Raw genomic sequence first — 60948 nt, 5'->3', positions numbered from 1 at the left:
TTCCTGGTCGGAGAACTAAGATCCCACATGCTGTGGTGCTGTCCAAAAAACAAAACAAAACAACCCTGGATTAAAAAAATTCCACAAAAAGATGAGTCATTTATCACATGCATACGCACCCAAGTTTTCTGTCGACTATTCTATGAATTGTCTGTACATGCTTCCTATTTATCCTGTGAAGTCCTTCTCTGAACTGTTCCCCAAAGGCTTCGGATTTGTTCACTTTCCTGGGGCATAGTAAGCCCAAATCACAAATATGTAGTGTTTGATTGGGTTTCCCAGGTGGCACTAGAAGTAAAGAACCCACCTGCCAGTGAAGGAGACGTAGATTCAATCCCCCTGGGTCAGGAAGATCCCCTGGATGGGGGCATGGCAACCCACTCCAATATTCTTGCCTGGAGAATCCCATGGACAGTGGAGCCTGGCAGGCTACAGTCCATGGGGTTGCAAAGAGTTGGACACGACTGCAGCGACTTAGCATGCGGCAATATTTGATTCTTTCAGCCATTAGATCTAAATCTTCTGCTACAAGGGATCTGTTCTGGGTGGGGTTCTTTACCCTCCATCAAATGGTATAGTGTAGATAAGGGGTGTACAGACTCTCAGTGCTTCAGCTGGGATGGTCAACTGCAGCGTCTGCCCACGACCTCTCCATGTGGCTTAGGCTTCCCAAAACTTAGCAGCTGGGTTTTCCAAGACTCTTTCCCAAGAGCAAGTGTTCCAAGAGTCAGTAAGCAGAAGCTGGCAGCCTTAAAATGTCACCACCACTTTCTTCTTAATAAACTCCATCTCCAGATGGGGAGGCCACTAGATAAGGAATTTGCACTTACCTTTAGTTCATCACATTAATCTAGTAATTTTACATGCATTAGCTCAATCAGTTCTCAAATAACCTCCTCACGATGTTGACATCACCATTCCATCATTTTTACAGAAGAGGTTCTGAGATGTTGAGTGGTCTCTGGTCTGGGCAGCCCTGCTGTTGTGTCATCATCGTCCAGCAGAGGGCACTCCACACCCAGTCCCCCTCCTATTTCTCTGGCTCCTAATAGCCGCAAAGCCAAGGCTTATGTTCACCTCCTGCCTGTGAAAAAGTCAAAGTGTCAGTCGCTCAGTCGTGTCCGACTCTTTGCAACCCTATGGACCGTAGCCCGCCAGTCTCCTCTGTCCATGGAATACTCCACACCTGGGGCTATATTAAATACATTTCTTGGACGATCACAGCTAAACTTCACAAGAACATCTGAGGTTGAATTTTACAGATGAGGATGTTGAGGCTCAGGGAGGTAAGGGCCAAGGTCGCCCCCATAGTCAGTGGCAGTTGAAGGGCTCAGCTGAGGACAGCCTGATCCCCAAACTTGCTGTCCCAGGAAGGTTCCTGCAGCACAGAGGGGGTCCCATCTCCCAGCACGACCCAGACAGCAACTCCCAAGTTGGCTTCTGTCCCTGGGCATCCAAGGTGGGGCTCGGACAGTCCAGCCGGGCTGTGGGGACATACCCAGGCCTTTGTGCCTCCCTCGAGATGTGCGGGGGTGAGGGGATGCCTCCTGACCTCCTGGGGATGGGATCTTGGTCACAGATACACAGATGGCTCCAGGATAAGAGGACCTGGAAGAGCAGAGATGGAGATGGTGATTCAGGGAAAACTTCGCGATGGACAGTGGGGGCTGGTGCCCACGTCACCACAGGGATGAGAACACATCCCAAAAGCATCCGCACTTGAGACAGTGTGTGCTGATGCTCTGCAGAGCCAGGCTGGGCTATCTGGGTGGACTCTAGGGCTAGGCTGCACTCCCTCCTGGGAACATTTCCTCCCCTCCTAAAGACAGGCCTTGGGGCAGCTTCAACACCGGCCCAGACCAGCCTCAGCCCCTCACAAGTCCCTGCTAAGGGTCCCTTCTGGCATTTAATTCACCCAGATGCTGAACTGGGGAAACCTATCCCCTTAAATTATCACCTTAAGTCAGGGGCTACAAATCAGTGCTGGGGGTGCGGAGTGGACAGCCAGCCAGGGACCCACAGACCTGTGGGAAGGGCGATGCCCATCATTGCTACTGAGAAAACCTGGAAATCTGGATTTTCCGTGAACGGCTCTGAATTGAAAATCTTTGCAAATAATTAAGGTTTCTGTTAAACACTATGCAGGTCGAGTGACAGATTCAGCCGTGGACACCAGCAGGAGGCCTTGGCGCTGAGAAGCTGGTGCGTTTGTTCCAGTGCACTTCAGATGGGCAGTGTCTTTCCCTCTCCCCCTTCCCCTCCTCCCCTGCTCCTGGTGCCCTGGTCCCCACCCCTCCCTCCCCCTCCCCCACCTCTTCTCCCCTCCCCCAGGAGCACAACCCCTGCCTCTCAGGCTTCTCTTCCCGTAATCCTCTCCTCCCCCAGCAGGAGGTTCAGCCTCCTGGCTCAGCTGCACCCTGACACTCCCCTTGCCCGGCTGGAACCTTCATCACACAGGCTAGTCCCCATCAGACTGGGGTGGCGGACGCTGGCCAGAAGCATGAGTGTGGAACGAACCAGGGCTCCAGGAAGATATGGAAGAACGCCCTGGCCCTGTTGGCCTCCCCCGGTGCCCGGTGTCCACGGACACACTCACCCCTGTGCTAAGCTGGGAGACCCAAAGCCAAGCCCTCTGGGTGGGCCCTGAGACCGTCCCGTCACCTGGGGCTGCTGCCTCCGCGGGCGCTCATTACACGTTACATTCTTCTTGCCTCAGGATCGACCGCGCCACCTTTCTGGGACTGAAAGGACCAGAGAGCGAGCGGTGGGCGGCGCGCACAACTGAGCCGGAATGCATGGTTCGGCCAGAGCTGCCACCGCGGCGGGGAGGGCGGAGGGGGCGCCAAGCTGGGACCCCACCGGCAGCTGCAGCCTCGCCCCCTCGGGGCGGCCCTAGCGGCACATGGGGTGCAGCCTCCTGCCCCAACCAGTCTTCCCACGCGCTGGCTTGGAGCCCGCGGGCAGCTGAGCCCTGGGCCGGCCCCGGCCTGCGTCCCGACTGCCGCACGCCCCTTCCTGCTCTTGCTTGCCGCCGTCTCCTCCTGGGGAGGGCGCCCCTCCAGCCTCGGCCGCCGCTCCCCTCCTCTCGGGTTTTGCGGGTTCCCAGACGGGGCTGGAGCTGACGCCACCTGCTCGACCCAGGGCCCTGCAGGCCGTGCGGGCCCGCTTGGTCCAGGGGTTTCCTGGACGCCGGGTCCTCGGACTCGGACTCCGCTCTCCGTGTCCTTCGACGCCCCCTCGGAGCGTGTGTCCTAAAACCCTTCCGACGCCTCCTTTGACTACCAGTTCCCGCGGGCCTCCTGCAACGCCAAGACCTCCCCCACGTGGCCTTTGGACAATTTCAACCTCCTTTTCCTTTTTTCCCCTCCATCACCTCAGCCACGTCTTAGGTCGCCCGGAACGCCACGAGCTCCAGGAACGCCCCCCCCCCCCCAATCTTCCTCCTCATCCCCCCAGCTCCGCAGCGCGCCCCGGGGAGCCTTCTTGCCCTGGAGGGGGTCTGGGGCTCAGTCTTGGTGGAGACGCATTCATTCCAGCAGGTTCCCCGCCGTTTCAGGCCTTCCTCAGGACCACGGTGACCACTTGACAGGCTGCCTCTTCCACCTTCATGCGATTCGGAGGTGTCCTCCGCCATGACGGACAAAACCTGGAGCAGGGCCTCTTGTCTTCCTTGTTCCTCAGCCCAGCGACTCCACCACAGAAACCATTTTCAACATCTCCCCACGAGTTTTGATATCTGATGAAATCCCATGGGCCACGATGGCTAGAGCTTGGGGTCCTCCACATCCTTCTGGGTGACCTGGCCGTCTCATTTCTAGGACTCACCTCCGGAAGAGTCACTGCCCTTGAGGGTCTCATCAGGTGTGTCCCTCTCAAGCACAAGAGCCACCAGGTCAGGATGCCGCTTCTGGCTCCTCTGATGGTCAAGCTCATCAAATCCAAGGGCTCTTTCTCTGTCACCTCCTTCTTGGTTTTGTCCAAAAGAGTCACATGGCCAAGAACTCCATGGGACTCTCTGCCTCATTCACGTCTCTGCAGGCCTTCCTTGCAGCCTGTCTGGAGTATCGTGTGCAGCACACGGTCCTTGTCATTTGTCCCTGCTCAGGTCCTCCTGTTCCACCTCTGCCATCCTGAGGCCCAGGCTCTGATGGAAGAAGGGTCCTTAGAATCACTTTTTGCAGAGGTACGTGGCTGCCCTCCTCGGCCCCTCTTTTGGCCTCTGGCTCTATTTCTGTGACCCTCCCCCTACCACCCGTGCTAGCCTTTTTGGCTGCACCAGAAAGGGGGACCTGGGTCTTCTAATTAGGAGGGGTGTCCCCGGGGCCCTGGCCGCTGTAGCCTGTGGGGCCTTGCAACCAGCAGCTATCGTTTCATCTGCCTCAGGACTCTCATGTCCTCTGTGCGATCCTTGTACAGAATCCTCCAGATGCTGTCCTTGTCTGGGATCTCCTTAGGAATGGTGGCATGATTAATGTCCTCCACAAACTCTACCAGGGTGCCCTTGGCCTTCTTGTCCCTCGCAGCTCTCATGTTCTGGGCAGAAAGACCGGCTGCAGGACGGCTTTGACAGCTGCCTGCTCCGGGTCCTCTGGGGAACCCCCTGCACTAGTTGGGGCCTCCTGGATGACCAACCACAACTCTCCCTCCTGCTCCAGCCAAGTGTGACCCACGCAGCCCCTCCCAATCCCCCAGTTTCTTCGGAGAGCATCAGAGCTGGCAGCAGACTTTGGCTCCCGGGGCGCTGGCACCCCTCCCTCTCCCATTGGCTACCTCCGGTTCCATGGCAACTGCTTTTAGGCTGTTGCCAGTGTCTGAGCATTTGTTTTAAGAAACCCAGTGAAAATGGGAAGATGCATTTTGTTGGTTCACTGGACGGGCCTCACACAGAGAACTCCATTCCACTCACTCGGGGACCGAGTCTGGGGGAACCTGGCCTTAATGGGGTGGGGGTGATCAGTCCTCACTCGGGATAATCTGGGTCTGGAGTGAGTTTAATGGTGAGGGCCAGGAGGCGGGGTGTGGACTGAAGCCAATGCTGGGGTGGGGATGCAAGTGGGAAGTCTGGGTCCCGGCAGGACGAAGGGCCCTGAAGGTGGCCAGATGAGACGGAGGCTGAGTCGGGGTCTAGCAGCAGCCCAGGCCTGGGGCAGAGGTACATGTGCTGTCCGGGTTTTACAGCCCTCTGGGCTTGGGGGGGACCTTCTCTGTAGAGTGGAGCAGGTGTGGGCGGGGCTTGGAGGTCAAGTCCCACCCATGGGAGGGGGCTCAGGCCAGCCCAGATCATTGGAAGATAGTGGCCCACAGGAGGCCACTTGAATGGTATCTCAATACCTGCCCTATTGACACCCCAAAGGCTCCCCAGTATGGTCAAGGAGACTGCACCCCATGACACCTCCGACCTGCCCCTTCAAACCCTAGGGCCTGCCGTCCCTCCTCCCCTCCCCACACTGTGGTGGTGACCCAGGCCCCAGGCTCCAGGATGGGCCCCAGGTAACGACATTCATCCCCTCCTTCCATCTGGGCAGAATATTAGAGATAAAATCAGCGAATTCGTATACAGGGTTATTGTTACCATCTTGAAACATGTATAATATCATATATGAAACGAGTCACCAGTCCAGGTTCGATGCACGATACTGGATGCTTGGGGCTGGTGCACTGGGACGACCCAGAGGGATGGTACAGGGAGGGAGGAGGGTTCAGGATGGGGAACACATGTATACCTGTGGCGGATTCATGTTGATATATGGCAAAACCAATACAATATTGTAAAGTTAAACAAAAAAAATCAGCGATTTCTTTCTCCCCAGCCCAGCTGGTGGCCGAACTGTGGGTGTGCACAAGCACCGTCTGACCTGCAAGCCCAGACAGAGAACTTTCCTGACATTGGGTCTGCTCCGGGGGCAGCAAGACCGCCTTTCCTGCCGCCGTGTTGGCATGAGACCTGGGTCCCCAGGAATGAGGGGCAAGAAGCCTCAGGAACCTCGGCAAGTGAGAGTGCCGGGCCTGAGAAATCAGGAAGACCTTTTGCTAGTCCCCTCAAGTCCTGCCCCAGCCCTTGGAGCGGAGGTAATGTCTGGCAGGGCCCTGAGAGGCCCCTACGCCCTTTCCTCTTGGAACACTTGGAGAATGCTTTAGGAAAACTGATTAGACAAAACACTGGGTTTCAAGTACAGAAACCAAATGTGTCCTGGGTTATGCTGAGAAGGGACTTCAGTGGCTCACGTCACTATAAAGTCCACGCTGAATTAGCTTCAGGTCTGGATGGTTCCAAGGCCTCTACTTCCGTTTATTCAGCCAAAGACTCATGGCCAGCTCCCATTGGATCGGCTGGGTCACGTGCCTGCCTCTGCACCAATCACAGTGACTGGAGAGGGACTGGGAGCTTTGATTGGCCAGGCTTCAGTGAGTGAAGGTTAGTGATCCCCACAGGAACCACCTGGATCACTCCAGGTGAGGGAGCAGATGCCACAAAGAGAAGGGGACATGAATCACTTAGGAGATGGGGGTTGGAGGTTTTAGGGCAATGTGTGTGGACACGGGGCTGGAAAGCAGGAGATTCTGTCCCAATGGGATGAGGGGCAGTAGTGAGACTCACTGTACCTGGATTGGGGAGGGCCTGAAGGGGAGTACGGGATCTTTTCCTTGGTTGTGGGTGTTTGTTGGAGAATCTCTGGAGTCCTGATGGGGAGAAGAGCATTCACCCATTTAGGTGCTCACTGAAGTCATTCCCGCCTGGAGACTTCATTCATTCATTCAGTGTTCCTCTGGTGTCTGTTCTGGGACCCACCTGTGCACGTCACTGGGAACAGTGATGATTGAGATGGGCTCTGGCTCCTGGAGCTCAGAGCCTCCGTGATCACGTACGGAAGTGAGTGCTAGAAACGAAAAGGCTGGATCCTCAGGGGAGGAGGGTCGAAATTGCTGGAGCTGATTCTGGATCTGGACCCACTTCCCGAAACGGGTGACATTGACCAGAGTCTGAAGGGAGAAGGTGACCCTCTGTGAAGTAGGGAAAGGGAGACAGTGCTTTTGAAAGCGGAGAAGGCAATGGCACCCCACTCCAGTACTCCTGCCTGGAAAATCCCATGGACGGAGGAGCCTGGTAGGCTGCAGTCCATGGGGTCGCTGAGGGTTGGACACGACTGAGCGACTTCACTTTCACTTTTCACTTTCATGCATTGGAGAAGAAATGGCAACCCACTCCAGTGTTCTTGCCTGGAGAATCCCAGGGACGGGGGAGCCTGGTGGGCTGCCGTCTATGGGGTCACACAGAGTCGGACACGACTGAAGTGACTTAGCAGCAGCAACTTTTGAAAGGGTTAGTGTACAAAAACCTCGGTGGCAGGATGGAGAACAGGAGACCCGAAGAGCTGATGGGAGAGGGGTGTGACTGAGTGGGGAAAGTTGCAAGGCCAGGTCCACAGGGAATTGTGAGCTGATTATGCCAGGGATGTGACCAAGGAGCAGAGGGCAGTTGGGTCACCAGGAACAGAGCTGGAAGTTTCTCTGCAGTTTAGGCGCTCTGTGTTGCTGAGTTAAACATCTCTGAGCCGCACTTTCTTCCTTTGTGGGATACTTTGAGCTACTGTGTTGAGTTAGGCATGTGGAGGGTTTCGCACACGTCCTGGGGTGCAGTAGGGCTTTAAGTTACGGATATTGATATTAATCCTCTTCCTTCTCCTCAGTACTGTCCTAAATCCCTTTTTGTATGGAGAGATGAGAAGATGCTTTAGGGATTTGCTGCGTCAGGGCGCCCTCTGGTGGGCACAGGGAGACATGGCTCACAGAAGAAAGCAGGACCAAAAGTTTCTAATTTAAAGATCTTTCTTCCCTCTCTCGCTCCCTGCTTCCGATCTCCCTGTCGTCTTTCCTTCCTTTCACATACATTCCCTCAGGACCTTAGCTGGAGACCCAGCGGGGTCCTGGTTTAAGGCAGGCGTCCTTCCCTCACCTTGGAGTCGTCCCCAGGCTGGGAGTCTCAGGGCGCGCGGGGTGGGCCCGGGGGGTGCTGAGTGGGGCTCCCTGACACACGCCTACGGACCTGACCGATCTCCAGCTCCGGTTGGCTGTGGCACCCCTTCAGCCCACGGGGTCCGAGCTCCCTGCGACCCAGGGCAGGTCCGGGTTGAACCTGGTGAGCCCGAAGGATAACCTAGCGGGTCCCTCGGGGAGGGCTCTGTGCGAACATGGGCAGGCGCGACCCTCCGGACTCCTACGGGGTGGGGGATGGGTGTGAAAGTGCGCAAGGGGCGTCGGTCGCTGAGTCAGGGGACCCTGCTTGGAGGTCTCCTTATGGATTTGATTTTGTTCACGTGCTTGTAGTTGCGGATGTGGGTGTTTCTCTTCGGGGCTGAGGCGTATGTAGTTTATCTGTGTGTTTCACTTGTGAGGACTGGGTGGGTCTCTCCGTGGGTGTAGGTGGGGCGAGTCTTGGGGTGTGTGCACATTGTGTGTGTGTGAGCGCGCGTATGTGTGTGTATGTATGCAGGTTAAGTTCAAGTGTGTGTCAATGTTAGTTTGTGTGAACGCAAGTGTGAGTGCGTGTGAGCCAGTGTGTAAGCGTTTTGTGAGTGTGTGATCGTGCGATTGTGGCACGGGCTGACATGAGCCTGGTGCCACACCTCGAATCCAGCAAACCTCCAACACCAGCCCCTTCAGTCTTAGGGGAGGGCCGGGGAGATAGATCTAATGTCCGAACCTGAAGTCGCAAGTGTCCGGCCTGGAACCCCCTACCTCAACACTCTCCCTGCCTCTCAGGGATGTTCCATGTCGCAGAATCGTGGGGAGGGAATAGTGGAGGCTCTGAGCAGTAGTTGAAGGTCTGACGGTGCTACGTGAGCCGGTTGGAGTGTCTGCAGATTGTGGCTCCAGCATTGACCACCAGGTGGCGCTCCAGGGTTGCTACTTGACGCACCTGCGAAGGCGCCTCCCCAGAGCTCAAGCTGCTGCTGCTGCTAAGTCGCTTCAGTCGTGTCCGACTCTGTGCGACCCCATAGACGGAAGCCCACCAGGCTCCCCCGTCCCTGGGATTCTCCAGGCAAGAATACTGGAGTAGGCTGCCATTTCCTCCTCCAATGCATGAAAGTGAGAAGTGAAAGTGAAGTCGCTCAGTCGTGTCCGACTCTTAGCGACCCCATGGACTGCAGCCCACCAGGCTCCTCCATCCATGGGATTTTCCAGGCAGGAGTACTGGAGTGGGGTGCCATTGCCTTCTCCGAGAGCTCAAGAGCATGAGCGAAATAACTTGCTCAGACTCAGCTCCAATGTAGGGGGCTGGAGTTCAGCACTAACAGTAAGAACGGTAACTTATTTATAGATCTCAATACATGCGCGCTGATTATTTAAATGCAAGTGTAGGCGCTTTTATTGTACCCATTTTACAGATGGGAAAACAGATTCAGAGAAGGTAGATGACTTGCTCAGAGTCACCCAGAGCTGGAATATGAACCCAGGCGGTCTGGCTTGACTAAAGTCAGGTCCGTGTGACTCCAGAATCTCTGGCTGGAACCGTTCCTTGCTGTCTCCCCAAACTCTGGAGGGAGAGGGGAGGGGAAAACTGGACGTGGAGGAGTGAGGGCCGGGGAAGCAGCCAAAGATGAACTGGTGCAGAATGTTAAGGACCCGAGGTGCTGGAATGGGGACTCGGTATTGGGACTTGCAGTTGTCTCTGCATAAGCTGCCCCCATTGTGATCATGGTCAGGTGTGGGTGATCTGGAAGCCACTAGCTGCTGATTCATAACCTCAATAGGACTTGCTGAGGGCTGCAGGGCTGTTGCTGGGCACCAGCATGCCACAACCTCTCCTATCTTCCTGACAATGGTAAAAGAACGTGATCCCCATTTTCAGGGACATGAACGGAGGCATGGAGAAGTTAGTTACCAGCCCAAAGTATTAAGGATGGGACAGGTGTGTGCTGGCTATTTTTTGCTGCATAACAAACCACCCCAGAGTTTCCCTGGTGGTTCAGGTGGTAAAGAATCTGCCTGCAATGAAGGAGACCAGGTTTGATCCCTGGGTCAGGAAGATTCCCTGGAAAAGGGAATGGCAACCCACTTGCCTGGAGAATCCCATGGACAGAGGAGCCTGGCAGGCTACAGTCCGTGGGGTTTCAAAAAGTTGGATGCAACTGAGCCATTAACACACATATATACACAAACCACCCTGAACTCAGTGACATAAAACACAGAATGTTTAATTATGTTCATGGAGTCTGTAGGTCAGCATAATGAAAAAGCACAGTGGGGGTGGATTTTTTTTCAATTTCACAATGTCTGGTGCCTTAGCTGGGGTGACTCTAATGACTAAGGTCTGGAATCAGCTGGAAGCTTCTTCAGTCATGTTTGGTGCCCCATCTTGGGTGATCTGAAGACTGCGCTTAGCTGGAGATGTTGACTTGAACACATACACTGGTCTCTATGTGGGCTGGGCTTCCTCACAGCATGGCAATTATGTTTCAAGCGGGAATGTCTTGGGAAGGAGGTCTCGAGGGCAAATACTCCAAGAGAACTGGGCAAAAGCCTTATAACTGATCTTGGAAGACACAGCATCACTTCTGCCATACCTGTTGAGGCGGTCACAAGCTTGTCCAGGGTCAGATTCAAGAAAAGGGAATGTGGACAGACCCCACTCCTAGATGAGGATCAAAGAACTTGTCGCCTTGCTTTAAAACTGTCATCAGTGTCTTTTCTTGGAGGAGTGAACAGGAAAAAGGTAAAATGTGATGAATGACCATCTTGCAACCCTGCTCAGCGGGTAGAATTACAGACAAGATATATAACTGGTATTGCTCTAAGACACTTTACCACCAGTGCTAAGAAAGTGGGTAACATTAGGGAGTTTGGGATTGACCTGTAGACACTGCTATATTTAAAATGGATAACTGGGACTTCCCTGGCAGCCCAATGGTTAAGACCCAGAGTTTCCATTGCAGGGGGCACAGGTTCAAGTCCTGGTCTGGGAACTAAGATTCCACTTGCCATGCAGCATGGCAAAAATAAAATAAAATAGATAAGCACTACTGCATAACACAGGGAGCTCTGCTCAATATTATGTAACAACCTAAATGGGGAAAGAATTTGAAAAAGAATATATATGAATCACTTTGCTGTATACCTGAAACTGTCACATTGTTAATCAACTATACTCCAAAATAAAATTAAAAGTTTAAAGAAGTGAGAAACGAATGGAGATAGATACCATACAAGGAATTGTGCAAACATAGCTAAATGCCCCCAAACAGCAATGCACATTTTGCAAGAACACATGAAAAGAAAAAGACAGACATGAAAACGTGCAAAACGAAAAGAGTTGTCCAGGTTGATGGAGGAATGGGAGAAGGGGGTGAGGATCAGATGTCATTTTAAAGACACGGAAGCAGGTGGAGTTGACAGTTCCTTGGATCTACATGTCCTGAAAGGCATGCCACTGGCCACTGAGATCCAGACACAAGGCAGTGAAATGAATTTTGCTTTGAGGATCTGCTGTTGCGGTTTCCCTGGTAACCACTGGAGGGAGAGATTGAAGAAAGAGGAGCAGAAAGACTATGGCGTGGGGACAAAGAAGCAGTGAACTTCATTCCCGTGATTCAATTATAACCTGCAGGAGAAACACCCACAGTCACCTTTTTCTTACCTCAGGGCCCTAGGGCACCTCGTGTTGTACCAACTCAGCGGTGTGTGTTTCCAACTCGGTGGTTCTGGAATTGCTTGGTCTCAAGATGTCTTACATTATTAAAAAACTCATCACGGACCCCAAAGAGCTTTTGTTTCTGTGGGTTCAATCTGTCTATATGTACCACTGGAAGAATGTCAACCGAGCAATTAGAAGTATTTACTTATGAACTTGTTTAAAAATAGCACTAGCAAACATATGTGACGTGTTCACCCAAATAACATATGTATAGCTATATTTTCCAAAACAAAAACAAATTGAGAAGAGCGGCATTGTTTTTATCTTTTAGGAAATCTCTTTCCTGTCTGACTCAACAGAAACTGGTTTTTCATACCTGCTTCTGCATTTGTTCAGCTGCAATATCTCATGTCATGTTGCCTCTGAAAAATTCCACTGAACACTCGTGAGAGAATGAGAGTGAAAAAGACAGATAATGTTTGAGCAGTATTATGAAAATGGTGTCAATCTCATGGACCCCCTGAAAGGTCCTTGCGGATTCCCTAGGGGTCCCACGACCACACTTTGAGACCCTCCGCTCCAATAGTGTTGTTGTCGTTCAGTCGCTGACTTGCATCCGACTCTTTGAGACCCCCGGGACTTCAGCACGCCGGCCTTCCCTGTCCTCCCCTGTCTCCCGGAGTTTGCTCAGACTCATGGCCATCGAGTTGATGATGCTGTCTCACAATCTCATCCTCTGCATCCACCAGTTCAGTTCAGTCGCTCAGTCGTGTCCGACTTTTTGAGACCCCATGAATCGCAGCACGCCAGGCCTCCCTGTCCATCACCAACTCCTGGAGTTCACTCAGACTCACGTCCATCGAGTCAGTGATGCCATCCAGCCATCTCATCCTCTGTCGTCCCCTTCTCCTCCTGCCCCCAATCCCTCCCAGCATCAGAGTCTTTTCCAGTGAGTCAACTCTTTGCATGAGGTGGCCAAAGTACTGGAGTTTCAGCTTTAGCGTCATTCCTTCCAAAGAAATCCCAGGGCTGATCTCCTTCAGAATGGACTCGTTGGATCTCCTTGCAGTCCAAGGGACTCTCAAGAGTCTTCTACAACACCACAGTTCAAAAGCATCAATTCTTTGGTGCTCAGCCTTCTTCACAGTCCAACTCTCACATCCATACGTGACCACAGGAAAAACCATAGCCTTGACTAGACGAACCTTTGTTGGCCAAGTAATGTCTCTGCTTTTTTTTTTTTTTTTTTTTACAGCCTCACCTCCTGCCCTCCCACCCCCTCAGCATCTGTCTCTGCTTTTGAATATGCTATCTAGGTTGGTCATAACTTTCCTTCCAAGGTGTAAGCGTCTTTTAATTTCGTGGCTGCAGTCACCATCTGCAGTCATTTTGGAGCCCCCAAAAATAAAGTCTGACACTGTTTCCACTGTTTCCCCATCTATTTCCCATGAAGTGATGAGATCAAATGCCATGATCTTCGTTTTCTGAATGTTGAGCTTTAAGACAACTTTTTCACTCTCCACTTCCACTTTCATCAAGAGGCTTTTGAGTTCCTCTTCACTTTCTGCCATAAGGGTGGTGTCATCTGCATATTTGAGGTTATTGATATTTCTCCCGGCAATCTTGATTCCAGCTTGTGCTTCTTCCAGTCCAGCGTTTCTCATGATGTACTCTGCATAGAAGTTCAATAAACAGGGTGACAATATACAGCCTTGACGGACTCCTTTTCTTATTTGGAACCAGTCTGTTGTTCCATGTCCAGTTCTAACTGTTGCTTCCTGACCTGCATACAAATTTCTCAAGACGCAGATCAGGTGGTCTGGTATTCCCATCTCTTTCACGATTTTCCACAGTTTATTGTGATCCACACAGTCAAAGGCTTTGGCATAGTCCATAAAGCAGAAATAGATGTTTTTTTGGAACACTCTTGCTTTTTCCATGATCCAGCGGATGTTGGCAATTTGATCTCTGGTTCCTCTGCCTTTTCTAAAACCAGCTTGAACATCAGGAAATTCACGGTTCACATAGTGCTGAAGCCTGGCTTGGAGAATTTTGAGCATTCCTTCTTAACAAGCAGGCACAGCGTTTGTCCTCAAACACAGGGAGTGGGAAGAATTTTGCAGAACATTTAATAAGCTCTCTCTCTCTCTCTCTTTTTTTTTCCCAGCTTGGAGGCAGTGGCTAGGCCAGTCATGGGTCCCATCTCTGTCCAACAGAGCATCCTAATTCCAGGACAGATATCCAGAGAGGGGCTAGGCAGGACAGATTGGAGTTCCCGGCACCCTGCCTAGCTGATCCTTGCTCTCTAATTTTCTACTCGACTTCTGGGACCATGTTCCTGCTCAGCTCTGGCTCACTCTGATCAGGAGAGAAATGAGGGAGAATTCCATCTGCGGCCAGAAAATGGAACAAAGATCCATTGCACCTGTCTTTCGGGAATAAATGTGGGCTTGAGTATGAACAGAAACTGGAATTATGCAAGAAGGATGGCAGGGGCCCTAGAATAGAAACTGCCATAGTCAGCAGTGATGAAAACCAGTTTTAAAACTATGCTGTGTGTTTGTATGTTACATGGAGTTAGGTTCTGAGCTGAGATCACTGTGAACTGATTTTTTTGTGTAGGTGTGAATGCCTGGAGGGATCCCCAAAAGTAGGGGAAGATGTGGATCAGTTCAAAGTTCATGACCGTTCCTGGTAGCCTACACACAGGCTTCCCAAATGGGGCGCTAAACGCTTCAGGTGCCCAGATCACGTTTGCAAACTGCCCTCTGGAGGTCAAACTGCTGTTAATAGAAACTCCTGAAGTATACTTCCGGGACTTGCCTCTGAATCTTAATCTCTTTCTATTTCTTCACCCCTACCACCACCACCTGACAACCACTGGTTTCTCTTCTGTATCTGTAACTATGTTTCTGTTTTGTTATGTTTGTTCATTTGTTTGTTTGTTTTTAGATTCCACATATAAGTAGAATAATATAGTATTTGTTTGTCTCTGACTTATTTTGCTCAGCACAATACCATCTAGTACCATCAGTGTTATCCCAAATGGCAAGATTTTTTACTTTTTAAAATGGGTCTTTAAATAATAAATTCCATTGTATTTAGTGGAATATTACTCAATCATATATATATATAGAAAATCTTCTTTATTTATAAACACACGTGTAAATCCTCTATATATTATAATATACAATAAAGATGAAGGAATCTTGTTTATCCATTTTATCCATTCATCTGTTAACGGGCACTTAAGTTGCTCCATATCTTGGCTATTGTAAATAATGAATAATGTAAATAAATGAAAATCTATTCCTAAAATTCATTTCCCCTGTTTTTTATATATTGAAAGTAGCCGTTAGCAAACTTACATATTACACATGTGGCTTGCCTTGGGGGCTTGCATTATATTTCTTTTAGACCACACTGCTCTAGAGAGAAAAGTGACACCCATTTGGTGGAAAGGAAAGGAAAAGGGAGAAGCAGGGAAAATGAAAGCTGAGGGGCAGGTAGGAGAGTGAGCAAGCAGTTTGGTTGTCCTAGGACCAGTTGCCATGGTAACCTTGCAATAAACTCTCTTCCTACATTAAAAACAAAACAAAAACGAAGTGTTTTGGTTTCTTTGTTTAAAAATTTCCTTCTTTATTTATATATTTATTTGACAATTAAATATATATATTTATATTAAATTATTGTAAAAAGGGTCAAGAAAGAATGAATTCTCATCGCCATCTTTCAGGGAGCACCAGCTCTGGGCCAACCTCTGTTCCAAAGGCTTTCGTGGATCATCCTGTTTAATCCCCTTAAGGATCCTATGAAAGTGAAAAGTGAAAGTGTTAGTCACTCAATCATGTCTGACTCTTTGCCACCCCATGGAGTGTAGCCTGCCAGGTTCCTCTGTCCATGGGATTTCCCAGGCAAGAATACTGGAGTGGATTGCCATTCCCTTCTCCAGGGGGTCTTTCCAACCCAGGGATCAAACCTGGCTCTCCCAAGTTGTAGGCAGATTCTTTAACATCTGGGCCACCAGGGAAGCCCAAGGATCCTATGAGTAGGGTTAATGGTTATGTGCATTACACAGAGAAACCCAGGAAACTTCCCAGAGTCATAGCGGGGGCAGCAGCAGAAACCCAATGGCTGGGCCACAGTGCCTGATTTATGTAGAGCTGGGGTGAGGGTTAGCAAGGATGATGAAGGGGAAGTGTGTTCGTGGTAGCTATGACATTCACCCATCCCAGCCTGTGGACCCAGTCAGGATCAAGGTCTTCTTCCGGAAGTGATGTCTATTCTCACTGCTGATCACACCCACACAGGAACCATATGCAAAAACACAGTTAATAGTAGGTGTCTGGTTATGGCTACAGAAACATCTGTAAGAGCGAGGCCGGACCCCATCAGTGAGGGCTGTGGACCCTAAAGGATGCCAGCACTTCGCAGCCGAGGCCTGTGTATCCTTACTGAAGCCGATTCCCACTGAGTGAGGCCCGAAAACTCTGAGCGTGGCTTGCACCCCAAGAGTGAGTCCTGGTTCCACCGTGGGCGGCCAGAGGCTCTTGATCTACGTCTCTGCAGCCTGAACCCCACCTGTACACGGTGGAGGGCTGGAAGCGTCTACCCCTGAAGGAGATCGCGGATGTCCCTAACTGCTGTCTTGCCCCCTGTGAATATGGCCTTTGTGGGGGCTCATCACAGATGGTGATCCCAACCCCCAGAGTCTTCCTTTGCTTGAGCTCGTCTAGAGCTGGATCCCTTCAGACCCCAGCAACTGAGACCCAGGCAGCAGCCCCGGCGTTGCCATGGTGACGCGGCCCAGCTGGGAGCCGGGGCGAGCCTGTGTGCGCAGGCGCAGGGCCGAGCAGCCGCCTCCGCGCAGAACTGCAGAGACTGAGAGAAGGGCGCATGGCCAGACGTGGCCCCGGAGCCGCGAGGAGGACGTGCCTCTCCCCGCTGCTCTAGGTGTCGACCGCGCCCCCCTCCCCACCAACTGGCCCGGGCGCCGCCGTGTCATTCCGCCTCGGTCAGGCACAAAGGGCGGAGCGGAGGGGCCGGTGGCATCCCTGGATTTGCCACGCAAACTCCCTGTGGGTGCTAGGACCCCCATGAGGAGGGGGTCTCGGGAATGGCCGCTGGGTCAGTCGCCCGGGAGCAGCAGGAGCCGGAACCTGGTCACGTTCATCTAAACCTGAACTCCAGGCCCTGCGGCGCTGTTCCAGGGTGGCATTTGCCCAGGGCCCCGCAGCCCACATGCACCTCGGGCTCCCTCCTGCTCCGCGATCAGCGCCAGAGGCGGCACCATGGCCACGGGCCCTCTGGGGGGACTGGTGCAGGGGGCTGGCCCTGGACGTGCACGGGGCCTCCCAGAGGACGTGGAGCCGGCGGCCATCCAAGCGGTCCTGCAGCCGGTCTTCCTGCCCCAGGGCACGTTCGGGCTGAGGAACGCCAGGGCCATGAGGGTCGAGAAGGCCAAAGCCACCGTGATGGAGTTTGTGGAGAACATTAATCACAGCGCCATCCCCGGTGAGATCCGGGCAGGGACGGCGTCTAGAGGGTTCTGTGCAAGGAAAGCGCGGAGGACACGACGGTCCTGAGGCAGATGAGACGGTCGCTGCTGGGTGAACTTCCTTCCCCCCGAGGCGGCAGTGGCCAGGGTCTCTGGGGACAGATCCACCCCTCCTGATTCGGAGACTCAGGCTCGGGGATCGGGGCCGACGGTCAGGGAGGCTGACCTCGCTCCTGATGCAGCCAAAAATGCTAGAACATCAGGTCATCGAGATCGCGGAAACAGAACCAGAGGCAGCAGGTGGACCCAGACGGGCAAGAAGAGGGACTATGGAGGGCGGCCATCCACATCGGGGAAGCGAGAGTCGGAGGACTCTTCTGAGGAGAGCCTGGGGCTCGTGATCCAGGAGATGGACCGGGAGGACCTAAGCGGGGATGAGGGTCATAGCATGCTGCAGGCCACCGCGGAGGAGTTCCTTGGATAGTGGGGCCTCCAGAGCCAAGGAAATGACGGGCAAGGTCCTCAGTGAGTTCTTGGCCTTGGCAACGGTGACGGACAAAGCCAAAAAAAAAGGAGAAGGAGAAAGATTCCCCCTTCGGGCGGGGGTCGACTTATCAGCCATACTGGCAGTGGGAGACGCGTCTGGTGAGGAGACCGCGGAGAGCGACGCCTCCCAAAGCGAGTCCCAGGAAAACGGAGATCAAGAAAAAGAGAGGGTGGACAATCCTGAGTTTGTAGCCCTTGTGGCTCATACAGACCCCTCTGCCCAGGACGAGGTGTTGAAAATGGCTTCTGTGATGGAGTCGCTGGGCTGAAGGACAAGGAAGACAAGAGGTCTTGTCTGTCATGGCCGAGGACACCTCCGGAACCGCGTGAAGGTGCAAGAGGCAGGCTTCCAGGTGGCCGCCGTCGTCCTGAGGAAGGCCAACGACAACACCTGCCGGAATGAATGTGTCTCCCCACCAAGACTGAGCCCCAGACCCCCTTCAAGGGCAAGAAGGCTCCCCGCGGCGCGCTGGGGAGCTGTGGGGGATGAGGAGGAAGATGGGCCGGGGTGGGGGGGTAGGGAGCTCCTGGAGCTCGCGGCGCTCCGGGCGACCTAGGACGTGGCTTAGGTGATGGAGGAAGAAAAAGAAAAGGCCTGGGAGGGCGGGAGGTTGAAATTGTCCAAAGGCCACCTGGGGGAGGTCTTGGCACTGCAGGCGGCCGGCGGGAACTGGTAGTCGGAGGAGGCGTCGGAGGATGCGGAGAGCGGAGTCCGAGTCCGAGGACCGGGCATCCAGGAAGCCCCTGGACCAAACGAGCCCGCACGGCCTGCAGGGCCCTGGGTTGGGCAGGCAGCGTCAGCTCCCGCCCCTTCTGGATGTATCGTCACTCAGTCGTGTCCGACTCTTTGTGACCCCATGGACTGTAGCCTACGAGGCTCCTCCATCCATGGGATTTTCCAGGCAAGAGTACTGGAGTGGGTTGCCATTTCCTTCTCCAGGGGATCTTCCCGACCCAGGGATTGAACACGGGTCTCCTGAATTGCAGGCGGACGCTTTACCCTCTAAGCCATCGGGGAAGCCCGCCCCTTCTGGGAACCCGCAAAACTCGAGAGGAGGCGAGCGGCGGCCGAGGCTGGAGGGGCGCCCTCCCGAGACGAAAACCCAGGAGGAGACGGCAGGAAGCAAGAGCAGGAAGGGGTGCGCGGGAGCCGGGACGCAGGCCGAGGCCGGCCCAGGGCTCAGCTGCCCGCCGGCTCCAAGTCGGCGCGTGGGAAGAAGACTGGTTGGGACAGGAGGCTGCACCCCATGTGCCGCTAGGGACGCTCCGAGGGGGCGAGGCTGCAGTTGCCCGTGGGGTCCCAGCTCGGCGCTCCCTCCGCCCTCCCCGCCGCGGTGGCGGCTCTGGCCGAACCATGCATTCCCGGCTCAGTTGTGAGCGCCGCCCACCGCTCGCTCTCTGGTCCTTTCAGTCCCTCCTTTGCAGGTGGCGCGGGCGATCCTGATGCAAGAAGAATGTAATGTGTAATGAGCGCCCGCGGAGGCAGCAGCCCCAGGTGACGCGACGGTCTCAGGGCCCACCCAGAGGGCTTGGCTTTGCGTCTCCCGGCTTAGCACAGGGGCGAGTGTGTCCGCGGACACCGGGCACCGAGAGAGGCCAGCAGTGCCGGGGCTTGCTTTCTTGTTGTCCGTGGAAACCCCGATCCCTTCCAGACTCATGTTTCTGGCCAGCATCTGTGAGCCTCTGTTCCTCATTCCAATCTGATGGGGGCTGGCCTGTGTGATGGAGGTTCCAGCCGGGCAAGGGGAGTGTCAGGGTGCAGCTGAGCCAGAAGGCTGAACCTCCTGCTGGGGGAGGAGAGGATTCCAGGCAGAGAAGCCTGAGAGGCAGAGGGGTGTGCTCCTGGGGGAGGGGAGAAAAGGTGGGGGAGGGGAAGGGAGGGGTGGGGACCAGGGCACCAGGAGCAGGGGAGGAGGGGAAGGGGGAGAGGGAAAGACACTGCCCATCTGAAGTGCAGCTGGAACAAACGCACCAGCTTCTCAGCGCCAAGGCCTCCTGCTGGTGTCCACAGGCTGAATCTGACACTCGACCTGCAGTGTTTTCAAACAATGGGACTTCTTAGCAACACTTTCAATTTGGGACAATTCACATACGGTGTGTTAGCTTTCCTCTGCAGTACCAAGCAGTGCACCTCCCACAGGTCTGTGGTTCCCCCTAGATGTCCCACCAGCTCTCCCCTACCCACCTCCCGTGGGGTGGCAGTCCCCTGGGCGCTGGAGGGAAGGGGTGAGGCGGGCGGATGCCCGGTGGAAGCGCCCTCAGGAGGCAGAACATCCCGTGCAAAAGCCCCAAGGCACTGTGGAGATTGGGGTTTATTCATGTGTAACACTTGAGGGCTCGGGTGCCAGGATTTCCTGCTGGGCATAGAGGAGACCATGTCTCCAAACAGGCCACCTCCCTTCACAGGGTTGGCCGTCTAATTACATTCCACGTGACTGGAGTTGTGAACTCTGCTGAGGTCCCTGGGGTCGGAGCGTGCAGACATACCGGGAGCGTGTCCCCTTCCCGGTCCTGGGACCCCTAGGAGGAAGCTGTCCCGCCCCTCGGTCGGCTCAAAAGGAGAGAGGGGCGTCCTGAGATTCTCGGGAATGTCATCTGGTCCTGGAAAGGCCCGGAGGGAGAAGCCAGAAACCGATAAGTCTTTCCCACTGTTAAGTTCTCTAGGGCCTGGAGCCCACGAAGCCCCGCCTTCCTCATTGCAGGCTCCGCCCCGCTGAGAACTAGGCCTGCGGAGAAAACGTCAACCCAGGCGAGCGCTGTCGTGGCTTGTTTATCCACTAGGAGGCGCCCTAAGACCAATAGCTTAAATCACGAGCACAATGACCCTTCTTGGGGTCCACCGCCTTGAAGTTCCGCCTGTTTTCTCAACGTCAGGCAGCCCAAAACCGACTTTCCAGTAAAGCTGCAAAGTAAGGTCCTGAGACCAACTGCATCCACATCTCCTGGGAACGTCTTAGCAATGCATATTCTCAGGCCCACCCCAGACCTACAGAATGATGTCTAAGAAGTCCAGGCCAGGACTGCAGCCTGTCGGGAGGACCCAGCTGGGCTTTAGCCCTACCTCCAAGAATTTCCCTTTATCCGGCTTCTATGGAGGCCGGGGCATGGTTATTTGCTGTCTGTTTTACCCCTGGGTTAGGGGGACACAGACAATACAGAGAGAAGTCCCCCAGCTCCCAGGGTGTGTAGCAACCCGATTATAAGCTCACTAATGGGCTGCCGTCTATGGGGTCGCACAGTTGGACACCCCTGAAGCGACTTAGCAGCAGCAGCAGCAACTTGATACACTGCTCACTACCACACCACAATCCAGTTCTTTGGCCTGTTCCTATTGCAATGATTTTTCCCCCAATGTATCCAGTGACCAAGCTGCCCCAGATTCTTGGGCCATACTGCCTGCTCTAGCAATTCACAGCTCTGATGTGAAGGGCCCCTGAACCCGCACTTTGGACATTTCCCAAATTATTCTTCTGTACGTGGAAACCAAGAAGGGATGAAGCATGTAAACTGCAGGATCTGGACCCACCAAGCCTGCAGAACCCAGGTGTGGGGGAATGGCAGGAAAAGTGACTTAAACACGGGTAGGCATCACGGACAGTGGGAGTAAAGGGGACACAAGGCTGTGACAAAATCACCCCGGAGCATTTTTCAGTTGCCAAGCCAGAGCCAAGAAGTAAGTTGTAAATATTTTTATTTGCATGTTGACCTGCGCCCTCTTTTCCAGTTCCAGGAGGCAGTGAGTGAAAGTGTACGGGCAAAAGGGGGAAGAAAAAGGGGAAGAGGAAGGGATTTCTCCTTTGCCTCGCTCCCTTTTCCAGGCTGAGCACCTCGAGTTGCATTTGAGGAGGTTAAAATCATAGGGGATGCAACTCCATTGTATGGGTTTCTTTCATTACATTCCTTGGGTTACTATAAAGAGTCTGTATTTTTTTTTTTTTTTTAAATCAATGCATAGGGAATTCCCCGGCAGTCCAGTGGTTAGGACTCAGCGCTTTCACCACTGGGGAGACCTGGGTTCAATCCCTGGTCAGGAAACTAAGATCCCACAAGCCATGTGGGAAAAAAGAAAAAGAAAGAAAAAAAAAAAAATCAATGCATAGAAAATACAATTTTAATAAGAAAGGGGCATTCGGTAGAGATGTGAGAGGCACTGCCAGGCCCTCACTCTACCTCCGTTTTCAAGTGTGGTGAGTTAGAGACATGCCGTGAGTGACCCACACTGTGGAAGGTGCTGAGGTCCTCCGAGGCCCCCCTGCCCTCACCTCACAGCTGGTCCTCTTGCTCTCCATGCTCTGCCTCTGCTCTGGCCTCAGCCCGCAGGACCCTGAGGCTCCTGGCCTCGCCTGCCTTGGGGACTCTCTTGGGTAGTGTGGGCAACCGGGGAGTGTGCCAAAAGGCTCTCCGGCGCTTCCGAAACCATGAAAAGCGTCCGGGGGTCTGGAACCTCACTGTTTTGACCGGTTTCCGGGTCCGAGCTCCTGCAGTGGCCCCTGTGGCCCTTCCGGCAGCTGAGGATTCAGCCTCCTGGACAGCCGGGGTCTCTGCCCTCTGATTACAGACAGCTTCTGCCCTCTGGACCGATCCAGCTTCTTCTCCATCAGGTACGGCCTCTGCTGCCTGGACAACCGGGGCCTCTGGCCTCAGATCCTCTGCAGCTTCTGCCCTCGGGTCAGCCGGGGCCTCTGCCCTCTGATTGTCTGGGGCCTCTGCCCCTTGGACAGGTATGGCCTCTGCTCCCTGGACAGCCAGGGCATCTGCTCTCTGATTATCCACAGCCTCTGCCTCCTGGACAGCTATGGGCCCTGCTCTCTGATTATCTACAGCCTCCCCGATCTGGTTACCTACAGCCTCCACCCTCTGATTATCTATGGCCTCCCCCCTCTGATTATCTATGGCCTCCCTCCTCTGCTCATCTGCAGCCTCTCCCCCCTGAGCTCCTGATGCTGTTTCCTCCCTCCTGCGACGTCTGAAGGAAGCCCAGTTGATCTGGGGCCTCCATCGCCTTGGGGGGGTCTCAGGCACCCGCCCATCTCGTGCATTTCCCACGTTACACCCCAGGCTGGCGCTGCCTGGCACCGATGCACTGTCCCTCTCCACCCTGGTAGAGGCCTGCCTGGCCTCGCCCACCCCGGGGCTGGACTTCGGTGCCCAGCCCTTCACCCTCCGCTTCAGCTTCCCCCAGGACACCTGGCTGACACACTCCCGCCACCTGTCTGCTTTGGACTGCTGGGGCCCCGGGCTGTCGTCAAACATGGGCACGGGCAGGTTCACCCGGCGGCGGGGAGGCGGCGCGCTGGGTTTCTTCTCCCCTCGCCGGAGGAAGGCCTCCACCAGTTCCTCATCATCCTCGCTCTCCAGGTCGCTCCCGAGGAACTTGCTGCCCAGGTAACTGACGGGCATTTTGCGCACCTTTCTGCCACGGCCGGCGCCTTTGCGGCCCTTGTCAGCCTTGTTCCTGGAGGTCTCGAAATCGCTGAACTCGCTGTCACTGGCGTTACTGCTGTCATAAGTGCCCACGACCAGCCGGGGGGGTGGGGTCACCATCTGCTGGACTCTCCTCCTCACTCGGGGCTCCTTAGACTTTCTGGGGGGCTGGGGTGGATGCGGGGTGCTCTTCTCGATAATGCGGGCCACGTCCTCCAGGGTGCGGCCCTCTTCTTCCAGAAACTGGATCAGCCGTTCCCGAAATTCCGCCTCCTTGGTGGCCGGCTTGGAGATGACCCTCCAGACGCCTCCGGCCAGCCGGACCTCGCGGGGGATGAGCAGATAGTCCACGTCTTCCCCAATCTGTAGCATCCCCACCGTGGAGTCCTCCTCCCGGCGGAACACCTTGCCGATTTTCTTAAAGGTCCCCACGGGCTTCAAAGCTTCGACGAGGACGTCCAGATCCACGTCTTTGCAGACGTCCGGGACGCTCCAAAGGATGAGGCAGTCGGGGGACGGGAGGAAGCCCCAGGGGAACCAGCCCCCCACATGGCTTTTCTCGAGAGTCTTTAAGATCTCCAGGGTGAAATCTGGGCTGGGGGCAATGAGCCCAAACTACTCGTAGCCTCGAGTCTTGGGCGGGAAGAGGGGAGTAGGTTGCTCTCCCCGCAGCGCTGCCCAGAGAGTGCCCTCCCACTTTTCTCTGCAACAGTCCGGTCTCGATCCGCTCCCCGCGAAGGATTAGTGGGAATCACTTTCCAGGATGCTTACGTGAGCCGGCGTGAGGTCAGTTCTGAGGCTCCCAGCCCACTGCAAGCTGCAGACGTGGTGTCCCGGCTCCAACTGCGGGCGCACGGGCCGTCCGGTGGTTCTTCCTGTTCCACAGATTCGCCTGGAACTTGAGAGGACTTCGCAGACAAAGGCGGCTGAGCCTTGGCTATTCAATATGGCCGAGGCGCTCGGAGGCCGCGGCGCAGCTCCCCAGGAGGGTCTCCCACTCCTAGGCAGGCTGCCACCTCAGGCCAGGCTGACCTTGCCGCTCCTCCCGCCTCCCAGCCGAGGAACGCGCGCGCGGGCAGGAAGTTCCTCCTCGCCGGTCCCCAGGATGGGGCCCACCTTCCCCCTTCTCATCTTACACTCCGGGACTCGGGAAGACTGACAGGGGGGCTGTCCACTCCCTTCGGGACGCCCTCATTCCCCTCCCCCACAGGGGTGTGGCCGCGCCCCGGGCCTCTCTGAGGCCCCGTCTTCCTAGCCGATCGCCCCGCGCCGAAGCGAAGCCCACGTCAGCAGCTTTCCCCGGGAAAGGCGGCCGTTCCCAAACCTGCCATCCCAAACGTGCGGGTTCCAGCCAAGCCCGGAAGGTGGGCGTGCAAATGGGGCAGTCCCTCTGAAACCCGTTGGTACTGTGTATTACTATTTTAAAATCACGTGCCTTTTGGTATCAGCACTTCCTACCTATAGACCCGGACAGATGGGTAGAGAACTTGGTACCAGCTCCAGGATGGAGCTTGGCACACAGTAGGTGCTCTAGAATACTTCTGAGTGAATGAATGAATGGTTGGATGGGATCACAGGCTTCACTGGACAAGAGACTGAGGAAACTCCCGGAGATAGTGAAGGACAGGGAAGCCTGGCTGTGCTGCAGTCCATGGGGTCGCAAAGAGTTGGACACGACTTAGCCACCAAACAGCAACCTGATCATCAGTAGAAACTCTGTTCTTTCAGTAAAATATTAGGCAGCTATGAAAAAAAAAAAGTAACTGAGGATGCTGCTGCTGCTGCTAAGTTGCTTCAGTCGTGTCCAACCCTGTGCGACCCCATAGACGGCAGCCCACCAGGCTCCCCTGTCCCTGGGATTCTCCAGGCAAGAATACTGGAGTGGGTTGCCATTTCCTTCTCCAATGCATGAAAGTGAAAAGTGAAAGTGAAGTCGCTCAGTCGTGTCCGACTCTTAGCGACCCCAGGGAATGCAGCCTACCAGGCTCCTCCATCCATGGGATTTTCCAGGCAAGAGTACTGGAGTGGGATGCCATTGCCTTATAGTCACCCTTTATTGAGCACTGCTGCTGCTGCTGCTGCAGCTAAGTCGCTTCAGTCGTGTCCAACTCTGTGCAACCCCATAGACGGCAGCCCACTAGGCTCCTCTGTCCCTGGGATTCTCCAGGCAAGAGTACTGGAGTGGTAGCTATGTATTAATACTAGACATCACTCTATTAATACAAATTAACTCATGAAATCTTCACCAAAGCATTATGAGACAGTTACTAGGATGCTCATTCCCATTTTATAGCTGAGGAAATAAAATCACTTGCTCAAGGTCACATGAGCAAGAAAGATGGGAACCTGGATTTGGATCTGAAATAGTCTGACGTGTGAGAGAGGGTGTGTGTTTGTGGGCATGTTCACATGCATAGGCCAAATGGCATAGACGGGAGCACGTTCTCTTTGGATGTATGACTGAGTGAGTGAAAGTCACTCAGTTGTGTCCGACTCTACAGTCCCTGGAATTCTCCAGGCCAGAATACTGGAGTGGGTAGCCATTCCCTTCTGCAGGGGATCTTCCAAACCCAGGGACTGAACCCAGGTCTCCCATATTGCAGGTGGATTCTTTACCAGCTTAGCCACGAGGGAAGCCCAAGAATATTGGAGTGGGTAGCCTATCCCTTCTCCTGCAGATCTTCCTGACCCAGGAAGTGAATCCGAGTCTCCTGCATTGCAGGCGGATTCCTTACCAATTGAGCTATCAGGGAAGCTTTGGATGTATAAATGTTGCCAACAGTGGCTGTGTATGGGGAGGGGGACGGGGGACCCCCAGAAGTGGCAGACACGTGTACTTTTCACTCTATATTCTGTTAGATGGCGTAGACTTTGTTTTAGCAATTGAAAATGTTCATTAAAATAAGCTACAAAATCCGACGCCTAATCTGCGAGGTCATTCTCACGTGGAAGGCTTGACTTCTCAGAGTTGGATTCTTAAACCTCAACCAGAGGTGTCCTAGAGATTTTTAGTTTCCAGCTTCCACAAAACAGCTTCTCTGGGAAGCCGATGTGGGGAATAAAGTCTAGGGAAGTAGTAAGCTGAGAAGTAATAAGCTGTGGCTCAGTGGTTAAAACTCTGTTTCCAATGCCGGGGGCACAAGTTCGATCCTTGGCTGGGGAAGTTCCACCTGCCCTGCAGGTCAGCCAAAATAAATAAATAGTTACACTTTTGAGGATTTCAAGTTTGTTTGTTTGTTTGTTTTTTTAAGTTAAATTAAATAGAAGGTCCTCAGATGTGGCCACAGACCTATGGGGTCAGAATCCCTGGGACTTGGGGACCAGGATTTGCAAAGCTTTCCAGGTAACTTTGAGGCCCACAAAGCCCTATCACACGTGCCTCCTCACTGTTCGTTCAACAAACAGGCTCACTGCCACCTCAGGGCTTTGCACAAGCTGTTCCCCAAGTCCAGAGAGTTGTGTTTTCCCCTCCTCTTGGCAATCTCCCTCTGCTCAAAGGTCATCATTTTACAGAAGTCATACTGCACTGCCCTCCCCGTCAAACTATTGAGTGACCTCTACCCGCTTCTAGCCCAAGAATCCTTAACCTGTTCTGTGCCATGGACCCTTTTCAAGATACTGTTTCAGTGCGTAGGATTGCGACCATGAGATTACAAAAGAGAATGATTATAACGAAATAGAAGTGTTAAAGAAAAATCCCACCAACAACAAAATCTGTAAACTAACCACGTTAACATAAGATAAAAATGAACACGTGTAATTTTGTTTAAGTCACCACGTGTGATTTTATTTCACTCTTGAAGGAAGCACGCAGATGTTTAGGGAAAGTGGGAAGGGAGCGAAAAGAAAGGGAAGGGAGAGAGGGAAAGAAGGAAGAAAAATGCTTGGGGCGGGCGGCGGGGACGGTTAAGGTCTCAGCGAGGCTTTTGCACAGGTATTGGCTCCTTCCGGTTGTTTTTGTTTTTAGAGCCGGGTTGTTAGGCTTCGCTGGATTTTCTCCTCCTCCTGCTCACAAACTCCATCCCAGTCGCCGCCGGGCTCAGCCCCCGCCGGGCCTCCCTTTTGCACAATTTCTCGCCTCGCCTCCCAGCGGTCTCCATGGCAACGAGGTGCGCTCCTCCACTCCGGTCGGCTTTAGAGCCGACCTTAGGGAGGTGGGCGGAGGGTGGCGCGGGGCAGTCCCCCTTCTCAGCTTATTACTTCCCTAGACTTTATTCCCCACATCGGCTTCCCAGAGAAGCTGTTTTGTGGAAGCTGGAAACTAAAAATCTCTAGGACACCTCTGGTTGAGGTTTAAGAATCCAACTCTGAGAAGTCAAGCCTTCCACGTGAGAATGACCTCGCAGATTAGGCGTCGGATTTTGTAACCGGTAAAAATCGTGTGTGTGGTGGGGGAAGGGGTGGAGGATTATCCTAGAAATAAAACCCTCAAATGTTAAACATTCTTACAAAAATTGCCAACCCCTGAGCCTCCCGCTGTTGGGCCTTCATCTCTGGCAGGCGGGATTCTTCAGCCGCCCCAGAAAAAAAATGATAATTATAGCTCCCACTTGTATTCTTGTTTAAAAGAAATGAAAAAAATCCAAAGAGGATGGAGGAAGAAAACAAAACATGGCTCAGATTTCTCTACCCAGCTATACTTGGTTGCCACTTAAAAACAACGATAATAAAAGCGACACATTCAAGAAAACGCTGAAGTTATAGAAAGGTGTAAAATGAAAAATGCCTCCCTCTCCCAGCCCCAAGCCTCCAGTCTCTCTCCACAAAGGAACCAGAGTTAAATGCCTCTGTACTTTTCCAGAAAAAAAAAAAAAAAAAAACAACTTCTTGCATGGATAGAATTTATTTACCCCATGAAGATTTTCAATATCATGAATTATTTTCATCACATCACTTACTTCCTCCTGGTATCTTCTTATTCATTTATTTATTTATTTTTATTTTTATTTTTTTCTTATTCATTTATTTATTGTCTCACCCTATGAAAATACTGGGGATTCCCTGGTAACTCAGCTGGTAAAGAATCCACCTGCAATGCAGGAGACCCCAGTTTGATTCCGCAGTCGGGAAGATCCGATGGAGAAGGGATAGGCTACCGACTCCAATATTCTTGGCCCTCCCTGGTGACTCACATGGTAAAGAATCCACCTGCAAAGCAGGAGACCCAGTTTTGTTCCCTGGGTTGGGAAGACCCCTGGAGAAGGGAACGGCTACCCACTCCAGTATTCTGAGAGAATTGTCAGTATTCTGGAGAATTCCATGGACTGTATGGATCGTGGGGTCACAAAGAGTCGGACACGACTGAGTGACTTTCACTTTCACATGAGAATACTAGCCCCATGAGAACAGGGATACTTGTCTGCTTTGTTCAGTGCTGAATTCACAGAATCCAGAACAGTCCTGATGGGAGCTCGAAATATTTGTTGAATGAGTGAGTGAGGGGATTGGGCTGGACCTAGTGCTATAAAACTTGCTTTTTTCACTTAATAGCATGTCTTGAACTCTTTACATATCAAGCAGATCAATCTCAATTTTTCTCAACGGCTTTCCCCTTTGTGTAAGCCTTCAAGCCTGGAATGTAACAATACTGATAATAATTCATTTTTTTCGAGCACCTATTTTGCCCCTGACCCTGTGTATTTTCTCTTTGAATCCTGCAACCGCTCCGGAACAGGTATTATTCCCATTTTCTAGATGAGGAAAACTGAGGCTAAAGGCAGTCACACAGCCAGAAAGTGGCAGAGCTTTCAGTTACTCAGGTTTCTGAGGTTCTAGCCCCATACTATTTTATTATTATTATTATTAGCCACACTGGGTCTTCATTGCAGTGTGCAGGCTTTCCTCTCTTGTTGTGGCCCACAGGCTTCTTGGTGCATGGGCTCTCTAGTTGTGGAGGGCAGGCTTAGTTGCCCTGCAGCATGTGGGATCTTAGTTCCCTGACCAGGGATCCAACCAGCGTCACCCGCATTGCAAGGTGGATTCTTAACCACTACACCACCAGGAAGTTCCCTGCCCTACACTCTTAAGCTCCTTTATTTGTCCTGTTGCCTGTGGAGGGTTGGGGGTGGGAGCAAGGTTGACAGGCAATCTCTGAAGACTTCTCTCCCAGGTGACATATATAACCTTGGCACAGTCACTCAGTTCAGTTCAGTCGCTCAGTCGTGTCTGACTCTTTGCGACCCCATGGACTGCAGCCCTGTCCATCACCACCTCCCAGAGCTTGCTCAAACTCATGTCCATTGAGTCAGTGATGCCATCCAACCATCTCATCCTCTGTCATCCCCTTCTCCTCCCACCTTCAATCTTTCCCAGCATCAGGGTCTTTTCCAATGAGTCAGTTCTTTGCATCAGGTGGCCAAAGTATTGTAGTCTCAGCTTCAGCATCAGTCCTTCCAACGAATATTCAGGACTGATTTCCTTTAGGATGGACTGGTTTGATCTCCTTGCTGTCCAAGGGACTCTTGCCACAGTTCCCATGGGAACACAGTCCAAGGGACTCTTGGCACAGTCACTAGATTTGTCCTAAATGCATGTACATAAGATCCCTGTCTAGAATGAATAGGTTATAAATTATCCACACTTTTGAACCAGATACCACTGGGTTAACTGACAGCACATAGTAGGTCCTCCACAAACACAGCAGGAAGTAGCCTTGTGGTCCACACTCTGCCCACATAATCGGGTCACTCCCACCTCCCACCCTCCCTAATCCCAAATCTAAAGGCTTTTGGTGAGTACAGAAGCAAAGTTGGCTGTTATAGCAACCATATATTTAAAGAAAGATTCATTCATTCATGTATTTCTCTAAAGTAGTGATTCTCAAATCGCTGGGGAGAGTTTTAGAAATCCCAGTTTCCTGAGTCTGACCTATTGGATCAGAAGGTCTTGAGGTGGGGGGTCGGGTACTGCATTAAAAAATCTCTCCAGGGATTTCCCTGGTGGTCCAGTGGCTGACTTTGCATTCCCAATGCAGGGGACCTGTGTTTGATCCCTGGTTAGGGAACTAGATCCCACATGCTGCAACTAAGACCCGTCACAGTCAAATAAATAATATATATATATATATATATATATATTTAAAATGTCTATTTTTTAAAGTCTTCCCAAATGACTCTGATAGAGGTGATGGCTGGTGGGGCTGGGCAGAGGTAGGAGAAACTGAATGTCCCCATAGGAACTTGACCGACTGGAAGTACCACAGTACCAGCAAAAAGCCAGACTGGAAATTAGGGTTTGTCCAATGTTAGCAATGGAGACAAGCCCTTTAGAGTGGTGGAGGTGGGGAGGCCTCTCAGGTTGAAAAATATCTACCCAAAGATTTTACACTCTAATCCCTGGAATTTGAAAATGTTGCTTTATTTGGAAAAAGGGTCTTTGCAGATGTCAGTAAAGATTTGAGATGAGATTGCCATGGATTATCTGGGTGGACTCTAACTGCCATCTGGAATGTCCTTATAAGAGAGAAGCAGGACTTCCCTAGAGGTTCAGTGGTTAAGAATCTGCCTGCCAGTGCAGGGGACATGGGTTCGATCCCAGGAAGATTCCACATGCCACGGGGCAACTAAGCCCATGCATCAGGACTCCTGAGCCCGTGTACTACATACGGCTACTGAAGCCTGCACACCTACAGGCCATGCTCGGAAACGAGAAGCCATCGAAACGAGAAGCCTGAGCACCGCAACTGGAGAGTAGCCCCTATTCGCTGCAGCTAGAGAAAGCCTGCGCACAGCAATGAATACCTAGCACAGCCAAAAAAAAAAAAAAGAAGCAAAGGAAGATGATGCAGACATAGAAAAGAGGTACAGAATCAGAGGAGGCAATGTGAAGATGGAGGCAGAGACCAGAGTGATGGGGCCCCAGCCCAGGAACACCTAGAATCACCAGAAGCTGGAAGTAAGGAAGCCTCCTTCGTAGAGTGTCTGGAGAGTGCACAGCTTTGCAGATACCTTGATTTTGGACTTCTGGCTAGCAGGACTGTGAGAGAATAAATCACAGTTGTTCTGAGCCAGCTGGTCTGTGGTCATTTTTTACAGCAGCCACAGGATAGGAACCCAGACCCCCTAGTGTAGCTACTAATTCCTCAGACTCCAATGGAAAAAAACTTAACTTAAAACCTTCAACTTTTATTCCTTGACCTTGTCTCTGCAGAATAATTATTGCTGAAGTGAAAGAATTCTTGTGCTGTGTCCTGACCCCCAGCAGGCTGTTTTCAGTGATGGGAACCTTGGAAATGTTTTAAAATGCCTTCTGTCCCGGCATGCAGAATTTCTGTCTGCTGCCTGCCCCTGGTTGCCAGCCTCATACCAGGGCAATCCAGTGGTTAGACCTCCCTTCTCTCAGGAGTCAATTAAACCTTTGGTGTTTGTATATCTTTCATTGAACTTTCTTGCAAAGTTGTCTCCCCCTTACTGACCACTTGATCTTACAGACAACATCTTTTTGAGTCTTCATGACCACCCTCAGCAACAGGTACTATTATCATCAACCCATTTCACAGATGGGAAAAATTGAGGCATGGAAATAAAGTACTTTATTCATGCAGCCCACCTCCAGACCACCCCACTGTTTATTTCATTGTCAGCTTTACTGAAAGTATACTTTACATCTTACACAACATATTCTTTTAAAAATGTCCCCTGTGTAAGTTTTAGTCATGATCACCACCATCAAGATACAGAACCAAAAAAAACCAACCCCCCCAAAAATATATAGAACCCCCAAAACTTCCCTTGCACTTTTTATGGCAGTCCCCTTTTGCCTACCCCCCGACCACTGATCTGATTTGTGTCCTTCAAGTGCTGCTTTTGCTAGAATTTTATATCAAAAGATTCATATAACACGTGCCCTTTTTGTCTGGCTTCTTTCACTTAACATCGTGATTTTGAGATTCATTTGTGTTGCTCTGTGTGTCTGTAGTTCATTTCTTTTTGTTAGTATGTGTGATTACTCCACAATTTATCTGTTCATTGGCAATGGAGATCTGGGTCCTAGCAGTTTTATGATTAAAGTGTGTTAGTCTCTCAGTTGTGTCTGACTCTTTGTGACCCCCTGGAAGACTGTAGCCCACCAGGCTCCTCTGTCCATGAGATTCTCCAGGCAGGCATACTGGAGTGGGTGGCCATTTCCTACTCCAGGGTTTATGATTAAAGCTGCTATGACTATTTCAGAGCCTCTGTTTTTCACTGCAGGTTGTATAATCTCTGGTTGAAAAGAATCTGTAGCATGGGTACCAATAGCCCCACTTCACAGATGAAGAAACTGAGGCCCAGAGCAGTGAACTCAGCTCCCTGGAGGCACATAGCTAAACAGGGGGCAGAGTCAAGAGTTGAACCCAGGCCTGTGTAGCTCCAAATCCTTTGCCTCTCCCTCTGTTGTGTGCTCTGTTGATGCCAGCCACAGTTGGGTACTATCTCTTGAAGGTCAGAACCTTGGTGGATTCACCAACCTGCCCCTTGGCATCCCACATTCCAAAGCAGCCTTTTGTCAGCACACAGAGAACATATTGTCTCCTGAAGGAGCTTGGTACATATTTGTCAAGTTCCGGAACCGGAGATCTAACACCAGCTTGACGTGTTCTTTGTCAACGCAAAACGCCAGTTGACACTGGGCCCAGGATCCCAGTGGCCCACACTGAACAGCTTCCCCCTGTGGGTCACTGCTAAATCATTTACACATCTGAACAAATTTACTCCTCCCATAAACCTGGTGAAATAGGTTACTATTATCCCCATTTTACAGATAAGCAAGCCGAGTCACCGGGGGTTAAGTGGCTTGCCCAGGCTCACGCTCTGCGAAGTGGAGGAGCCAGGACTTGAACTGAAGCCATCTGTTCAACACTCCTCCTCACCTCCAAACCTCCACACACCAGACATGCTCCTTTAACTGGCAGGTTGCCTAGTGAGGAAACCAGTTAGAGGAATTTCAGAGTTAGCTCCACTATGCACTTGCAGAGATATTTATCTGTGTTGTGCCAAGGTTTTGGATCAGGAGATATGGACCTGTAAGTCCCATAGCTCATGGGATGGGAGGATACAGTGAATTAATGAGGATGAAGGACTGCCCAGTGCCTGCAACACAGGATAGCTGTTACTGTTTTTATTCAAGAGAAATTTTTTCACCTTTCCCATCAGCCACTGGAAGCCCGTGAGACAGGAGAAAGCTGTGTGTTTTGTGTTCTGTTGGCCATGAGATCTGATAACACCCCTTTTCAAAAACAGTGTGGGGGCTTCCTTGGAGGCTCAGTGGTAAAGAATCCACCTGCCAATGCAGGAGACACAGGTTCGATCCCTGGTCCGGCAAGATTCCACATCCCAGGAGCAGCTAAGCGCCCGCACCACAACTGTAGAGCCTGTGCTGTAGGTCCCAGGAGCTGAAACTGCTGAGCCCACGTGCCATACGGCCTGTGCTCCGCAACAAGAGAAGCTCCACAATGAGAAGCCAACACACCGCAACTAGAGAGCAGCCCCTGCTAGGGAAACGCCTGCACAGCAACGAGGACTCAGCACAGCCAGAAATAAATAAACAACATTATTTTTAAGATAAAAACAATGCAGCCCTGGAAAACTTCGGGCACCCCACAGAAGCGGTTTTCAAAGCATTTTTTTTAGCAGTCAGATTGCTTCTCCAAACTAAATCTACCTTGGATCCCCCCAACACATCGAAGAATGGGCAATGATTGCACTTGATGTTCGTTCTCAGTCTCTAAGTCATGCCTGACTGTAACCCCATGGACTGTAGCCCACTAGGCTCCTCTGTCCATGGGATTTCCCCCAGGCAAGAATACTGGAGTGGGTTGCCATTTTCTTCTCCAGGGGATCTTCCCAACCCAGGGACCCGCGTCTCTTTTGTCTCCTGCACAGGCAGGCAGATTCTTTACCACTGAGCCACCTGGGAAGCCATTTATTTTATAAGTTCATATTTGTATGATATAGCATCAACCACAAAGAACAGTGATTTTTAATTGAACCCACGTTTTCAAAACAGGGGTTTACAGAGGCCAGTTACAACCTTCCATCAGCTAGCACATCCAGTTTACTTAGGGTCTGCAGTGTGTCAGCCGTGTCTGGACCCACACTGATAAGTAGCTTCAAATGGCAACTGTTTTATGCAACAGTTTGCATTACAATCTCAGGATACTCTTCAATTGGTCTAGAGAAACTCGAAAGAGAAGTGGTAGGAGTTTGGGGTTTTATGAGCAGCCTTGAACAATCATTCATGTTGTGTCTACAAACATGAATGTTGTCTGGGAAACACCGCAAGCCCACAAGAAGCACAAATGCAGTCTTAATACAGCAATATGATGAGAAGAAATGTTACACTGGCCTTTGTTGCTCTACAATGAATGTGTCTTGATGGGAGAATAACATACGCCGCAAATGAACGTGCCTGAGGGTTGTGCAGCCTTTATTCTGTAAACTCTGAGGGAGCAAGAGACAAAATAGTACAATATGCTGTGAGTGAGTATGCACAGGTTGGCAATTTACAAGGAATACAAAGATCAATTGTTGTTGTTCAATCAAGTCTTGTCTGACTCTTTGCAACTCTATGGGCTGCAGCATGTCAGGCTTTCCTGTCCTTCACCGTCTCCAGGAGTTTGCTCAAACTCATGTCCATTGACTAGGTGATTCCTTGGTGGCTCAGATAGTAAAGAATCTGCCTGCAATGCAGGAGACTTGGGTTCAGTTCCTGAGTCAGGAAGATCGCCTAGAGAAGGCAATGGCAACCTACTCCAGTATTCTGGCCTGGAGAATCCCATGGACAGAGGAATGGGTCACAGTCCATGGGGTGGCAAAGAGTCTGACACGACTGAGCAACAAAGATCAGTAGAGAGCTACAAACTTTTAGACCATGGACGCTCTTGCAAGTTGTTCAAATATACCTGTGAGGATGGCAGGAATGGCTTTATCCCAACCATTGCCCAAAACAAATGTTTCCGAGGCTGATGGTAGACAGCCAGCTTGCGGAACGGACAGAAATCAGAGTCTTGCAGGCTTTAGATCATATCAAAGGATGAACTCTGAAACTTCCTCTGTCTTGACAGCTGCTGCAAATGCAAGGTCTTAACAGGAGTTTCTGACTGCCTGAGGGTGGGTGGCTTGCCTGCATCCTGGCTGCCAAGGTTGGGGCATGGGGAAAGGACTTCCATCTCCTGGCTCTGGGAGGGGGTCAAAATGGAGGTAGCCTTGCAGAAATAAGAAAGGGGATTGGATGCTGGAATTCACAGACATGACTGACACCCACCATCATAATACATTGAGTGGCAGGGGAGGCGGGCCGTCTCCACTATTACAATTTGGCAGATAAGGATCTGAGTCTGTAAATTGCATTTAAAAAATTATTTGTGGCTGTGCGGGGCCTTCGTTGCTGTGTGGGCTTTCCTCTAGTTGTAGAGAGGGGGGCTACTCTCTAGCTGCAGTGTGCGGGCTTCTCATTATGGTGGCTTCTCTTGCTGTGGAGCGTGGGCTCTAGGGCACTCAGACTTCAGTAGTTGTGGCACACAGGCTCAGCAGTTGCAGGTCCTGGGCTCTAGAGCGCAGGCTCGCTCAGTACTCTGGCCCAGAGCACACAGGCCCACCCAGCTGCTCTGCATGGCACGCGGGATCTTCCCGGACCAGGGATGGAACCTGTGTCTCCTGCACTGGCAGGCGGATTCTAACCCAGGTCTCCCGCATTGCAGGTGGACTCTTCACCAACTGAGCTATCAGAGAAGCTCAGTCCTTATAAAAGACAAAACAAAACAAAAAAATGGCTGTAGACTTTGCAATGGGCAGATTTCCAGAAGAGCCCAAAGCTGAAGGGGTCTGGGCCTCCTCTCCACAATACCCACCCAGCAAGAGGGTTAGTCTCCTGCCGCTATGAATGGCAAAGGGGATTGTGGCCTTGCTCTCGAGCACGAATCTCTCTAAAACATTCTTCCTGCTTGGCTATTCCTCAACTCTGGTAAAAGTTGTGCAAAACCCTGGAATTCCGGACCCTATTTCCTCTTCCACTTCTTGAAAACACCTGTTTACGCAGGCGCCAGAAGCAGCCCACAGTCTCCATAGCAACCCTCTGATCAGCAGCTAGGCTCCAACTGCGACTGCGCAGCTGGTACTCGGGCATCTCCGGGTTGTTACACTCTTTGGGACTCATCCTCACTCAGAAGTTACCCTCACCCCACTCAAATAATACCCACATGCGTATTCAGGTATCACTCCCACAGCTATTCCCTTTTCCAGATCTTTCAGACCCAGGGAATGAACTCAGGTCTCCTACATTTGCAGGCAGATTCTTTACCTTCTGAGCCACCAGGGAAGCCCCAAATGTTGGGTACAACTACTCAAATATTACCTATTCGAGTTTATGTACTCACTCATACTCGAGATGCTACCCACACACTCAAAGGACCCATGCTCACTCATATGTATTCAACTATTCAAACAACTCAGACGTTACCCGCATGTACTCAAATATTTAATATGCATGCTGTGAGGGCAAGGTTTGGGTCTCTTTTGTTCCCTGATGTATCCACAATGCCTGGAATAGTGCCTGGTGATGCTTTCAAACTGCAGTGCTGGAGAAGACTTGAGAGCCCATTGGACAGCAAGAATTTCAAACCAGTCAATCCTAAAGGAAATCAACCCTGCATATCCATTGGAAGGACTGATGCTGAAGCTGAAGCTCCAATACTTTGGCCACCTGATGCGAAGAGTCAACTCACTGGAAAAGACCCTGATGCTGGGAAGGATTGAGGGCAGGAGGAGAAGGGGACGACAGAGGATGAGATGGTTGGATGGCATCACCGACTCAATGGACATGAGTTTAAGCAAACTCTGGGAGATAGCAAAGGACAGGGAAGCCTGGTGTACTGCCGTCCAGGGGGTTGCAAAGAGTCTGACATGACTTAGAGACTGAACAATAACAACACCGTAGGTGTTGGAAACATTTGTTGAGTTAATGAATGATTCATACTCAACCAGATACTATCCACATCTGTTCGCATGGTACCCACACCCACTCAGATGTTCCCAAGTAACTCAAACATTAACCACTCACTAGGAGGGGTGTGAAGGTAGAACCTTGTGTTGGGTACGCTCAGTTCTGTATCCCCAGCTCTTGGAACAGTTCCTGGGGCATGGTAGGTGTGCCATACACACCTGTAGAGTGAATGAATGAATGGACCAGTGATCCCCACTCAGCTAGATGTTAACCGCACCCACTCAGATGTCACCCACTAGTTCACTCAGATAAAAATGCCCATCTTCACTCACACTAGTCAGATGCTACCCATTCTTACTCAAAAGTTACCCACTCTCTTGAATGTTACCCATCCTCACCGCATCATCCACACTACTCACATTCCCCAAATTTACTTAGAGGGTACCCACCTTCCCAAGTCGCTCGGAGAAGGCGATGGCACCCCACTCCAGTGCTCTTGCCTGGAAAGTCCCATGGACGGAGGGGCCTGGTAGGTTGCAGTCCATGGGGTCGCTAGGAGTCGGACACGACTGAGCGACTTCACTTTCATTTCTCACTTTCATGCATTGGAGAAGGAAATGGCAACCCACTCCAGTGTTCTTGCCTGGAGAATCCCGGGGACGGGGGAGCCTGGTGGGCTGCTGTCTCTGGGGTCGCACAGAGTCGGACACGACTGAAGTGACTTAGCAGCAACCTTCCCAAGTCGCTACCTGCACCCACTCAGCTGACACCCAACCTCACTCAGCCGCCCCCAACGCCCACCCGAGGTCACCTCACCACTCCTTGTCAGATGCGTGGTGCTGTCGATTTTTCTTGTGCTTCCCCTTGCCTTTCTTGCCATCTCCAGCCTTGCTCTCCTTCTCTGGGGAGTCCAGAGGTGGCACTTCGACCACTCAGTTGGTGGTCCCGGCCCCCGGCTTCTTCCCTGGCCCCTACACATAGCACTTCCTGGCAGGAAGCTCTTTGGGGCCCATCACTGTTGGACGCAGTTCCTGTCTCAGGATCCCGGACACATCCTCTACCATCCCCGCCTCGCTCTGCAGGAAGAGGGTCGGCTTGGTCAGGAACTGCTTCCGAGGCATGTAGACCAAGCTCCATGTTCTGCCGTTGCTCTTGATTTCCCCGGGGATCATGGCGTAATTGATGCCCTCAGCCAGCCTAAAGGTGGCTGCCACAAAGGCCTTTCCAGCCACTTCAAAGTTTTAGGGTGGGGGCGGGGGGCTTATGATCTCTTCAAACTTCTCATGATTGCAGTCTTCCGGGATACCTCGGATCATCAGGAACTTGTAACTGTTCACCTCAAGGGCCTGGCACCCATGCTGCAACAGTGCAATGTCCTTGCCCCCAAACAGCATCTTGCCCAGCTCTCCAAGTCTGCTGGTGCACACCTGAGCTGCCTCGGGGATCAAAAAATTATCCATGATGCCATGCTCAAAGGTGAAGGGAGAGGCCTCAGAGGGCCCAGTTTGTCCACTTTGGTCAAAGATGCCCTTGGCCCGGCCCACAGGGCTGCAGGTGTCCAGCCTTCTATAATCTTCCTCCGAGGAGGTGCTTGGGAATTCCTTAGGGACTTAAACAGTATGAAGCAGGGGGTGGGTGTCTGCCAGCGGTCTGGGGGATCCTGAGTCCTAGGCCAGGCTGCACCATGGAGGGTCTGAAGATGCTGCTCCCTCGTTCTTGGCGGTGGTCTTCAAAGGTCTTGTAGGCTCTGGCACTCCTAGCAGATCTGGAACTGCTGAACGTTCCGGGGCTGCTGCCACTGGGGTATCGTGGGTGGGTGTCCAGCAGGCAGGAAGGCTCATGCTTTGCCACTGGCCCAAAGGCTGCCCTCACCTCCCTGTGGCCTGGCCGAGACACGAATGCGGCCGCTCGCTGCACTAGCTCCCGCAGTGACGTCACCGCCTCCTGCTCCGAGGCCTAGCAGTCTCCATGGCAACCGTCAGAGCATTGCCTCTGCCGTTCATTCTGCCCAGTCACTTAGAAATCAGAGTCCGAGGGGCTCATTCAGGGATGAGGGGGTCAGCCACCTGCCTTCAGAAGTACACTCTTTTCTCCCTTGAGAAAATGACTGCTTCAAGGAGTCGTGGGACAGGGAATATACAAGATGATCTTGTAACATTTGGGGGTCAGAAAGTAAGGAAATACTAAAAAAATGATGAAAACAGGTGGAAGGGCACAGAGCCAGCTTGAAGCGCTCCCACAGGGCTCCTACGGGTCAAATCTGCACGTTTTGAGCATCAAGGTTATAAACGAGGGCAACAGATCATAGCCCCTTGAATAAAATAGGGATCCACGAATCTATGTGGCTATAAATAAATGGATAAATGGAAAATTTGGTGGAAGAATGTGGGCTCTTACTTTTTCTTGTACAAAACATGAATCAAGAAGAACAAAAATATCTGCCCCCCCGCCCCGCCCCTCCTGGACCACAGTGGCATGTGCGATCTTCCCGGACTGGGGATTGAACTTATGCTGGGTGCCACCGGAACACAGAGTCTTAACCACTGGGCCACCAGGAAGTCCAGGAACAAGTGTGTTCAACTAAAAAGATCCTGCATGTCACAGTGAAGATCTCTCATTTGCAACGACGATCCTGCCGGCCCCAACTAAGACTCAATGCAGCCAAATAATTAAATAATTTTTTTTTAAAAAAGAAGTATTCTAAGTGTTCTCAACACAAGGAGAGAATTTTTTTTTCTTTTTCTTTTCCTTCTTTTCTTTTTATTGAGACAAGGTGGATAGTGGCTGAAATTACTGTGGTAATCATTTCACAATACAGGTAAGTCAAACCCATATGCTGTACACCTTAAACTTATTCAGTGTGTGTCAGTCACTCAGTCGTATCTGACTCTTTGTGACCCTGTAGACTGTAGCCCACCAGGCTCCTCTGTCTATGGGATTCTCCAGGCAAGAATACTGGAGTGGGTTGCCATGCCATCCTCCAGGGAGTCTTCCCAACCCGGGGATCAAACCCAGGTCTCCCAATTGCAGGCAGATTCTTTGCCATATGAGGGAAAGAATCTCAGGGAAAGAACCCCTTGCCACAAGGGAAGTCCAAAATTTATACAGTGATGTATGTCAATTATTTTTCAATAAGACTGAGGGAAAAAGAGACTTGTAATAAAGATATTTCTAACAAACTCCTGGCAAAAAACTTGTTTTTGCATGAATTTATGAATCCTTGGGGCACCATTGCATACCCTGGGTTTACGCACATTCCAAGTTGAGAGGGAGGGGACCAAATGGTTCGGTTATTGGGTCCACCAATATTGCCTGAGAAGTCTCCCTGTTCCTGGCTCCAGACGACGTGTTGGGCATATTTGAGTGAATGAAACAAGCTCTGCTTTTAGGCTTAATCCAGTGGTTATGACTGGCCAGGCCAGCCTGTTTACAGCCAGAGAGAGAAACACTATAATTATCACGACTATAATATTCTGATCCTTGGTGTGGGGTGTAGAATACAGAGTATAATAATTGGGACATGTTTTGCTGAGGTTTAAAGAAAAAACTAAATAAAATATTCTGGGGAAATTTGAGCAACGGATCCTATCTGGACTCACCCGGAAGGCTTCCTGGAGGAGGTGACACTGGAAGGGATCTTGAAGGACACATATAATAACCACAACAACAGTATTGTTTTTACAATGTGTCATCACTGCAACTTACATAGGGTATGCTGCATGCCAGACAACATTCTAAGCCCTGCACCTGTCATTTAATTTTTTTTAACCACTTTTTAAAAAATTCAAATACAGTTTATTTACAATGTTGTGTATGGTATAGCCATAAAATGGAATATTATTCAGCCAAAGGAAGGAATGGAATTCTGATACATGCTTTAACATTGATAAGCCTTGAAGACAGTATGCTAAGGCAAAGAAGCCAGACACAAAACACCACATGTATATGATTCCATTTATATAAAGTCCAGGACTTCCCTGGTGGTCCAGTGGTTAAGACTCTGTGCTCCCAATGTGGGGTCATGGGTTCAGTCCTTGGTCAGAGAAGATCCTGCATGCCATGCAGTAAAAAAAAAAAAAAAAAAAATCTCCAAAATAAGTAAAGCTGTAGAGATATAAAATTGATTAGCAGGTGCCAGGAATTGAGGGAGGGGGGAATGAGGAGTGACTGCTTAATCACTATCAGATTTCCTTTGGGGGTGATGACAATTCTTGGACTAGATAGAGGTGATGTTTGCACAACATTGTGACGGTACCAAATGCCACTCATGTGCACTTTAAAATGGTTACTTTTAAGGCTTCCCTAGTAGCTCAGTGGTGGAGAGTCCTCCTGCCAGTGCAGGAGAAGCAGGTTTGATCCCTGGTCCAGGAGGATCCCACATGCTGCAAAGCAACTAAGCCCATGCACCACAACCACTAGGCCTGTGCTCTGGAGCCCAGAACCGCAACTACGGGCCCATGCACCACAGCTGCTGAAGCCCTAGAGCCCCTGCTCTGCAACGAGAGAAGCAACTGCAATAAGAAACCCACACACCACATGAAGAACAGTCCCTGCTCGCTGTGACTAGAGAGAAGTCCTTGCAGCAACGAAGACTCAGCACAGCCAAAAATAAATAAAGTATTTTAAAAATAAATAGAAGTCATACATGCTTAGCAATGAAAGTGAAAGGGCTTCTCTGGTGGCTCAGATGATAAAGTATTTGCCTGCAATGCAGGAGACCCAGGTTCGATCCCTGGGTCGGGAAGATCCCCTGGAGAAGGGAATGGCAACCCACTCCACTATTCTTGCCTGGAGAATCCCATGAACAGAGGAGCCTGGTGGACTACAGTCCATGGGGTTGCAAAGAGTTGGCCATGACTGAGCAACTAACACTTCTACACTTTATTCCTGCTTAAAATGGTTAATTTTATATTACATGAATTGTACCTCAATTAAAAAAAATTTAAATGACTCTATCTTTGGCTCAAATGTTTAGAATGTTGGTGGGTCTATTCACTATGATGGGGAAACTCTAGGGAGAAATGAGCTATGAGGTCAGGAATTCTGTTTAGGCAGGGGTTCTTAAATTTGATATCCTAGCAGACATTCAAACAGAGTTAGACATACAAGCCTGGAGTGCAGGGAAGAGATGGGGCGGGGATATAAATTTAGAAATCATTGGCACATGGGAGGAATTTTAAGCTGAGGAGCAGGGTGAGATCATCTAGAGAGAGAGTGTGGAGAAAGGAGAGAAAATGGTGGATCAGTGTCAGGCAGAAGAGGAGAAAATGAGAGAAAGGATTAAGGATTGTGCCAGAAGGGAGGGGGCAGGAGAACCCCAAGAGTATGTATTTGAAGAACAAAGGAGTAGCAAAAGACTGGAATTGGCCCAAATATCCATTTATAGGGGCTTCCCTGGTGGCTTAGTCGGTAAAAAGTTTCTGTTTGTAATGCAGAAGACCCAGGTTCAATCCCTGGGTCGGGAAGATCCCCTGGAGAAGGGAATGGGAACCCACTCCCGTATTCTTGCCTGGAGAATTCCATGGACAGAGAAGCCTGGTGGGCTACAGTTCTTGGAGTCGAAAGAGTTGACTTAAGACTAAACCACCACCAGCACCATTCATCTATAGACTGTTTAGCAAATCATGGTACTTCCATATAAAGGGAGACACACACATGTAAAAGAAAAGCAGGAGAGAGTTCTCTTCGCTGGTATGGCAAGATTCCTTTTCTAGGAAACAATGTACTGAAATCCTCAAGATGTACTGCTTACATAACAAAGCAAGGTGTATGTGTTTAAAGCTAACGGAGGGATTACAAAGAGAAAAGTAATGATTCTTGCCAGAGCAACCTAGTAGATGCCACTTTAATCCAGTAATCAAAGCAAACATCCCCAGGGGTAGAATATACTGAAATCAGGTGCGCTTGCAATGACAGACCAAGGAGGACATGTCCAGGGAATCACTTCCGGGGAATTCCTGCCAAAAATGCATCTGATCGCCAGGAGACACCAGACAAATCCACATGCAGGGTCATTACACAAAAGAGGCCTGCCCTTTTCAAAGTGTCAGGGTCACAAACATCCAGGAAAGATGGGAAGGGCTCCAGAGTGAAGGAGGTGAGAAAGAGACGATTGAGTTAAACGTCCGGTCTCACATGACATCCCAAGCTGGAAAAATACAGTTGCTGGAGAGGATATGACTAGGACGATTGACGAGACTGAATATGGACTTTGGATTGAATAAGCGTGTGGTGCTAATGTTGAACTTTCTGAATTTGTAAAAAGTGTTTTTTTTCTTTACCATTATTTATTAAGCATCAGCTTAATACTGCAGACATTTCAAATCACCAGTCAACAACTCATTGTTCCCCACCCATCTCACCCCAAATTTCTTGATAAAGAGCTCTTCAAATAAAGACACACACTCTTCTCTCCTCTGTATAAAACTTTAGGAAATAAAGGCAAAGGACTGCATACATCTTGCTGTAAATGCTGCCCACAGCTGTGAGGACAGTGTCTGCCCAAGGCTGCCTTTATTGTCCAGGTCCTGAAAGACTCTTGTTCATGAATTGTCCCTTCACAAAGCAAGTCCACCACTTGCTGGGTTTATCACTCTGAGAGTCAAAAACTTTCTCACAAAGTTTCAGTCCAGTCTCTTGCCTCAGCCGTTGTACGTAGGCCCTCATCACTTTATCGTCCTGTTTATTTGCAGGTTTGGTGTAAACGGCATTAAGTGGAAAACCAGGCTCTCCGGGAATGGGAAAATTAGTGATTCCCAGTGTATACATTTCTTTCTCGCCTTGGCTTTTAGAAATGCACTTTTGGGGTTTCTTTAGACACTCAGAAACGTAGAGTTATGTATATCAAGGTCCTATCGGCTTCATTCTTAATTTCATAGTTTTTGAAGAAGACATTGGCCTTAAAGTAACAGATAGCTTCATCCACAGTATCCGTCTCTTTTGTCTCTCTAGGGGCAGATCCTTTGAACTGATTTCTGATGGGCAACAGTGCCACGTCTCCAATGAGTGTGGTGTCAGGGTCCATGAAGGAAGAGTAGTAAGCTGGCATCTTGGAAGCGCCCGGGTCTCAACCCCGACGAAGAGAATCTGGTTAGAGCTCAGTGGTTCTGGTCTGGTCAAAAAAATAGTTTTTAATTTAGGTCTTACTCTCTTTTATTTCATTTATTTTTATTTTTAGTCTTTGCCGGGTGGCATGTGAGGTCTTAGCTCCCGGACCAAGGATCAAATTTTAGCCCCTGTACTGGGAGTGTGAAATATATTAACCACTGGACCACCAGGGAAGTCCTGAGTTTCTTGATTTTTGATAACTCCCATGGTTCTATGAGAAAAAGCCCCTCTTATTTTTAGGGAAGGAACACTGACAGACTGAAAGGTAAAGAAGCATGACTTATTCCCAAAAAGTTCTGAAAAAAAATACTATATAGAGAGAAAAGGATGGGGGATGGAGTGTGTCAGTTTCCTAGGGCTGCCATATCAAAATGCTACAATCAGGATAGCTTAAAACAATAGAAATATATTCATTCACTTTTCTGAGGCCAAAAGTCTGAAATCAATAGGGCCATGCTTCTGCAGCTTCTAGAGGAAGTCATTCTTGCCTCCTTGCCTATTCCTAGCTTTTGGTGATTTTTTAATTTATATATTTTTATTTTATTATTTATTTAGGCTGCACTGGGCACCCCACTCCAGTACTCTTGCCTGGAAAATCCCATGGGCGGAGGAGCCTGGTAGGCTGCAGTCCATGGGGTCGCTGAGGGTCGGACATGACTGAGCGACTTCACTTTCACTTTTCCCTTTCATGCATTGGAGAAGGAAATGGCAACCCACTCCAGTGTTCTTGCCTGGAGAATCCCAGGGACAGGGGAGCCTGGTGGGCTGCCGTCTCTGGGGTGGCACAGAGTCGGACATGACTGAAGCGACTAGCAGCAGCAGTAGCAGCGGGGTCTTCATCAAGGCGCATCGGATTTCTCGAGCTGGGACACTCCAGGGCTTCTCTAGTTGCTGTGACGTTAGTTCAAATTCTGGATCGGGAAGATCCCCTGGAGGACAGCATGGCCACCCCTTCCAGGATTCTTGCCTGGAGAACCCCACGGACAGAGGAGCTTGGCGGGCCACAGTCCAAAGAGTCATACATAACTAAAGTGACTTAACACACATGCTGCTGGCAAGTGGATCTTAGTTCCCCAACCAAGGGCTGAACCTGCAGCCCTTGCATTGGAAGGCAGACTCTTAACCACTGGACCACCAGGGAAGTCTGCTTCCAGTGGTTTGCTGACAAGCCCAGGCTTTCTTTGGCTTACAACCGCAAAGCTCCCATTTCTCCCTCTGTCACGTGTGCCTTGGTCTTGATTCATGTGACTGTCTTCTTACAGGACACCAGTCACATGGGATTTGGAGTCCGTTCTACTCCAGTAAAACTTCAACTCAACTGATTCTGTCTGCAACCACTCTTTCCAAATAAGTTCACATTCTGAGCGACTGGGGATTATGACTTCAAGGCTTCAATATATCATTTTGAGGGGAGGGACACATTTCCTAACAGGAAGAAAAAGGGAGGGCTGGGGAGAAAGTGGAGGGGGATGATGATTTATACACGGCAGAAAATTACAGGGATGCAATTCTTAGTCCTGGTTTGCACCTCAACTGTAAGCTTGAAATTATTTCAAAGTAAGAATTTAACCAGCACAGAGCAGAGAGGATTTCAGGGAAGGGGAGGATGGCCAGATAAGGGCAGAGAAGCAGCTGTTTTGTTGACTTTACACGACGGAAGCCTCTGCACTTTGGTAAAAGTCACCCCGTATGAGAAGTGGGGACAAGAATCAGATACTGAGGATTGGAAGAGTGAGTGAAAGGTATATTTGTCCAAACCCAAGGATGGTGGTTCTTTGAAGGTGTTTAAAACAGGGGAGGGACTTCCCTGGTGATCCAGTGGTTAAGACACTGCACTTACACTTCGAGGGGAGCAGGTTTGACTCTTGGTCAGGCAGCTAAGATCTCACATGTCTCCGAGCATGCCAAAAATTTTTTTAAAAAAAGGAAAGGAGAGGTGGTAGCTGGAGGTGGGGGTCAGGAAGGGAGTCTAAAAAAACAAGAAATGATTGATGCAAGAGAGACTGTTAAACAGGTTAGTGTGAGATGGAACCTTCCCCGAGTAGGGGAGATGGGACTCCACTGCAGAGAAGGGACTGGCTTTTGGTGGAAGTGTGGCCATTTCCTCCAAGAACAGAAGAGAAAGACAAGTAAATGTTGGCAAAGGCGAATTTCAGGCTGAGATTCTAAAGAAGCAAATTTTAATTTAATTTTATTTTTAAACAAAAATTTATATAGTGCTAACACACCCAGACCCTGTCCTAAGCAATTTGCAAATATGACTCATTTTATTTGCAGAAAAAATCCTCAGAGAAAGATATGGTTATAATTTCACCCCCATCTTGCAGATGAGAGCCCTGAGGCCCAGAGAGGGGAAATGTCTTCCTCAGGGTCACATAGCTGGTAAGAGGCAAGTCTTCCTGGAGTTGGGCAGTTGGGCTGCAGAATCCGGACTCAAACCCTACCCCATAATACCTCTGCCTGTCTCACCTCTGTTCTTAACAAAGGAAGATGTGCGCTCAGCAGTTGGGGATTCGGGCTCGGTGGGGGCACTTGGAGGTTCGAGGACAGTGGAGAATCACCAGCCACAGTCTTGGAGAGGAAAATTTTCTAGAAAAACAGGAGGGTTAGGCATCTGAGGTTTGAGGTTTGTTTTCTGTGAAATCGAGGAGGCTGGCTGTGGGAGTTCTCCCTGCCTCGTGGCAGGCCATGGCATTTGGACGAGCAGCAGGGTGGGGAGGGGGCCCTTCCCCAGGCCCCAGCCCATCTGCAAATCCTCCATGCACTCTGGAATCTGGTGCCGTCTGGCCCATTGGTCCTTCCAACCCGCCCACCTGGTGCCGTTGGAGCTGAACGTCCCCAGGCTGAGGGCGAGGGAAGGGCCTGGAAGGGTGTTCACAGGCTGAAGTCCAAAGGAAACAAGTTCCACTCCAGGAGCGGGAGCCCACTGGCTGGGGGTGGGGAGCTGTGGGGACGGAGGGAACAGAGGGAATGAGGGAACGCACGACCCAGAATTTGGAAGCTTTGCTTTGAACCCCCGGGACTGAGTAGGGGTGGGAGTGGGGGGACAGCGGGGACAGGAGCGGGGGTGGGGCTGTGGCAGGTCCCCGCCCACGGTTCTGGCGACTAAGACAGGCCCGGGACTCTGGAGTCAGCCAGATGGGAGTTTGAATGTCAGTGCTGCGAGTTACATCCAAGTTTCTGGATGTAACTTGAGGCTCTGTGGAGGGCTGAATAACGTCCCCCAAAGCCAATTGCTATGCTGATCCTGCAAGCGTGTCACTTCCCGTGGCAAAGGACTTCACAGATGTGACCAAGTTAAGGATCTTGAGATGGAGAGAGGAACCTAGATTATCCAGGTGGATACCCAACAGAATTGAGAAGATTCCTTGTAAAGAAAAGAGCGAGACAGGAGGGTCAGAGTCAGAGAAGGAGGGAAGCCAAGTTCCAAGTGATGCAAGAAAGGGCTCTGGGCCAAGGAGTGCAGGCGGCCCCTATACACTAGAAAAGGCAGGAAAGTGGTGCCCGGAGCTCCCGTAAGGATCATGGCCCTGCTGACCTGCACAGACTGCTCACCTCCAGGACTTAAGACAATGAATGTGTGCTGTTTTAAGCTGCTGAGTTTGTGGTGATTTATTGTTGTGTTGTTGTTGTTATTCAGTCGCTGCTCGGTGTCTGACTCTTGGCTACCCCATGGACTATAGGATCAGGCTCCTCTGTTCTCTACTGACTTCTGGAGTTTGCTCAAATTCATGTCCATTGAATCGGTGATGCTGCCTAACCATCTCATTCTCTGCCACCTCCTTCCTTCTCCTCTTGCCTCCAATCTTTCCCAGCATCAGGGTCTTTTCCAATGACCCGGCTCTTTGCATCAGGTGGCCAAAGTATTGGAGATTTAGCTTCAGCATCAGTCCTTTGAATGAATTTACAGTAATTTACTGCCATAGCAGAAACTTGGTAGAGCAAGTTTCTTCATCTCCTAGGACCTCAATTTCTTAGTCTGTAAATTGGGGATAACTGAGTCATCAAAGCATTGTAATGATGGGTATTTTTTAAAATAAACATTTAAATATATATATATGTGTGTGTGTGTATGTATGTATATGTGTGTATGCTATGTGCTAAGGTGCTTCTGCTGCTGCTGCTAAGTCGCTTCAGTCGTGTCCAACTCTGTGTGACCCCATAGACGGCAGCCCACCAGGCTCCACCGTCCCTGGGATTCTCCAGGCAAGAACACTGGAGTGGGTTTCCATTTCCTTCTCCAATGCACGAAAGTGAAAAGTTAAGTGAAGTCGCTCAGTCGTATCCAACTCTTCGTGACCCCATGGACTGCAGTCTACCAGGCTCCTCCGTCCATGGGATTTTCCAGGCAAGAGTACTGGAGTGGGGTGCCATCTCCTTCTCCGTGCTTCAATTGTGTCCAACTCTTGGCGACCATATGGACTGTAGCCCACCAGGCTCCTCTGTCCATGGGATTCTCCAGGCAAGAATACGGGAGTGGGTAGCCATTCCCTTTTCCAGAGGATCTTCTTGACCCAGGGATCAAACCCAGGTCTCCTGCATTGCAGGTGGGTTCTTTACCATCTGAGCCACCAGGGAAGCCTTTGTGTATTTATTCAGCTACATCAGGTCTTAGTTGCAACACACAGGATCTTTGTTGCAGGGTTTTTAGTTGTGACCCCTGGTCCCCCTGCATTGGGAGCGTGGAATCTTAGCCACTGGACCATCAGGGACCATCTCCATTCTAGAGAAGGAGAAAAAAAAAAAGAAATGAATAAACTCTGTGGGCGATAAGATGGTGGTAAGTGCCGGTTAGCTAACAAATCAAGAAGGGGGCCTGACAGAGCTGGGGGACTGGGTCAGGGAAACCCTGTAGAGAAAGGGACATTTCAGCAGAGACTTGAAAGACGTGAGAGAGCAAGTCTTGTGGAAATCAGGAAAAAGTCTTGGCAGAAGGTTTTAGCAAGTGCAAAGGCCCTGGGGCAGGAGCATGCCTGGAGTTTTCAAGAGAAAAAAGCAAGAAGGCTAGTGTGGCTGGCAGTGAGAAGTAGGGAGAAATAGGGCCAGAGAGATGGCAGGTGGAGGAAAAACAGACTGTCGGAGGCTTTGGGTCCAAGGCAAGGTCTCTGATTTTAAAAAATTTTAAAAAAGATTTAAAAAAGATTTTAAAAAATCTTTTGGCCGTGGCATGTGGGATCTTAGTTCCCCAACCAGGGATCAAAGCTGCGTCCCCTGCATTGGAAGTGCAGAGTCTTAACCACTGAACCACCAGGGAAGTCCCAAGGATTCTGGCTTTTATTGGGAGTGAGATAGAGAGAGACACAATCTGACTTCAGTTTTAAAGATTCCCTCTGGCTGCTGAGTGGGGAACACACTGCGAGGAATAAGAGTAAATTCGTGATCCCAGTCAAGCTACAATCATAGGAATAATAGTTGGGTTTGTTGGAGCAATAAACGAGGCTGTGTTTGTAGAGCAGGTGCCTGGCACATATGTTAGACTCTAATTATTACTGTTGCATTATTATTGTTGTTGCTGTTGTTTCTCCCTTGTCACAGAAGATTTCAGAGTCACAGCTTACCATGGATTGTCCCCCAGGCTGTAAATCCTAGTCCCCAGAGAGAGGAATCATCCTTACCCCTCACAGGACCTTCTGTTTCCTTCTCTCACACTCCCTTATTCATCACAGTCATGACACTGGACTCCAGTGGTTACTATGGTAACCCAACAATTGTTCCCTGCCCCTTTCTTCACTACCCACTTCTGGTTTTGAGGCTGAAATCAGGGACTCATTTTTCCAGCATTCTTGACTTCTACTCACAGTCATGTGACACCATTGTGGCCAAAGAGATGAAAGCAGAAGTCAGCTGAGAAGCTTCTGGTAAACCTTTGTGTCTGTCCCTGATAACAAGAATCTTCCTACCTTGATTGTAGATGTGATGGTCAGAGTTGTGGCAGCCATCCTGTGGTCATGAGGCAACAGTCATGACCATGAAAGTCAACACTCTAAGGGATTATGAGGCAGAAAGACCAAGAACCTGGGACATCAGATATCATTGGAACAATACCTGAAACTACCTTCTTCCAGATTTTGTGTTATGTGAGAAAAATAAGTACCTATTTATTGATATCATCATTTCCTAGTATTTGCCATCAAACACATTCTTTACTGAAGAGAAACTGGCCCAGAGAGCCATGGGCTGAAACTCAGCATTACCCAGACAGTTGTTGGAGGTGCCAGGACAGACATACAGGAAGGGGTGGGCTCTCAGACCTTAAGACCAGAGAGAACAGCCTCAATTCTTCTTTGGAAAAAAGAATTTGGGGAATGTGAGCTTATAATGTGCCAGGAGCTTCTCCTGAAAAACAAAAATTGGTCTCAGATTCAAAAGATAAAGCCAACAGGCAGAGACACACAGAAAGGACAGAGTCAGAGACAGAACCATTTACATTCCCAGTTGTCCTAAAAGTGCCAACAAACAAACAATAAAACCACCCTGATCTGCCCACAGTGTATTTCCAAGAGCCAATTCAGCTTTTTAAAAACAGAAGCCTGGGGTGGGAGGGAGATTTAAGAAAGAGGGAAAATATGCACGCTTACGGCTGATTCACTTCGTTTATGGCAAAAACCAACACAACACTGTAAAGCAATTACCATCCAATTAAAAATTAAAAAACAGAATCCTAAGCTACTAGACTAAAAGTAAAATAGCCTAATAAATACAGCCTCTTAACTCGGTGCAGTCAATACATAGGGGAAGATGTTTGCTATCAGTCTTCCCTGGAAAGAGACTCTATGAAGTTTACACCAGAATCTACCTGTGACTTGTAGGTCTGGAGCTGGGAAAGGAATATGTATCTTTCTACGAGGTAGACTTCACCTGTGGAAACCATAAACTTCATTTCTCCTGTTGTATCAGTCAGTCAGGGTAACATCAGCTGCTGTAACAAACAAACCCCCAAATGTCTAATGACTCAAACAGTGTTAGGAATTTATTCTTGCTCACGTAAAGTCACAGTTGTTCTTCATTGCAGGTGATTTTCCTCAAAGTGTTCTCAAGGAACTCCAAGAACCCAAGTTCCTTCCACCTTCTGACTCCCCCATGTTCAACATTTGGCTTCTGAGGTTCTGGGGGTCATCTCTGTTCCAGCTGGCTTGAAAGAGGAACAGATTTAGAAAATCATGGGCAGGAGGTTTAAATTCCCTTCCATTCATGTCCTGTGGCTTAGAACTCAGTCATGTGGTCACACTCAAATGTAAAGGAGGCTAGGAAAGTGTCTTCCAGAGGTGTGCACAGCAAAAGAAGGAATTGGTTTTGCAGAACTACAAGGAATCTGCGTCACGCTGCACAATCCTAAAACAATAATATAAAACACAATTACAGGTAATATAATGATGATGATGCGGTGAAATGCATATTGGTCTAGCTAGCATCCCGTTTAGAACCACTACCTTCATGTTCCTCAGGAAATCATGCCTCTCTCCATCTCCTCCCTTTTATTCCCATGGCATGAACTCTATATCTGGTCCCAGGGTCAGCACACGACCCACTCAGTCACGAACAGCTCGACCTGGGGCTTTTCCTAGAGTGACTCAGAGAGGGGTCTCTCTTTCCTCTTTCCCCTGGATGAATCTGGGAAAACAGAAGCCCAGAGTTGCTGGAACTGTGCTGTGAATACAGCCAATGCCCCAAAAACTCTAGAGACAGAGGGAGACCATTGCTCAGCACCTGGATTCTGCCATGCCTGAAGTCAGACTATCCTTGAATTCTGTTAGCCAAAAAAATCCCTTTGTAGTGAAAGTCACTCAGTTGTGTCCAACTCTTTGCAACCCCATGGACTATACAGTCCATGGAATTCTCTAGGCCAGAATACTGGAGTGGGTAGTCTTTCCCTTCTCCAGGGGATCTTCCCAACCCAGGTCTCCCAAATTGCAGGTGGGTTCTTTACCAGCTGAGCCACAAGAGAAGCCCAAGAATACTGGAGTGGGTAACCTATCCCTTCTCCAGTAGATCTTTCCAACCCAGGAATTGAACCAGGGTCGCCTGCATTTCAGGTAAATTCTTTACCAACTGAGCTATCAGGGAAAACAAAAAGTCCCTTTGTAAGAAAATTTTATTTAATGTGAGCCAGTTTGAACTGTGGTTCTGTTATTTGCAATGGAGGTGGCTGTATGGCATCACTGACTCGATGGACGTGAGTCTGAGTGAACTCCAGGAGTTGGTGATGGACAGGGAGGCCTGGCGTGCTGCGATTCATGGGGTCGCAAAGAGTCAGACACAACTGAGCGACTGAACTGAACTGAACTGAATGTCCATTTACTTCCCAGATGGCTCAGCAGTAAAGAATCTGCCTGACAATTCGGGAGACTTGGGTTCCACCCCTGGGTTGGGAAGATCCCCTAGGGAGAAAGAAATGGCAACCCACTCCAGTATTCTTGCCTGGGAAATCTCATGGACAGAAGAGCCTGGTGGGCTACAGTCCATGAGGTCACAAAAAAAGTAGGACACGACTGAGCAGGCATGCATGCAGTAAAACTACTGGCATTCTCAGTATTTCTCTAATTATAATAATGAAAAGTTAAAGGGATTTCCCTGATGGTCCAGTGGTTAAGAATTCACCTTCCAGTGCAGGGGACTTGAGTTCATTTCCTGGTCAGGGGACTAAGATTCTACATCTGCATGTGTGCTGAATCGTTTCAGTCTTGTCCAGCTCCGTGTGACCCCATGGACTGTAGCCCGCCAGGCTCCTCTGTCCATGGCATTCTCCAGGCAAGAATACTGGAGTGGGTTGCCATGCCCACCTCCAGGGGATCTTCTTGATGCAAAGATGGAACCTGTGTCTGTTACTGTCTCTTACCCGGGCAGGCGGGTTCTTTACCACTAGCGCCACCTGGGAAGCCCCAAGATCCCACATACAGAGGGACACCTAAGCCAGTGTGCCACAGCTAGAGTCCATGTGCTGCAGCTGCTCAGCCTGTGTGTTCTAGAGCCTTGGAGTCACAAAGACTCAACACAGCCTAAATAAACAAACAAATAAGTAAATGTAAAAAAAAAAAGTAGATGGATTCTGGGTCCATCTGGAAAGTGGAACTGCTAATATTTCTTAACAGATCCTGTGTGATATATAAGCATACACGAAGACATTTGTCTGGCTACTTCTGCTGTTACCACACACACACACACATACACAAACACACACATGTACCACACCAACATAAATGCATACAGATAGGCACATACATACACGTGTACATATCCAACCATGTACATACGAATACTCATAAATACATATGCATCTATATACACATACACACAAAAATATACACACACTTACACACATGTACATACGACATATGGACATAGACGCGTGTACACACACACCAGTACACAAGGCACACACATAGAGAGATGTGCTGGGATATTCATAAACATTTCTTCTCTTTTTGAAGGAAAAATGAGGACATGCTATGGTCTTAGGCTTCGGCAGAGGCAGAGGAGAAGGGTGATGAGGTGGGTGCTTTCTATTTTCAATTTTGCTCTGCTTGAATGTCTAACACTGTGCTTACCTTATTTTTAAAGTCCACAGGGGCTATTTCAGCAGTGGGTTAATGGGTCGTTTCTCATTTTCTTCTTTATATGGTTCCTTATTAAATAAAAACCAAACCACCACAACCTAAAAATAAAATGTGTTGGAAGCCAAGACCATATTATTGGCAGCAGCCACAGTGATTCTCTTTTCTTTCTCCCCCCACCCCCCCTTCCTTTTTCTGCATCTCTGATTGCTCTTGTAAATCTGTCACTGAATAAAACACTTTCAGCCATGTCGGAACAGCCCCATACTGGCACACCCGCGCCTGTGAGATTGTTTAATCCAGCAGCTGCCACCTCTCACATTCCTCAGGCTCCAAAAACCGACAAGAGCATCTGCTAAGGATTTATTCAGCCTTGTGACCTAAGAACTTGGTAACAAATGCCCGGGTAACAAGTTTGAGCACAATGGTTTTCTATTCTAGATGGCTTCGGGTTGGCAAGTTCAGAGTATCTCGCTTGTGAGTTTCTCATTTGTGGTAAGAAATGACAAGTTGCACAATTCTGCTCAGAAACTAAAAAAAAAAAAACACCTCACCCCACTGCACCATTTTGACTCCTCCTGGATCTGCATTACCAATATTAGAAATGAGAAGAGTTTCACAATTTGATCAGAAATTAAAAAAGAAAAAATCCCCCCACCACACCACTTTGAATCCTTCTGGGTCTGTATAACAGAGATTAGAACTGACAGCTGTTTAAAAATTGTTAACAACAATAGCAAAGAAAATTGTTACCAGAGCTGGGACATTGTTGAAAAGCAAGTTGAGACCAGCTCATTTAACAACCATGAAAATGTTAAAAAAAAAAAAAAAAAAATACAGGAATGAATAAGTTTTGGAAATGGAGGAAGGAAGAAAAAACACATCAATGGAATGATTTCCAATCTATGCATTCAGTCTGTCAGTCAGCATTTTAGACTTCTTGATTCTTTGATTGCATCCAAGCTTTAAAATTCAAATGTATCAAGTTTGCCCCTCATAGTTTCTGAGTTCTGTTTTTCTGCTTAGAAAAAGATTCCACCAACTTCTAAGTACGTGTTTGGTTTGGTTTTGTTTTCTTTTAAGTGCATGCTTTGATTCACCATTTTTTTTTTTCGTGGAGTGCTTCATGTCTTCGTGGTTTGCCTTTCAATTTTGGACCCATCTGGATTTCAGTGAAAGGAACACAGAAATCTAGCTTTTATCCCTTCAGTCTCCAAAGAAAGGTTTGGACATGTGATCCTTATCTTGCCTGCTGAATCGCAACACTGCCTTCTTCAAAACTGAAAATCTGGTACTTGTGGGCCCCAAGTGGTTAGGATGATTACCCATTGATGATGCATTTTCTTATCTGATAGGGCTTAATCTTGCCTCCGCCATAGATTTTGCCTCTTCAAAACTTATCTGTTACTCTCGTACGGTAACAATTTTCGACAGTTTATCTAGCAAGCATATGTCAATTTTCAGGTGGTGAACAATGGGGAACTTTCATTTTAGAGTCAGTAGGAATCTCAGCTGCTCACATTGCTTAGCCTGAATGTCAAAGTCACAGGGAGGCACCCAGCTTATGTCCCCCACAGCATGCCATCACGAGACAGCGGTTACACATTCACTGGCTCTTATAGAATTATTACTCAGGGATTGGAACCTCCTCCAGGATGGCCGTGCCTGAGGTTTACTTGTCCTGGAGTTGAGCGTGACAAGGCATGCGCTTTGTGGAAATAGTTGGTGGAGTTTTGCAGGCACGGACCTGCCCAGACCAAAAGTGTTTAAAAACTAACCAGCATCCACAGGGATACACCTTCCAAGACAAAGAGGCTTTATAAGAAGTGCAAATATTTGTCCATAAAATGGTAGGAAATGCTGCCAATAACAGCTGAAAAATCTGGTTAACTTAGCAATATCTGTAAATGTGGTTTGGGGGTAATTTCACCTTTTTATTTATTTATTTTTAAGTACAGTGTTGCCTTTCTCTGAGGAATCACCATGACAGCCAGGACCCTGGACACATACAGAAAGTCCCCTACATATGAACAAGTTCCATTCTGAGATCGAGTTCTTAAGTCCAACAAAGACAGTCCAGGTACCCAACTAACACAATCTAGTCTATAGTACTATACTATAATAGGTTTATAATACTTTGGCACAAATGCGGCATTAAAAAAGCACAAAAATAAAGAAAACATTTTTAATCTTACAGCACAGTACCTTGAAAAGTACAATAGTACAGTTCAGCAGCTGGCATACAGGTGCTAGTGTTGAATGAACAAGCAAGAAGAGTTACTGACGGGAGGAGGGAGGAGGGGTGGGAGATGGTAGAGCCGAAGGGTCGTCAGCAATAGGAGACGGAGGGCGAGAAGCAATTTCACACACACCCGGCGCTGACGGGACACACGTTGGGACACGCATCTTTGAAAGTTTGCAACTTGAAGGCTTGTATATAGGGAACTTACTTTATTCTAAAAAACCGATTGCTCAGTACAGTGGGGCTCAGTTTTGTGTGCTCTCCGCACCACCCCACTTCCATTTTGGTCCAACCAACCACATCCCCGAATTTCTCCATAAACTTCCTGCCCACAAGGTTCCACCCTTTGAGGGTGTGATGGATTATGTGTGTTCGAGGTCAGTGCCATTGTCAACCACGTGAAGACGAGGACTTTTCCAGTGGGCAAATGTGTGACGCTGGCGGAACTCACAGTTGTCTACACCCCGTTGTGGCTTTATACACAGGTTCTGGAACCTTCTTTCCACCAGGTCTTCCTTAATACCAACTGCACTTTCCTCACCTGCACGAACCAGCCTCAGTTCTGGGCTGTTTCGTCTGTTAGAAAATGACCCAATGTGATGCTAAAAAGTTTGTAGGAAGTGAAAATGTTAGTTGCTCAGTTGAGTCCGATTCTTTGTGACCCCTTGGACTGTAGTTCGCCAGGCTCCTCTGTCCGTGGGATTCCCCAGGCAAGAATTCTGGAGTGGGTTTCCATGCCCTCCTCCCGGGGATGTTACTGACCCAGGGAATGAAAAAAGGTCTCCTGCATTATAGGTGGATTCTTTACTGTCTGAGCCACCAGGGAAGCCCCCTTGAAGGAGTTACCACGGGATTCATTTAAGACTACGTTGCAGGAGAAAACTGCTAGCAACAGGTTCCCTGGGAGTCCAAACAAAAGTCATTTTGAACATTTGACAGCTATTGCCAAATGGCCTTTAAACCAGTTCACACTCCCACTAACAGTGACTCTGTTTCATCACACCCTGGCCAGCACTGGCCATTACACAATTTTGAACGTTTCTCAGTCAGATTCATGGACAAAGGAAGGTCCTGGTTGTTTTCTAGGCTCTTGGCTCTATTCCATTGATCTCTCAGGTCATCCTTATCTCAGTCCATTCTTATCTCATGACTGTTTCTTTAGCTGGGCTTCCCATGTGGCGCAGTGGTAAATAATCCACCTGCTACCACAGGAGACTCAAGAGACGCAGATTCCATCCCTGGGTCGGGAAGATCCCCTAGAGGAAGGAATGGCAACCCACTTCAGTATTCTTGCCTGAGAAATCCCGTGGACGGAGGAGCCTGGCAGGCTACAGTCCATGGGGTCGCCAAGAGTCCGACACGACTGATCAAGCACGCACTCTTTCTGTAAGTGTGATGTCAAGCCTCTTTTTATGCGTTTACTGTGGAAACTTGTTTTTCAATAAACTTCCAATTCGAGGTTCTTGCCTATTTTTCTCATCTGTTCTTTCTCTTGATCATTTAATGAGCACGAAAAGGGAGGCACAAAATCCCTATTTGTTCCCAATTTGTCACTACCTTTTGACTTAATGTTATTTTTTTTCCCCTCAGGTAAAAACTTTAACTTTTCTGTTAGTCACAGTGGTGAAGAAGCAGGCTTTCTTTGATGGTTTTGGGTTACAGCAGACTGGAGCCCCTTGCTGGGTCTCAGGGTTGCCTACATTTAAATAAGATCTTTGCACTTTGCAAGTCCACTCAGCTTTGACAATCTTCCTCCCCTCCAGATAATGTGGATAAAAGGGAACCCTCCTACATGGTTTGTGGGAATGTAAACTGGTGCAGCCATTGTGGAGAGCAGTATGGAGGTTCCTCAGAAAACTAAAAATACAATTACCATATGACTCAGCAATCCCACTACTGGGCATATATCTGGAGAAAACTCTAATTCTAAAAGATATATGCCCCCAGTGTTCACAGCAGCGCTATTTCCAATAGCCAAGACACAGAAGCCACCTAAATGTCCATTGACAGATGACTGGATCAAGAAGATACACATAATGGAATACGACTCAGCCATAAAAAAGGATGAAATAATGCCATCTGCAGCAACATGGATGGAACTAGAGATGCTCTGCTGCTGCTGCTGCTAAGTCACTTCAGTTGTGTCCGACTCTGTGCGACCCCATAGACGGCAGCCCACCAGGCTCCCCCGTCCCTGGGATTCTCCAGGCAACAGCACTGGAGTGGGGCGCCATTTCCTTCTCCAATGCATGAAAGTGAAAAGTGCTCATACTAAGTGAAATAAGTTGGGAAGAGAAAGACAAATACCATATGATATCACTTATATGTGGAATCTAAAATATGACAAATTAACCTATCAATGAAACAGACTCAGGCTTGTTATTGCCAAGGAAGAGGGGCCTAGGGGAGGAATGGAGTGGGAGGTGGGATTTGAAAATGTAAGCTATTGTTTACGGACTGTATAAACAACAAGGTCCTACTGTATGGCACAGAGAACTATATTCAGTATCCTATGATAAACCATGATGGAAAAGAACACTAAAAAAGAATATATACGTCTGAATGGCTTTACTGTACAGCAGAAATTAACACAACATTGTAAAATAATTTTATAAAAGGAAAGCTTCCTCCCTTCCAGATGATCAGTGATCCACCCAACTTTCCCTCTGCAACTTTTGCAATTTTATTTTCTACGTTTGATCCGTCTGGAATTTATTTTGATATCAGGAGTGAGCTGTTTTTTTCCCCAGTTACCTATTGTCCCAAGACCACTTTCTGCATAATTCCTCTTTCCCATGCCAGTTTGAAACTCCACCTGTACTTCACTCTTTGTAGATTTTGGTCGCTGTTTCTTCAGTCTGTACCGAACTATTGTTATTATCGCAGGCTCATCATACAGTTTAATATTTATCAGATAAATAGTCCTGCAGCCAGGCCTCTTGCACGACTGACCTATCTCTCTGTTTTCTGCATGTTTATTTTGGATGTTTCCCTCCCTATTCCTACATGTTGACAGTTTTAAAAACAGCCAGCCTGCCCTCATAGGAAATGCTTCAGTTAAGGGCGTACAGAATCATGGAAAAACAGTGGGAGGGAAAGTTTTGCTTCAGAGATTTGCCCTTGAACGTTCTGTAAGTACTCACATTTCTTATCAAGTGTGAAAGTCACAGGGGAAACACCCAGAACAAGCCTGGAGCCTGAGAGCAGGCCTTAATCTCTGACATTAGCTACACATTGACCAATGTTCCACACCATTCCCACTGAGGTGAGGGCCCCAGGGCTTTACTTTACTTGAGCTGACCAGACTTGTACTCTCTGCAAACCCTCTTGCTTTTCCAGTTTTGCAAGAGTAGAAGAGCCCAGGCTGGAATTTTAAAAACTGACCCTTGGGAAGCTTAAAAACTTTCCAACTGAAAACACGTTGATGAAAAAGAAAAAAAAAACAACAACTCAAATATACATCAAAAGAGGACAGCAAAAGCTCTCTTCCAAGATCTGCAGCACGGCTCGTTTACTCGGCAGCCAGAGATGATGTGGTGTCTGCAGCCAACGACAGCATTTGGCTTCGTGGCTTTTTTTAGGGGGTGAGAGGCTTCACCCTGAGGCATGTGGGATCTTATTTCCCTGACCAGGGAGGGAACCCGTGCCCTCTGCACTGGAAGGGCGGAGTCCTAACCACTGGATTGCCAAAGAAGTCCCTTGTGGCTTTTTTAATATAGGGAAAAGTATAAAGGAGAATGTCTATAGTATCACCTCCCCCTGAAAAGGTCCATGATCTAGAGTTTTTTTACTACAATTTTTTAAAATAGCATTGAAATTCACAAGACATAAAATTAACCATTTTAAAGTGTCCAGTTCATTGGCATTTAGCAATCACAGTTTGGGGCAACCACCACCTCTATCTAGATCCAGAATATTTTCATCACCCCAAAAGGAAACCCTGAACTCATTAAGCAGTAGAAATGTGACAGTCTTAGAGGAACCCGTTCACCCTCCCTGCAGCCCTGACGACCACTATCTACTTTCTGTCTCTACAGATTTCCCAGTTCTGGACATTTCATATAAATAGAATCACACAATATGTGGCCTTTTGTGCCTGGCTTCTCTTACTTTCCCTTCTCCAGGGGATCTTCCCAACCCAGGGATCGAACCCAGGTCTCCTGTATGGCAGGTGGATTCTTTACCAGCTGAGCCACAAGGGAAGGCCAAGAATACTGGAGTGGGTAGCCTATCCCTTCTCCAGGGGATCTTCCTGACCCAGGAATTGAACCGAGGTCTCCTGCATTGAGGTTCCGCCACATGTAGTGTATATCAGCACTTCACATCATTTTATGACTGAATATTGACTACTTAAAAAAACACCCATTATGGGACTTCCCTGGTAGCCTAGTGGTTAGGACTCCCGAGCTTATACTGCAGGTGGCATGGGTTTGATCCCTGATTGGGGATCTAAGATCCCTCAAGCTGCAGGTCCAGCCAAACAAACAAAACATCCAATATGAGTGCATGGTTAGAAACTGACAAAGTACAAGCAGTCAAAATAAAGTATGGACAGCTGAAAAGCCCCCTAGTGCCCTCCACCCAGTCCCAAGCTCTAAGGGTGAGCGTGCAAGCTTAGTCACTCAGTCACGTCTGACTCTTTCGATCCTATGGACTATAATCCGCCAGGCTCCTCTGTCCATGGAATTTTCCAGGAAAGAATAGTGGAGTGGGTTGCCATTTCCTCTTCCAGGGGATCTTCTCGACCCAGAAGTTGAACCCACGTCTCCTGTGTCTCTTGCATTGCAGGTGGCTTCATTACCAGCTGAGGCATTGGGGAAGCCCCATTCCCATTCTAAGGGTCATCACTATCAAATAAATATATGTACCTGTAACTTCCTAAAACAAATATATTTGTATGCATTTATTAACATAAAAATGTATGTTTATTTCTTCTTATAAAATATTCAACAAAAGAGATCATAATGCATCTTTTTTTTTTTTGGCAGCACGGTTTATTCACTGAATAATATGGCTTGGATGAAACTTCTGC

The 60948-nt window shown here is 49.5% G+C and overlaps 3 protein-coding genes, 1 long non-coding RNA gene, 1 other non-coding gene and 1 pseudogene across 5 annotated transcripts in view; 3 read left to right on the top strand and 3 right to left on the bottom strand.

The window, feature by feature from the left end:
* Nucleotides 1-16521: 16521 nt before the first annotated feature.
* On the top strand, nt 16522-18528 carry PNMA8B (PNMA family member 8B). Its single transcript, XM_019978284.2, is given in 8 exon segments — nt 16522-17149; nt 17152-17258; nt 17260-17655; nt 17657-17955; nt 17957-17994; nt 17997-18381; nt 18383-18422; nt 18424-18528. Coding segments are annotated over 8 exon segments (1596 nt in total). The 5' UTR covers nt 16522-16923.
* A 2821-nt stretch (nt 18529-21349) lies between these two features.
* On the bottom strand, nt 21350-24776 carry CCDC8 (coiled-coil domain containing 8). The gene has a single exon (XM_019979764.2). It carries the CDS (start codon nt 23469-23471, stop codon nt 21939-21941), a length of 1533 nt encoding a protein of 510 aa, XP_019835323.2. The 5' UTR covers nt 23472-24776; the 3' UTR covers nt 21350-21938.
* Nucleotides 24777-34481: 9705 nt separating this feature from the next.
* Nucleotides 34482-38934, bottom strand: PNMA8C (PNMA family member 8C). The gene is given in 2 exon segments (XM_070771310.1): nt 34482-34516; nt 37466-38934. A coding segment is annotated over 1 exon segment (648 nt). The 5' UTR covers nt 38477-38934; the 3' UTR covers nt 34482-34516; nt 37466-37828.
* A 3473-nt stretch (nt 38935-42407) lies between these two features.
* Nucleotides 42408-42481, top strand: TRNAY-GUA (transfer RNA tyrosine (anticodon GUA)). The gene has a single exon. It is a non-coding gene; the product is annotated as a tRNA-Tyr (tRNA).
* Nucleotides 42482-43421: 940 nt separating this feature from the next.
* On the bottom strand, nt 43422-44132 carry LOC109572722 (actin-related protein 2/3 complex subunit 3 pseudogene; annotated as a pseudogene).
* A 12960-nt stretch (nt 44133-57092) lies between these two features.
* Nucleotides 57093-60948, top strand: part of LOC139177151 (uncharacterized) — a 6584-nt gene continuing 2728 nt past the window's right edge. The window contains exon 1 of the long non-coding RNA XR_011561632.1: nt 57093-57302. This is a non-coding gene — a long non-coding RNA (uncharacterized lncRNA). The remainder of the gene's footprint in view (nt 57303-60948) is intronic.

This window comes from Bos indicus, chromosome 18 (genome assembly GCF_029378745.1).
Source record: "Bos indicus isolate NIAB-ARS_2022 breed Sahiwal x Tharparkar chromosome 18, NIAB-ARS_B.indTharparkar_mat_pri_1.0, whole genome shotgun sequence".
Taxonomy (NCBI): domain Eukaryota; kingdom Metazoa; phylum Chordata; class Mammalia; order Artiodactyla; family Bovidae; genus Bos; species Bos indicus.
The sequence above is the reverse complement of the archived record's forward strand: the minus strand, read 5'-3'. Positions and strand labels throughout refer to the sequence as shown.

Bases quoted from the DNA above. Each gene is read 5' to 3' on its own strand.
- CCDC8 (XM_019979764.2), bottom strand. From the start codon at position 23,471: ATGCTACAGATTGGGGAAGACGTGGACTATCTGCTCATCCCCCGCGAG.